The sequence below is a fragment of the Xiphophorus couchianus genome, chromosome 15 (genome assembly GCF_001444195.1).
Source record: "Xiphophorus couchianus chromosome 15, X_couchianus-1.0, whole genome shotgun sequence".
Lineage (NCBI taxonomy): Eukaryota > Metazoa > Chordata > Actinopteri > Cyprinodontiformes > Poeciliidae > Xiphophorus > Xiphophorus couchianus.
Window position 1 is genome coordinate 20,196,098 of NC_040242.1, and position 72,089 is coordinate 20,268,186.

At 41.0% G+C, this 72,089-nt stretch overlaps 2 protein-coding genes and 1 long non-coding RNA gene across 6 annotated transcripts in view; 1 reads left to right on the forward strand and 2 right to left on the reverse strand.

The window, feature by feature from the left end:
- Positions 1-408: 408 nt before the first annotated feature.
- snap25a (synaptosome associated protein 25a) lies at positions 409-38,766 on the reverse strand. 2 transcript variants are annotated; one of them, XM_028039879.1, is made up of 8 exons: positions 38,578-38,766; positions 20,340-20,483; positions 19,217-19,258; positions 16,653-16,701; positions 12,024-12,141; positions 4,073-4,192; positions 3,033-3,177; positions 409-2,201 (listed from the first exon to the last, which is right to left on the reverse strand). In XM_028039879.1, exons 2-8 carry the CDS (start codon positions 20,409-20,411, stop codon positions 2,133-2,135), a joined length of 615 nt encoding a protein of 204 aa, XP_027895680.1. In that variant the 5' UTR covers positions 20,412-20,483; positions 38,578-38,766; the 3' UTR covers positions 409-2,132. The 2 variants fall into 2 exon arrangements, with proteins under 2 accessions (XP_027895680.1, XP_027895679.1); XM_028039878.1 differs by lacking the exon at positions 12,024-12,141 and adding an exon at positions 11,678-11,795 and having other exon boundaries at positions 38,578-38,765.
- A 14,535-nt stretch (positions 38,767-53,301) lies between these two features.
- On the forward strand, positions 53,302-55,885 carry LOC114158557 (uncharacterized). The gene is made up of 2 exons (XR_003598428.1): positions 53,302-53,645; positions 55,681-55,885. It is a non-coding gene; the product is annotated as an uncharacterized LOC114158557 (long non-coding RNA).
- The window catches only part of ankef1a (ankyrin repeat and EF-hand domain containing 1a), a 17,364-nt gene continuing 711 nt past the window's right edge, over positions 55,437-72,089 (reverse strand). The window contains exons 1-11 of one of the 3 annotated variants that reach the window (XM_028040168.1): positions 70,975-72,089; positions 67,703-67,910; positions 67,096-67,257; positions 64,775-64,974; positions 64,518-64,667; positions 64,026-64,149; positions 62,914-63,739; positions 61,555-61,781; positions 61,179-61,300; positions 55,963-56,118; positions 55,437-55,836 (exon numbers count right to left, since the gene is read on the reverse strand). The exon at positions 70,975-72,089 is cut by the window's right edge and continues 711 nt beyond it. In XM_028040168.1, coding sequence (XP_027895969.1) covers positions 55,645-55,836; positions 55,963-56,118; positions 61,179-61,300; positions 61,555-61,781; positions 62,914-63,739; positions 64,026-64,149; positions 64,518-64,667; positions 64,775-64,974; positions 67,096-67,257; positions 67,703-67,892 — 2,349 coding nt within the window. In that variant the 5' untranslated portion in view covers positions 67,893-67,910; positions 70,975-72,089 and the 3' untranslated portion in view covers positions 55,437-55,644. Of the gene's footprint in view, positions 55,837-55,962; positions 56,119-61,178; positions 61,301-61,554; positions 61,782-62,913; positions 63,740-64,025; positions 64,150-64,517; positions 64,668-64,774; positions 64,975-67,095; positions 67,258-67,702; positions 67,911-69,143; positions 70,459-70,974 lie in introns of those variants that run through there. The other 2 variants (XM_028040169.1, XM_028040170.1) reach the window with 2 other exon arrangements.

Below are 72,089 nucleotides of genomic sequence, written 5' to 3' on the forward strand. Positions count from 1 at the left end.
GTCACCGAAATAAACGCCGGAATTTTTGGTGTTCAGACGATAGTCTTGCAACATCGTAAAAAAGTAACATTTTGGCCATATTTTACAGCGTTCTAAGCTATAATCTGGCTTTTTTTTTTACGTGACTGTTTAGCCCGACACGTGGTAAAATTGACGATATGTCGCCATAAACTTGAGGTGCTGGACGCGCGAAATGTGTTCCGTCTTAACGCAGGATCAATGAAATTACTTGATGCTTTTTTTTTTTTACAGGAAATTGTGGACATTTGGTGGACTGTCTGCCGAATCAGTGACAGCCCTTATGTATCAAAAGGCCAAAAAGACGGTTTGCTCTCTGAAGCCGACCCTGCTGACTCTACCATAAGAACCCGAGACCCTGTGAGCAATGAAGACAGACACCGGTGCGGCTGGGGTTTATTACTTTTAATCAATTCAGCTAGCTACAAAATGTCCACCACTGCACACACTGACAGGATACAGAGAGGGGGGTCGTTACTATTACATGCATTGAGGACATCGATCTCACAGTTGAACCTATTGTGTCATTCAGGTTTAGGGTTTTTATTCACCTTGCTGTAACTACTGAACATTTTGGCGATTTGGTGTGCATAGCTCTAAAGTACAGAAGCAAAGAACAAAAAGAAAAAAAAAAAGAAAGGAAAGAAAAACTTGGTATATATATTTTTTTGTTTCGTTTTAGAGTGTAGTTATTGTCATTTCATAATACCAGTATATATTATTTACCAATAACAAACCACACGGGGGAGAATAAACTTACAGATACAGTCTTCTTATAAAAGTAAGGTCTCTCAGAAATATGTGTCTTTGCTTTACATTGCAAACTTTTATTTATTCGTTTATTTTTCAGAGCATCCAAAACCTATGATACAGTACACAGCCAGTCCTCCTCTTTCAACACATAATCAACATCTTCATCATCAATGAACTGCATAATAGTTTAGAAAACAGGTCTTTTTTTTGTTTTTGTTTTTTGCAACACAACCCCCCACAGAGTCCTCACGGTTTGTTTTTTTTGTTGTTGTTTCCCCCCCCCCCACCTTTATCTCGCCTCTTTTGATCCCCTTTGCATTTATTGTACAACGAGATGGTCACAGTCGGTAAATATATCGAGACAGAAAGAGTGGCACTATTGCAAAACTTGCAGGGGCATGGAACGAACAACTGTGTCCTAATACCGAGCATGCGTTTTTCGTCAATTTGCTACTGCCATGTTGTCGTTTGGTTTTTTTTTTCCATTTTGCATTTTTATATATATTTTTCAGACAGGTTTTTATTTATGAGACTAAAATCTACCATTTGTCATGCAGAGGAACGCACAATTCACGTCACTTGGAATGCAATGTCTAATACAGCTACAGAGAGTCTAGTTGCACATTGTCTAAACAGTAACTCAGTGTGATTGCAATTCAGGGAAAACGCATCGACAACCGCCGCTTTTTTTCTGATTGTAAGCGCTCTTTTGCAATCTCGTTCAGCTGTACCGCTGCGCGGTTGCCGTGGTTACCATCGTCACCACCACCATCATCATCCGCATTACTGGTGTCTTTTTAATCGCGCTGCTCCCTCTGTTGTCGTGACAACACCAAATAAGGAGCATGACAGTAGCCTGAATGGAATGACACAGCTTTACAAAGACAATACTGAGATACTGAAAAGGAAAAGAAGAAAACAAAGAGCTTGTTTCGCATTCCTATTATATACTTGTCATCCAGAGCAGTGTAGTTTATTTCAGATATATATAGATATATATATCTATAAACACAGATATGTGTATAGGTATATATATGTATATTTTATGTATGTATGTAGCGAGATAGAGAGAGATAAAGAGAATAAAAACTTCACAAGTGAGCTAGAGAGCCATCAAGTCAGCACTATATACAACCTTTGGAAAGAATGATATACGGAGTATAAGAAATCATCTTTGTACGAGGACAATCATCTTGAAAAAGCTCGACAGACGACACAGAACGACATTTAAATGGAGGAAGGGGAGGTGATATGTGCATGTGTGCAAACCTAGAAGGTCAATACCATGATGAAAGCATGTCAGCGCCGGTTGACGTGTGGCGCGGGGCGCCGAGGAAGACAGCGCTCCTGCCTCGGGCCGCCTAGCCACTGCCCAGCATCTTTGTGGCGCGCTGGTTGGCCTCGTCGATTCTAGTCTTGTTGGAGTCGGCCTGCGAGACAGGAGGAGACGGGTCACGAAGAAAAGTACAAAAAAAAAGGTTTTCTGTTGAAGTTTTGTCGAAACGCACCACCACCTCATCCTGCAGCGCCGAAACATTTTGACAGAAAAACAGGAGGGTTTTTTTCTCCCCCTGAAATTGCCGTGTTTCCGTTAAGTTGATTTACTTTTGGCAGCGGTCGGGACACCTGAAGCCAACAATTTGTAGGGATTCATGTTTTTAAACGTTCATTACACAGGATGTACATTTTTGAAAAAGTGATCCGACTCTGTTGGCTGGTGAGTCCAACACGCCTGTTGTTTGTAACACGTGAACGTTTGGGGCGAACCTTTATATCTACTGCTGCTGCACCTTCATTTTCCCTTTGTGAGACGATAAAGGCCGTTTTTATTTCTGTCTCTGCTGAATACAGTGCTCTAAGATCACAGCGCTCTTTTCCGCATTAATGCAGAACAGGAAATGAGCTCTGATAGGACCAAATAAGCGACACTATACCATCTTGAGGCCTGAATAGCAGACTGAAGCGTCATTTCTGTCTTCATTTATTCGTTCTGAGACACAGTCCAAGTTTCTGATGTCAGTTCATCCTGGATGCCTCTGAGCTGAAAGGCTCGTGCCTGTTCAGCCTAGTAGAGTTATAGGTTAGACGTGGGTGATAAGGACTTTGAATTTTATCACAGTATTTTACGTTACTATTGTGATAACGACCAAAATTTATAAAAATGCTTAAAAAAAAACGTTTTATTTCTTCTCTTTTAGGTAACCGTTTGGTTGTGAATGCATCGCTCAGCATTGAAAACACCACAAGCACAAATGCTGTACCTTCTCCATGATCCTGTCGATCTGGCGGTTCTGCGTGTCGATCTCGTTGCCCATGTCCAGGGCCATGTGCCGCAGGTTGCCGATGATGCCGCCCACCTGCTCCAGGTTCTCGTCCATCTCATTTTCCCGGGCATCGTCTGTTACCCTGAGCACAGGAAGGGCGGAGACGTGAACACAGGGCCGAACGGGTGAAGAGCGCCATCTGGAACAACCTCGGCCATCTTTTACCTCGGATGTTAGGAGGATCTGACCTCTGACCTGAGATCTGAGCAGGTCAGCTTTGTGTTGGCTTTACTGTAAAAGCTGCAGAATAATGGAGGGGCCCTAAACAGCTGCAGCACACTTGTTGTTTGGAGAACTTTATCCAATATTATAAACTTGAATAAACTTTAATCCTATGTGTTTCTGAATAGAAGCTAACTGCTAAATCAGATCTTAAGCAGCTAACAGTCCAAATTTAAATTGAGGTTTTTCCTTGAAGACAAACTGGAAACAAAAATCCTTCCAGATCTAGTTTTAGATGACACATTTGGGTTTGTTTGTTCAGTTTTTTAAGCCACCTTCTCTATTGCTGTTGAGTTAACATACACAACAGTCTGCATCCCCAGAACCAGAACCAAACATGGAGAAGCAGCATTCAGCTCCTATGAACCGCTAATCTGGAACAAACTACCAGAAAACTACAAAACAGGTTAGAGCTGCTTTGGACCCATGACAGGTGGAACACTGACAAAGAAAAACATTAAACATTTACTAAAAGAGGGATATTAACGTTTGTCAAAAACAATTTACACAAAAGCTTTCATAGTCTTCAACGTATTGATGAGACCTGCTGTGACATTTCACTAATTTGGTAACTACTGAAGATCGGCACTGGATTTCATTGAGTGGCATCAGAATAAAAGCCACTGGAGTCGCTATAATTTCATTTGTGGAGACATTATATTCCAATAATATAATGCCATTTATTTCAGCTGACCTCTGTGACCTCCCGGCCTTTCTCTGCTGCAGGTGATTTGAAAGGTGAAGCTGAAGGCTACCTGCGGATGAAGCCTCCGCTGATGGCCATCTGTTCGCGCTCGTCCACCACGCGGGCGGGCTGGCTGGCCACAACCCCGTCCTGGTTGTTCCCCCAGGCCTTGCTGGCTCCACTCTTCATTCTGATCGCCGGCGGCGACGGTGGGGGCGGCGGGGGGGGGAGGGAGGAGAGACAATGACTCAGCATTTTGACAGAAACTGTCACAGGCCTCAACCAGGCCGACTTCTCATTACTGATAATCTACAGAAGAAAACGACAACAACAAAAGACAAAACGAAAACACAAGCCTGGGGTCTGAGGCGCTCGCAGTCACATTGATATTTATCTGATCAGCTGGGACAAAACGTGTTAATTGGTTTCATGCATCCAGCACAGAAATAAATGGAGGGGGGGGGGACTAGACTAAGTCAAGCAAAGCGTAGCAGGCATGGACTGGGTTTTAGTGCAGCTCATTCTGCTGCTGTTAAATAACATACGATACACACTAAAAATATCACTTTACGCTAAAATTGTATCAGATCCCACATTTTGTTCTGTCAGCAATCCCATCCCTCTCCCAAACAGAGAAGACACACGGCGACTGCAGACACACAACACAGAGGAACAGGACTGTGACGCTCCTAGGAGGGACGACTGGGGACAGACCGTTCGAAGCCACAAGAGGATACAGAGCAATACAAACCAACAGATAATAAAATAAAAGCTGGCAGAAGGTCGACAGAGAATAACAGTGTTCCTGCCAGACCCCTCTCTGCTCCCCCACCCCCCTGACCTGGGCTGAAATATCTCATGCGGCATCACTCTGGTTTCCGTTACTCAGAGTTGTGTGGTAATCTGCAGCGGCCAGTCAGCAGAGTGAAAGGATAAGGAGTTTGGACAGAAAGAGGTTTAAACGGGAAATAAACCAACAAACGCAGCTGCGCTAACAACCTGCGCTAACAACCTGCGCTATCGGACGGCTCAGCCTCACTGAGCATGCTCAGATAGGGCTGAAAGATCAACCATTACAAATTAAAACAAGCTCACTAATTTTTATCTGCATAATCTATTGTTTTGTTTTCTTTCTTTTCTCTCTTTATACAGAAATTGGATGATAAAAGTCTTCAGTCTGGTGCTTTGGTCTCAACTGGACCTTTTTTTTGAAGGACAATTTTGTTTACAGAGACGTCATCATGTATTTTATGTGTTGTTTCTGTTGTTTTGTTTGTTTAAAATTCTTCCAGCTCAAGTGTTAAATGTTTATTAAAATGTCATGTTTATTCATCTTTTAGAATGTATTCTTGCGTTATTACGCCATTATTACTCCATTACTTGAAAATGGCCTCAAAACAACAATATTATCGTTTATCGCGATATCGTCTACGACAATTTATCATCCCATAAATACTCAGATCGTAAGATTCGTCAGAATCAAGTCTGACCAGGAAGGCATAGAGGCTGGAGTGATAAATTATTATGATGTATTTTTAAGGTGAGAGCCTATTGATATAATCTTGGACAAATAGTCACATATCTTGTCACTTTTTTGGTAATCCATTCTGCAGTAATGTGTCCCTTGATTTTCTGTTTTGCAGCTCTAGTTGGTCAGTTCTGTGTGGATGTGCTGCTGATGGCTCAGCCTCCCACACGCTTATTATTAATAGAAATGGACTGAGGCTCGGCTGCCTGTCCCTGCTCACACACAACAACATGCTCAGCACATCAGACACCTCCAAGTCCTTTATGTTTGGTTTTTTATTTCCACCTTTTTTCTCTCCATTTGGTTTCCTTAGTTCTTTTTGTCATGAGCCGTCTATTTTCTTATCATTTTTCTTCCCTGTTGTTGGATGTGATGCACTTTAGGGATGTAACTCGACTCCACTCCGCTAGATTTCTCACAAATCCATCAATTTAAGATATCTCTATGTTTAAGACTTTTATTTTGAAGAGAGGAAGGAAACAGTTGCTCTGTTTTTTAGCAGATGCGAATTAGCCTATAATGCTATAATCTGGTACAGTGCGTCACAAATGGTGACGTTTCTGTTTGAGCTGCACATTGTCCTTTTCCAAAGAGTTTATTACTCTAAGTTCTGACATAAATGACTATTGAATCGTTTGCTAACATGCCCACTGTGAGTATACTGGCTAACTGCTAGCCATGCTAACATAGCATTAGCTTCAAATCTGCACTACATTAAAGCTCACTTTTTTAAAGGAACCAGGACTGCATTTGATCATCTCTGGTTCAAAGTCTAAAACGTTTAGGCTGGATAACTTAATACTAAAGAGTTTCTTTAAAACTAATCAAATTTAGTATATTCTAGGGTGACCATATTTTCATTTGAGAAAACCAGGACATCTTGGGGGGGGGGGCTTTGTGCACACTTTGCACAAGGCCTCCCATTTCTCTCGACCGGTTCTGAAAGCAGGGAAACTCTTTTGTAAATCGTCGGTAAACATACATTTGCGCTTTGGCATGTTGTTGGCGTACTGACAGCCACGCTATCTATCTTCTGATTAAGAACAGGGCTGCCCGCACTGACGCTGCTCAGGGATTACGTGACACGCAGCGCAGTGCGCAGTGCCCTAGTGCCTGTAAATTTAATGGTCCAATGAAGGTAATTTAAAAAACAGGACATTTCCTCACTTTCTAAAAAAAACCCGGGACGCCCGGGACAGGACGTGAAATACGGACATGTCCCAGGAAATACGGACGTTTGGTCACCCTAGTATATTCATAGTATTGTATTTGAGGCTAACATGACAAGAATGAAAAATCATAATATTTGTAAAAAAACTGAACTTGACTGTTTTATACTATCTGTGAAATCCAGAAAAGGGACTTTTGTCGTCTACTCTTGTTGTGTGAATCCAACATCGTGTTTCACCTTGTTAGCTGAAAGCTGAACGCATCGTTACACCCCTCCTGCTGACCGTTAATTAGGTTTGCTGTTGTTGAAGTAAAATAATCTCATTAGGCGATTTGAGTCCTCATAAAACTAAACTTGCTCCTTCTTATTCACTCTTTGATCACTAAGCCATCCACAAGGTACGAGTACAGACACGCTGACGATGCTGGTTTTAGCTGTCAAGTTGTCAACATAACGTGCCAAATCTTAAATGTACGTGTGTTATAGAAAAAAGAAAAATGTTCGTGCTGCTAATTGTCAATATTATGGCTAGATAAGAAAATCAAGAAAGAGTTTTAATTTTAAAATATAGCAAGGCAGAGTCCGTTATGCTAGCTTGACTTTGACAACCTTAACATGTAGATGTGCTGCAGACCTTTGTCTGTTTTTGGCTCCGTTAAAAAGTAGGCGGCCCACACACCAACCCTCTGACAGATCAATCAGCAGAGCAGGTGTTTAAATTAGCTTAGCTTAGCTTGCTTTTTAATAATCGTAAAATAAAAAAATCAAGCCTGAAAGCATAAAACTGTAACATACCGAATGTTTCGTTCTTTCTGTAGGAAATATTTGTGTATTATTTGGTGTTAGAACCTGATAACTGAGAGCATTTCGTCAGTTATCAGGTCTGTGTATAGCGTATCTGGTTTGGAGTTGTTCTTCAAGGGTTTTTCTGCATTATTTTCCCTTTGCTGAGGCGCACTGCACTGAATTAAAAACACCTCCATCTCTAGGTTTTATTTTGTTAAAGGAATAGTTCAGGTGAGGCTATAGATGGCATGTAAAGGAATCATCTTTCTGCCCTCCAGCTCTCTACACACAAGCAAATTTTGCGGCTGTAAACAATAACATTCAAGGGGTCTGTACAGAGACCGGAATCCGAAATAAAAATCGAGCAGCCTGAGGCGGCAGGTGGAACGGATTCAGAATATACAGTCTGAGTGTCTGAACCGCAGAAATCCAACAAAATGTGTTGTTTCTCTTCGTTCTAACAAACATCTATTTGCACAGTCAGTTTGAGTCAACGTCCCAGCAGGCCGCCATGCCACTATCTGATATGGCTGACCTACATGTGAGCCAGCCCCCTGAGGGGGGAAGGGGCTTTGCAAACAGTGATGTTTTGAAGCAGCCAGTGTGGGACAGTGAGGCTAATTTAGCACAGAGCTCTGCAGGAGAGGAGGACTCAGTCACTACAGGAGCCATGTAGAGACAAGGGAACTGGAGGCATGATGGAGATATTTACGCGTCAAACCCGACTCCGCTGCGCCACACTCCCGCTCGCAACCCCCCCCCCCCCCCTTTTTTTTCCAAATTTTTTTTTTGGTTTTGAATGCGTCATGCCGTTTGTCACTGCGCTGCTTCGAGCTTCTGACAGCTCCTAATGCGGCTCAGAAATGTTATTTTCTCACTACTCCCACAAAGAAAAGCCCTAAAATATGGAAGATTTTTCTTTCATATGGTTTAGATCAGAAGTGTCCAAACGTCTGTCCACAACTGTCAAGTTTAAAGTTCTGGAGAACCACTAAATTTGTTTTCCAATTTATTTTAAATTGTGTTATCTTGAATAAACTAAACATGCAATATTTAAATGAAGTAAACATTTCTGTCATCTTTATGCTGATCTAAAAATACACACACATGAAAACAATTAACTAAATTTGTGGATTATTCTTGTTGTATATATATATTGTATATATAAACATATATATTTTGTGTTTGAACTATATATGGGTCACTCTTTCTTTAAAAACACTTGCTGCGTTTATCCCAGTTTAATAAATTAGTCTGCTGAATGTTTGGTTCTATCGCAATTTAATTTAAAGTAAAAACAACAACAACAGTGTGGTTAATTAAAAAATAAATTCTCTACTTTGTGCCTAAATTTTTGCCTTTTATAAAAAATGTTATTTTATGTATCATTTTAATCACTCTTGAGCTGCTGACAGGGGCCACGCAGGATCATTTCAAGGGCCACAAATGGACATCCCTTTGTTTAGAAATGATAAAAAAAACTCCATTATCTCAAAATACAACACAGACGTCATTACTATTTATCTAATTATTTTTTAAATAAAGCACTTTATGACTGCCGTTTTGTCCCGATTCACCTGAACGTCTTACTGTCAAGCTGCTACAACTAAAACAACAAAAACAAGAAAAAAATTAAAAAGATTTATTCATTTTTTAAAAATTTAAAATCAACCATCATCATCATCATCATCATCATCATCAGAACCTTCAGGCTCATCCTGAATAAAATCACTGTTATGAGTTGCATTATCAAGCATGCATGAGCATTCAGAGGGTCATGCTCTCCAGTCATTCCATGTTATCTGCACTCAGTGGGGGTGGGTGGGGGTTAAGGTGTGGTGGGAGGTTGTGGGGGTCTCGTCCCCTGCACAAAAGTGAGGATCTACTAGATGTTAGAGCTGTGTGGTGGAAGACATCATGCAAATGAGGAGAAGTGTCAAACAGTCCTGGACCAGGCTGCCCAAATGCATTTTGGGACCAAGATCAGAAAAAAAAAGTAACTAAATTGTTCCAGAATGAAGATCTGAGTGCCAAGATGCTTTGGGGCCCTCAGCCCTGCTCTTTGTTTGTCCTAGAAGGAATCCTATTTTGTTTTTAAGAGTCGGCAAAGTGGCCTCTTCCCACCGCGCTTGGAGAAACACAATCCAGCTCAGGAGGAATTAGAACAAATGGCTCCACAACAGGAACACCTGGATTTAAAAAGTCACCCAGGCAGTTTAAGGAAGTGTGTGTTCAGAGAATGGGGCTCTGAGAAGGAGGGTGTTAACGGAGGCACTTACTGGCGAGTGGAGGAAAACTTAAAAAACAAGATTTAGCTTGGATTTAAAGGTTTCTAACCAGATTTGATGAATGTTATATGCTGTATAATGGTAAATAATTACAGTGGTCATGCATGGGATCATTTGGACAAACTTGTATGAATGCCTTACACTGACATAAATATGAATATCTGCAGGTTTATCTGGTGAGAAGCCAAGCTGCTTCATTTGCCCGCAGTCGTTTTCCCTGCATGAAGGTCCTACACAAATCTGCACTAAAGTCGAACTGAAAGGCCATATTTTTCATTCAGTCTTATACATATTACGTCTATTAAACTATAGCGAATCTGTGTATGCCTTTATTATTGTAGAAAAATATGATTCCAAGGAACGGGCTATAAAAACTTGACATTTTCTTTTGTGATCTTTATTGAAATTTCAATAAAACCGACAATAAAAAGAATCCATCACAAACTTTTTGGCCATAATTGTGTCACTATTTACCCCCAGAGAATCACAAACATAAAAAAAATATATCTAAAAATCAAACGACTTAAATGTGCCGCTCAGCACCACACAATAAGAGCGCTCAACCACATTTTGAAATATTACTGAAGCGTTTCTTGATGCATTTATTGTGGTGGTGTAAACCCCTTCTGCAATGAAAACCGAACTGCACAAGACGTAAATAACCTACAAATATCCACTCACTGCAACCCAGATGCAATTCTGTTAAAAAAGTCACTTGAGAAAAGAGTTTAATATTCTGCACAATAAGCACATTTAAAAAAAAAATACTATTAAATTTGGTTTTTGTTTCTTCAAGATTTCGGCTTAAGTCTGCGTCCCAGCAATAATAGTAAATAAATCTGACAGGTGATATAACTGGAACTGTATCATGTACGTACTATTCTACTTGTTGCATTTTTTAAATTATTGCTCTGTTGCAGATCCTGCATTTAAAGTTCACATTTCATAATTTTTAATTTGAATATTTCTTATATTGCAGAAGGCTAACTCTCAGGCTGGGCTTTTAGAAATTAAACTTTAAATCTAATAATAAAATAAAACCGATTTAAAACCAACAGTGAAAGAAGACTTCAAAACGATCTTCTGATCTAATCTGGTGCAACCTAACTTGATTAGAAACTCCTACTGAAATCCAACTGCTGCATGCTATCGATTGGATCACCCCGTCTATGCTTCTGCTATCGAGGGACGTTTGCAAATGAGCAACCAACAAAGACCCCAGTGGATGCTGCATATCAAGAGAAGATTTTTGATTATTAAAATAACTAATTAGACAACTGCATCACCTGTTATTTCCCACATGTTCTCTGAAAAGGACAGAAATCTTTATATGGAACAATGGACTAAGAAACTTCACTAATCCAATCATGAATAATGAGCGAAAAATGAGTTGAGTTTAACTGACGCGGGAAGTGCTGTCACACTGAAAAATATCCGTCTTCAGTTCGACTTTAGGGACAAAGTGCCTCTACGTGAGGGTGAGATTAGATCTTTTTTACCCCTCCAGGGGGTCTTTTGTCCCTTATATGACAGTAGGCTGACAGGAAACGGGGAAGGAGAGGGGGGAAGACATGCGGCAAATGTCGTCGGGTCCAGGAGTCGAACCCGCAACGGCCGCGTCGAGGACTCAAGGCCTCCAAATACGGGTCACGCTAACCGCTACGCCACCACGGCACGCCCGATTAGAACTATTTTAAAGAATATCCAGCCGTGTCCCCACTGTATGGCTAAGATAGTTTTTTAAAAATTATTATTTCTGAACAGGAGCAGAGCAGACTATTGGCTAATGGCCATTGTGATGTCACTTCTTCCTCTGTTGTTTTTTTTTTTTTTGTGGTATTTTATTTGGTATTTAGTCGCATATTTAAATGGCAAGCAGGCAGGCAGGCAAGCAGCACCTACTTGTTACATGGACAGGAGCAAAGACCACAGAATTTCCCTAGATCGTTCAAATTCTTTTCTGCATCCTTCATGTCCTTATTGATTTGGTCCATTCCCTCCTCGATGCGCTCCAGTTGCTCTGATTAAACACAAGTCATTTATCCCCCACAGAACGAAGCACGAGGAGAGAGAGGAAGAAGATGAGAGAGAAAGAGAGAGAGAAGACAAAGGAGAGAAGACAACAACTTCAGACACTCACTATGACAAAAGAAAGTAAAACAAAACGAGAGAAAGAAAAAAAAAAAGAGGAAAAACTGGACGCCACCACATATGCAAAGAACCTTTGGGGCACATTGTCAGTACCTACTTGTTACATGGACATATGAAAAGCCCACAGCATTTCCCTAAATCTTTTAAATTTTTCTCGGCTTCCTTCATGTCTTGGTTGATATGGTTCATGCCCTCTTCAACACGATCGAGTTGCTCTGGTCAGGACAAAGGGATGACAGTAGTGGAATGAATTTCATTGACTGATTGACAGAAATATGATATATGATGAACAGCAACTGTGTCGATGTGAGCGTGTGTGACCTCATGTGCAAACTGCAATGGCTATTTGTGAGTTTACAGGAGAAATTAAGACTTTAACCATGTTAAGTAGAGCACGATTATAGACAACTCGCCTGCAATATGGTTAGAAGTCACCAAAAAAAACCCAATGAATACAACACTACTCACAACAGGCCACTATGCTAACGTAGCATAAGAGCCGACAGGAGAACAACACTCAGCCAACCAACAATTGGCTAAAACTTAAGACTGGGAATGAAACTGGTAGGTTGAGATTCCTATTATGGCGTAAAATATAGTCAGAACTCATCAACTAGCCTACTAGCAACAGCTAATAGGTTTTAGCTAACTACAGTAAAGTGGACCGTGACAGTATTGGAATAAATTTCATTGAATGATTGATTCACGAAAACTAGTGAGCATTAGTCACTAGCTAAATTAGCTACACTAAAGCTAGTGAGAATTAGTCACTAGCTACATTAAAGCTAGTGAACATTAGTCACTAGCTAAACTACCTACACTAACGCTAGTGAGAATTAGTCACTAGCTAAATTAGCTACACTAAAGCTAGTGAGAATTAGTCACTAGCTACATTAAAACTAGTGAACATTAGTCACTAGCTAAATTAGCTACACTAAAGCTAGTGAGAATTAGTCACTAGCTACATTAAAGCTAGTGAACATTAGTCACTAGCTAAACTACCTACACTAACGCTAGTGAGAATTAGTCACTAGCTACATTAAAGCTAGTGAACATTAGTCACTAGCTAAACTACCTACACTAACGCTAGTGAGAATTAGTCACTAGCTACATTAAAGCTAGTGAACATTAGTCACTAGCTAAACTACCTACACTAACGCTAGTGAGAATTAGTCACTAGCTACATTAAAGCTAGTGAACATTAGTCACTAGCTAAATTAGCTACACTAAAGCTAGTGAGAATTAGTCACTAGCTACATTAAAGCTAGTGAACATTAGTCACTAGCTAAACTACCTACACTAACGCTAGTGAGAATTAGTCACTAGCTACATTAAAGCTAGTGAACATTAGTCACTAGCTAAATTAGCTACACTAAAGCTAGTGAGAATTAGTCACTAGCTACATTAAAGCTAGAGAACATTAGTCACTAGCTAAAGTACCTACACTAAAGCTAGCGAGAATTAGTCACTAGCTACATTAAAGCTAGTGAACATTAGTCACTAGCTAAACTACCTACACTAACGCTAGTGAGAATTAGTCACTAGCTACATTAAAGCTAGTGAACATTAGTCACTAGCTAAACTACCTACACTAACGCTAGCGAGAATTAGTCACTAGCTACATTAAAGCTAGTGAACATTAGTCACTAGCTAAATTAGCTACACTAAAGCTAGTGAGAATTAGTCACTAGCTACATTAAAGCTAGTGAACATTAGTCACTAGCTAAACTACCTACACTAAAGCTAGCGAGAATTAGTCACTAGCTACATTAAAGCTAGTGAACATTAGTCACTAGCTAAACTACCTACACTAAAGCTAGTGAGAATTAGTCACTAGCTACATTAAAGCTAGCCTGACTAAGCTAAGCCTGTAGATAAGCATACAGTTTAGTTTTGTAGCTAAACAAAAAACTAAGCTTATCGGCCATTTGAGTATTAGCAAGAGGGAGTTTTGTTTTGTAGTTTATATCCAAACAAAACTTTCTTCAGTCATGCTCATTATTTTCCAATTCGTCTGTAAAGAGCCAATTGAACCATAACTAAGTCTTTAAAATTGCACAGGATTTCCTTTTCTACATGTGAAAGCCTCAGGACAGTAAAACTGCAATGAAGCAATTTATTCCTGATAAGAATATTTTTCTTCCTTTGCAAAATGAGTAGTTGTCACTCTCATGCTGCATTTCTTTTTGCACTCAAACGTCTGAATTTCTCAGTGCCATGGAGTAAAACGTCAACATGAAAGTCTGAGATTTCATCCTTTAATATCTAAAAGGAAAAGAAATACTGTTTTGCCCTTCGGGTTTCATTACTAGTGACAGTTGTCATGGTTGCTAAGCAAATGAATTAGCAATCCTACAAGTTTTCTGTTCAGTTAGATAAGTTGAATGTACAATCTGATCTGGTATTTTCCTGACTTTGACTGGACCACGACTGCGACTAGACTCTGGTTCGTAGGTGTTAGAGGCTTTAGCATGCTGATGTGGTGGATGGTGAGTTGCCAACTATTTCTCAAAGCAAATTTGTATTGGGACAGAGAAATAAGTAGAGTGTGAAAGCATGTGGCACAGTTAAATATGGAGTGGATTCAGGAACTCGTTCACCGACTGTTAGGGTTCGTTCAATCCCTGGTTGGCATGCACTTCTGAAAGTGTTAAAGTTAGGTTAGTACTATAGACATATTCATGATTAGTTTGATTTCAGTGGACGAATGCTCCTACTGCCAGGATTTTCTCCTTTACGACTATAAAGGTTTTCAGTCCGATGAGAGGACATCCGTGTGGATTTTGAGTTCAGCTCCCAGACTGCAGGTAGTCGATCATCACAGAACGTTTAGTTATAATCTGCAGGTGCAGAAATGCTCTGGGGGTTCGATGCATTAGAGTCCACGCATGACTGTTCACAGACAGACTACAGCTTACATTCCCTGTTGACAGAATTAATGCCCTCTTGCAAACTTTATGAATTGATGAAACTTGACTTCTAGTCAATGGGAGAGCTGAGATCCCTCATTCCAGAAGTTGAACCTTAGATTTTTTTTCTCCTGCCATATCAAACATTTTATTAAGTGCACTCTCTGTATAGTTTTTACACTTTCAAGGTGCAGTCAGGGATTGTACGAATCACTAAGCGGGCTGAAGTGATAGAACATTTTGTCATTACCAGCTAAATCGATCGTTTCATTTTTCTCCACTTCTTTTCTTTGTACACCTGGCAAAACTGTTCCCAGACCAGTTTAACCATGAGCCATTTCTAGAAGGCGAACAGCCAGAGACAGCTTCAGCTCCTTATTCATTGTAAATAATAATAAATATGTGATTTTGAACTGGGAGTTTTACCCCAGTAAGTTCTTAATTTACATAAAAGGATTCAACGTAAACAGATCTGAGAACAGCGCGAGAGTTACTCAACCACCAGCTATCAAAAGGACCATTTATAATTGCTGGTTATTTCGCTCCTCCGCCATTTTGTACCTTTGTAGGTTTCTTGGTTTCCTAGTCGCGTACCGCAGGATGTTTCATAATGACGCATCAATAATGAATTAATTTGTGAAATTTCATAATGGCCTTCAAGAAATGGTCTGATTTCCAGCAGAAAATGGAGACCACTTTTTTTTTTTTTCACCGTCTGAGTTTTTCGATCAGTTCAGCAGAAGCACTACTACATGTTTGACGCACATAACTTTTTGCCATAAACACACATAGGACAGGTTGTAGATTGATTTCTTTCTAAAATAACATGTCTAGGATCTGCTTTAGAGTTTTTTGACTAATCTATTTTATTAAAGATGCCAATATTTATCAGCAGGACGTTACCGAGAGTTATTTACAAAGATGTTAAATTCATCTTTGCTAACTGGTGAGATACAAGGTCATCAGGATACACAATAAAGTTCAGTTTTGTGAGATTTCAGTATTTGTCCTCATAATTCATGAAGATGCTGAGCTACCAGAAAAGCCCATTATGCTTTGAGCAGATGGGCACCAAACGGTTTGTTTACACCTTCAAACAGGAAGTAGAAAAGGACAAAACGGAAATACGTTGATAGAAAATTGGGGTACAACGTGGCGAAGGGGCAAATTGACCCAGAGACACAATTTAGTCTGAAAACAACGCTGAGCTGTGGGGGGGTGAGGTACTGCAGTGGAAAACTGGAAATATTCTCCAAGAGATCTGTCAGAGTTTTTGGCACTTTTGAGGTTTCTCTTGTCTTTCTTAGCTGAAATAAAAAAGAACGATGAGGAAGTAAGGACAAAATAAAGAAGAAAGAAATAAACAGCTGGTGGCAAATTAATTAGAAGCGGTCAGGCAAACCGAGAAGAAGAAGAAGAAGAAGAATGTGAGCCAAACGTAAAGAGAAGTTAAAAGAAGCTGAAAGGAAGAAATAAAAAAATCCCCAACCTTCAACGATCAACTCAGCATGCAGTAAAAAGAAATAAATAAAAGAAATCTCAACGCATAAGTTGAAATAAAATAAAATGATAAACAAAAAGGAGGGAAAAATGAATTAGTTTTAAATTAAATTTCAAGCAGTTGAAAATGGAACATTTCATTCGTTCACAAAATGTTTGGTTATCATATGGAAAACATCAAAAGTACAGAGTTAAAATGTGATCATTAATATATTTTTACAATTATTGTAAAAACAAAAAAACAGAACACATAGCAGCTGTGTATAATTTAAATACACAGCAAAACATGTTGACCACCTCTCCTCTTGTTGACTCACCTCCCTGCTCGTCCAGCATGACCAAAGTCCTGATTCCAGCATCTTTGCTCTGTGGAAGGCCAGGGCCGGATCACAGGGGTGTGGGGGTGGAGGGTGGAGGGGTGAGGGGGGCAAGACAGAACAGAAGTCAACAGAATGGTCAACAATGATGTCCTGGAAATGAAAAACCCCATAACAGGGTGATAAGATGTCGTTAACATTTTGGTCTTTCTCCGGTCCAAACAGATTCTGTATGAACCTGATAATCTGTAAGTCATAGTTTATCAGGATGACGACAGAAATGGTTACATTTTAATCTGCTGCTCTGCAAAGAAAAAATCTTCTTCTTTTCAGTAACCTTATTTTAGAAATGCACTATGAAACCTTTCATTTAGAGCTTCCCTTAGCAGAAGACACTGTTCAGGCATTCTAATGTAAAATATAAACATTTTTATTTACGGGCTTCAAAGGCGTAAAAAAAATCCACTACATTAAGGTAATGAAGCTAAATTTTAAAGGCTAAATCTATCTTTTGATACCAATAAAAACTGAACTCACCTCTGCATGCTGAATGCTTGAATGGTATCTACTTTCTATGTGATTCAGCTAATAATAATTTGACTCCTCTGGTCGTTCATTGGCTCCGTTCAGAGAATTGACATTTCAGCCCAAAGTGGCCAGGCGATCGTTAAATCAGTGGAAAATAAATACACACAGCCAGTAAAGTCAGGGCAATAAGAACTTTGTCCGTTTTACAGCCTTCGTTCCAACATACATGCACTATCAAAAGATTTAGGTGACTGATAAAGAAAACAAAAACTTTATGGGACATGAAGATTCACCAAAGGTTCAATTGTTCAGGAGTTGATAACACACAACTTAGATCCCGGCTGATTTAGATTAAACTACTAAGTAATTTTACCTCAAAGTTTTTATCTGACGCCTCTCAATAGGGAATGAAACAATGTGCAAAGTTTCAATTTTGAAAACTAAATAAACAAAACAAAACAAACAAAAAATTGCAGTTTTATTTCATATTTTATAAAAACATTTGCATGAAAATTTTTACAACCAGTTTTTTAGTCAGTTTTTGGACGTTTCCACTGGTTTCTTTCCAGATCTTTCAACGTTAAAGATTTCTTCTTTTAATTTTGAGCAGAGATCACTAATCTACAAAATGAAGCATTTTATCTCAGGGAGGAAATTTAAAAGTCATACATACTATTTTAGTAATCCAAATAGCGATTAGCTATAATAACAAAACAGATCTACATGTTGATGGATTCCTGTGTTTTTACATTTTTCTTATTTCGCCACAGTCTGCCTCCACTTCCCTCCTGCTCTCCGCCCCGTTTCATCGGCCCGGTGGGATTTGAACCTCTCTCTCCTGTTCCTCCTCGGTTTGACAGAACCGACGATGATCAATCTGACCTTGAGAGTCTCCGTCTTCCCTCCCTCCTGCTCTCTGTGTTTGCTTGTTAATGTATTCCCTTTCTGTGCATTATGCTATCATCTTCTAGCCATTAGCATTGCTCACTTTAATGTACTTTCTGTGTTTTGCGTGTGCATGCGTGTGTGTGTATGTGTGTGCGCGCGCCTCATCTCGTGCTGACGCCTGCTCATTTCCTGTGAAGTGTTGCCATCATTCAGTTGACTCATGGTTGACTCGGTGATGGCATTGAAGACGCAAACACCCCGACATCGAGGGAGCAACGCACAAATTAAAGGTGAACTTTGAATTTGAACTTTATTTTATTTTTTACTTTGCATTTAAAAACGTATCGCCTTTTTTCTCCTTTCACTCTGAGTTGATAAGAGTACAAACTTGAGTCATTCCCAGATGTGTTGTGATCCTCTATGTCTTTAGGAATTACAACCCTGGAGGTGTGTTTGTTTCTTAGATTCTCTGACAAAATACGTTTTTCTGCATTTTGTCGCATCAGAACCACAAGCGTTAGCCTGATGTGATGTGCAGCGTTAGCATCTTCTTCTACAAAGCTTGTAGCTTCTAACAGGATGGTTTTCTTTAGGTCATTCTTTTATATAAAGAAAATCAGATTTATGGATTGCATGATGAATAGTTGTGGTATGGTATTGTTTTATAACATAAAGCTGCTCTAATCTAGATTTTACTGTGTTTCTTGTGTTGGTTTTCTATTGTACAGCACTTTGTGATTGTACGTCTGTGGCAAGCGCTTTATAAATAAACTTTACTTACTAAATTTTACTAATCGCCTCCATTTTGTCCCTCGGTTGCCATGACAACGTTTGTTCTCTAATGTTCTAACAAACCTTTGAGGCCTGCATAGAAAAGCTACACAGATGAATTGGACACAACTGATTTAGGAACTTTTGAGTAAACTGGGCTTGATATAAATTCATGCCACACTTTTCAGATTTGTTTGAAGGCTGCAGAATCACAAAAGGTTCTGTGCTTTCTGTGAGGTTCTGCGTCTACACGCACCTGCACTATGAATTAAAGTCGATCAAAACTTCATTTTTGACTTCTTTCTATATTTTTTTTTTTTTTACAAACTGCTGTAGTTTCCCACGGATGACTGATCAGTGCTGCGGGTTTTTCTTACCTCTTCCACCAGCTGCAGCATACGGCGAGTACTCTCCAGTGACTGCGAAGAGATTAAAGATGGAATTATTATTCTCCATCTGAAATTACGAACACAGCAGCTTGAAAACGACAGTCGGCTCTAAATGTACTGTTTTTTTTTTTGTTAGTTTTTTTTAAAGCAGCAGCTCTGTGATTTTTCTCAACGTCCGGACCTAAAAGCTTCTTTAAAGTCAGAAGCAAAAAAAAAAAAGAAAAGGAAAAAGAAGCTATAATAGTGGTGCCGCCATTTTGTGCATGCTCTGCGCCGACGCGTGTGCGTGTGTGTGTGTGTGTGTGTTTAATATTCTGCTCAGCTGTGCCACAGTGAGTCATATGTGGAGCTGCAGGGTTCTGGGCCAGTCTGCTCCGGGCCATCACAACGACGTTGTTTCTCCGTCTGACACGCTCTCACAAAGAACAGAGAGGAGCTCCGGATTTGGCCCCCGGGGGCCTTGAGTTTGACACAACTGATCTTATGTAATATTCCAAATTCTGAATCAGAGAATTTTTGTTCTGGTTTGTAGGCCACAGGTTTTTGTTCTCTGTAAGCCATAATCATCAACATTAAAAGAAATAACGCTTGAATTATTTCACTCTGTAATGAATCTTTATAACATATGTCAAACTCGAGGCCCGTGGGCCAAATCTGGTCTGCTGTAAATATTTATGTGGCCCTCTAGAGTCTAAAGAGCCACATAAATAGAACTATAATAAGAACTTTTTTAGCTTTTATTTGTATAGTGCCAAATTACATCAAAGTGAAAAGATGTTCAATATTATTACATGTTTTCTAAGTTTTCATTGAATGAGGAGAAAGTTCTAATATTTTAACAGTTTGTTAGTAGGAAGCTTTATAAATACATTCTGCGTGCATCTTGGTGTGGCCTGACATGAAAATGAGTCAAACACTTGTTTAAAAATATATGAGCTTCTTTTTCTAAAATGATTTACAAAAAATCCTGAACTCTTTCACTATATTCTCATTTTTTAGCTGTAACATTGTGTGCTGTTACATCTCTGCTGGTTACAAGGCGGATGTTTGCGTGTTTTCACTCCACCGTACGCCGAACAGCTGCGTCCGGGCAGAAGTGTGTTCTTCTCACCTCGTCGGCCAGCTGGTCGGCGCGCTGCTGCATGTCTGACAGCTCATTGCGCATGTCGCTGTCATCGGCCATGGCTGCTGGATGTGGGGGGTGGAGAGGGTCTCCAAGAGGGAAGAGAAGATCCTAATGGGAATCAGGGGTGGGCTGCGAGAGACAGAGAGAGAAAATGAAGGTTTTAGCCGAGTTTAGCACTGGTGTAATCTAGTGAGGACTTAATTGTTGAAGAAAATGACTATGATGGTTAAAAACCGGAATACAGGAGGAAAATCAACTGGAATATCCCCAACTTCCTGTGTAAAATTCCTGAATAAAATGAAGATTAGCCAAAAAGAGTCAGCAGAGTTCACAAGTAAAGTTCCATTCATATTGACATTAAGAGCATTTTACACCAGAGCCATATTCACCCGGTCACCAATGCATTCGTAACATCTCAACTTTCCAACTGCAAGATGGCTGCCCTCTCTGTTAAGTCGGGTTTGTTTCCTTTCTCTGATTCAGAAAAAATGCGAAGTCAGAACACCATGCAACATGTATGTTTTTATTGCTATGAAGTTACGAATGAAGCCCGGACTTTAATTTTGCTTAACATACTACAAAGATTTTAACATATTACAAGCTTAATGGAATTAGTCACATTTTTTGTTTTTTTACAAACAAAATACAGAGTCAGAACCTTGGTATTCACGTTTTCTGGTACGCCTGTAAATCTGAGCATTCGCAAACAACAGGGATGGATGGAAAAAGGTAATTCTCTTGGCCCATAAATAAAATATTTTTCTATAAATATCAGTAAAAACCATGTATAGCTCAAGGACATCCATAAATGCACCTTTTCCAGTCTGAGGCACATGTGAGACTACAAGTATCTTTGGCACCAGACCTGATTTACAGAGTTTGTAACTATAATTTCTGTTCAGTCCTCTTTAATCCAGCTCTAGTTCATTTGCATAGAAAGTCCGGTTCGTTTGAGGAGGTGTCAATGTGCAATCAAACTCTGATGTGGACCAAAAAGTGAACTCTGGTGCGGTTTGAATGCATATGCAAATGCTCCAAAGGCAAGAAGCGGACTACAGCGCAGGGCATTCTGGGTAAATACAACCAAAACAAGCAAGCGAGTCTAGTGAGAGAAATAGCTTATGGTCTTTCCCTGACAACCACTAAAATCTGACCCCACTCCATGTTTGTTTACATTTGGCGCAGTAGGAAGTTGTGCTCAGTGTCTTCTTCAGAGGGTTGTCTGTGGTTTGTGTCCATCTCACCCGGTACCTGACTATGTGTTTTCCACTTTCAAGGACAAGAAAGGTAATCATCACAGGGTAAAGATATATAAAAAAGTACAAGTTGTTAGCACCGCAGACATAAAACAACTTAGCAAACACACGCTAGTGGCTAGCTAGCTTGATTGATAATTCTGGATCCTTACGAGCCAAGTTAACGTTAGCACTAGTACCAGATGCTTTTAAGAATTAAATAAACTTCCTTCTCTTACATTTTCCCCTTCTGCATCATGGGTACTCGATCAAGTAATAGCAGAGCTGACCTGCTGAGTATCAACAGCTCACAGAGGCTTCATATCGCCAGATTCCTCACCACTCTGGGCTCCCATGAATATACACTTAAACCTAATTAGGCAAATTTCAGTTGGATGTTTCTTTTTAATTTCATGACTCTGTCTGGAGACGTTTTTAACACCGGGAACCTTCTTTTGTTCACAAACTGTTCATCCCTTGACTTAACCTTATACTGTAGGAATCAGCAAATAAACCAACCAATACAGTTAATCAGATTGATTTGTAAAAATATTTTGCCATCCCTGCTATGTGCTAAGCATATTACTAAGTACAATAATCTTCCTGGGTGTCAATGCCTTTCAGAACGGAGTCTGTATAATTTGGAACAGAAGGTTTGGGCCTATTGGACACGTCTCATTGTTGTGACGCAGCGAGCGGTTGCTTGATATATTGCACCAGAGCTCCAGGTGCGCTCTGTCGCATCACAACAAGCATCTGCTGGTTCTATTCATCGCATCACGAAGCCTGGCCGTGGTGCGATCACACCGCCTTCCTCTGCACACACCCACATCAGAAGGTTTCTGAGAAGGAGACAAGGAATCGCTTCCACCTTCAGTGTCACATTTATCCTTCACAAGTCAGCCGAAAAAAACAAACAAATCGGTTTGAGGGAATAAAAAAACACACAAAGCTGGACATAGAAGTGTGTACGCTCTTAAATTAATACTTTGTTGAAGTTTTTGGTTACATCTTGTGACATTTCTTGTCCACATCGTTAGACGATGATGGTCAAGCCATTCTCGTCTAGGCTCCCATGAAGGTTGATTGGCGGAACTGAATTGAAAGCTGCTTCAACAAGGTATTAGTTTAACTATGTGAGTTTATCCAACTTTGTTATTGCAGCTTCTTAAAATCTTTTCTTTTAAAGGGGCAGTATTATGTGTTTTCCAGGCACATGGTACCATTTTACAAAACAATCAAGTAATTATTCTACTAGTTTAGTTGTTGCAAAAATCCTATATATTAAATATAACTTAAACAAAATTTGACTTCATAATTTAATGCCTTAAAATTGGGCCTCTGTCTCCTCTTTTAACCCTTCAGCAACATTTTCACCAGGTTTCACTGAGAAGTAGCTCGTATGATGAGCTCAGCAGAGGTGCAGTTCCAACAGGTGTTTGCTAATTGCTGCTGGCTAGTCTGAAGGATCTGAGTGGGGAAATTGCAGGGAGGGGGAGCTCGGAAACTGCAGCTCAGAGGAGGAGCTTCGTCCTCGAAGGCGAAGCTAGGTCCACCCAGACGTTTTGCACAGCTGAATGGTTGCCATGGATTAATGATACAGAATATTTCTGTCCACTAAAATCTGGCATTTTAATAGGTATGTGTAGAATTCAATGTGACTCTAGCTCGTGTAGTGAAAGGAGCCCATCTGCCTCCATGCATGTGGACAGACGCTACGCTGAATCCACAGCTGCATCATAATGATTGGGCCTCTGCATTCATTCAGGAGATGGTTTATTTAAATGAAGCTTTTGCACGTTGAGCCGGAAACCATTGTATTTACGCAACATGCCTGTTCCAGTTCTCCCCGCTCCACTTCTTCCCATGTTTCACCCCTCCCAACACACACACACACACACACACACACACCCTCTCTCTCTCTCGGCTCCTCGACTTGTTTCGGCGTTTGGCCGCGCTGGTTACGTAAACCCCAAAGTGGTCAGCGCAGTGCAGAGCTTCATGCCTGGATCAAAAACACTGAAGGAAGACGGAGCGTCATCGCCTACCCGTGTCGTTGCATAACTCAAGTAGAGGCAATTAAATTTTCACAGGCTGCAGCGACCTTTTACTTTACATCCCCAATCAAAAGCTGAGCGCTTTGCATCTTGGCTGCCCTCCACATGCCAGCGTCAGGCTTTCTCATGAAACACAGAGAGAACGGTGAACAAAAGCAGCACGTTCTCGCCTGGTAAATCACTGGCTGTCGCAATACCTTCTAAATCAGAACCACCGTGAAGCGAACACTGAAACCAGTAAGAGATGTCTCTCACTGGTTTCAGAGAGACATCGCTCTCCAGATCAAACTGGTGACCTGTGAGTCGTTAGGAAAGCTGCGCTATCATCCAGGAAATACCTCCACTACAGAGGACAGACATTTGTCCTGAGTCCGCCATCTGATTTAGATTCTGGTGAGGCTGTCTGAGTTACATTTCATTTTTAAATCCAGCTACCGGAAGTAGAAAATTAGCATAATGGATTGGTTTCACTGGAACTATGGGGCAGGTCGAAACGCCTGAAAACAAGCTGCAACCAACCAACCAGCCAACCAATCAACCAATCAACCAGCCAGCCAGCCAATCAACCATGTCCTACCATCACATCCACTTTGCAGTGGCACTACCAACAATTCACTGTGGAATTTTTAGTAAGAAAATTATTGATTTGATTTATTGCTCAAGTTCATTCTATCCCTGTTATGAAACCACACTGGAGTTCTACTACGTTCATGAGGAAAACCAATTACTTCACATTTTTGTCAGAACAGGCTTCTTGCCAAGCTGCTTGCTTTTATATACTTGTGGGAAAGGAGATGATTGGAGCACCTGAATATAATGCTAATCATGAATGTTTTTCTTTAAATCCAGTTCTGCCATCTTCTCAATCTACAGAGAGAATACTGCAGCATCCGTCTTCACAGACATGCACATACAGATACGTAGAGAGACACGTTGGGACAATGTTTCCATGAGACTGTTTTTTTCTTTCCAGCAATAATCTGAAGTATTTGTGGCCCAACCTCCATTTGTTCCATTCACAAACCCACATTTTTTTTAGATCTACAACCCAGCCAATGCACCGTGTCTGCCGGCTCTGAGTCGCCACAGACCCGTGTGTCCTTTGCTCCTGACTTTTTATAACCCTGTCATCGGCTGTTACACTCCCGCTGACGTTTATGGCGGCTAACGGTAAGCAGTGTGACCTCTTCACCTGACGCAAACAGGATGACAGCGAAGCAACAGGGAATGGAAAAAAGAAGGACTCACACTGCTGGTTATTAAAATCATAAATACAGGCTATTGATTGGTGCTTTGAATACACAAACCCAACCGTGTGCCGCTGCTGTTGTGTGTGCGTGCAAACAGGCGTGTACTCTCTCGCTTTAGTGCCTCCATTTTGTTCCGAGGTCGGGGGCAGAGTGAGGTTTGCTGATTTCATTTATGGCTTCAAAAAGGTGCCATAGCTACAGGTTGCTACACGTCACTCAACTTTTATTACTGCTGACTAGAAGACAGAGTCCATCTCATTACATTGGAATACATCTGACAACATCATTTATTTCAGCTATTCAATTCAAAAAATGTAACTATACTATAGATTCTTTATGAAGTCTGTGACATTTTTGAAGCATTTTGCCATAGCAAGTTTGATAATTCAGTTTTGGTTTCTTAGAAAATTTTTCATTACAGCCGACTGTTAAAAGGGCGATATTATGAACTTTCCAGAAATATAGTTCCATTTTTTTATCACTATAATCTGACACCTTAAAATCAGGCCTCTGTCTCTTTAAGAAGCTCCTACTCTATCCGACAGTCCACCTTCAGCACGTTTTCACAACATTACTTCTCCATGATGCTGTTTACAACTGTTGGACTGAAAAGTAGTTGGTAGGATGAGCTCAGCAGATTTTTAATTCCACCAGGTGTTTGTGAATTGCTGCTGCTGCTAGTCTGAAGGGGCCCAATGGAGAAGGCGTGGGGACTGCAGCTCTAAGGCGGAGCTTTGGATAAGTAGGCGGAGCTTTGTAAGGGCAACCATTTAGGCACCCTGAATGGTTGCCATGGAGATTCAGGGATTCTTCAAATACGCATAAAAGAATCAAAGCAACATTTCAGGTATGTTTCTGATGAGGGAATAACATTATAACCTGATGTAAAGCTAAAAAAAATTACATTTACAAAATTCAGCCCCTTTAAGAATAAAACAAGTGACCCTACTGAAAGTACAATATGTTGACGTACCATAAAGAACATGTAGTCAGTGGAGACTCCTGCTGAAAGTTACAAACGTGAGGTTTAGCTCACGTTTGTGAGTCCTGCCGGAAAATGAAACCAGAATCACCATAAAGCTTGTGAGCAGCAGGAAAAATAAAACTTGATAAACCACAGCGGACCAACACAAATGCATGACATGGCATCCTAAATCATTACTCATGTGGAAACTTCACACCGGACTTCAAACAACATGGATTCTGTCCTAAAATAAAATAAAATTATCTTTGATCTGAACTGGTGTCGCCTCTGGTTCAGAAGTGACTAAATATGAGCGATAATTCATCAATCTCAACTAAACACTTGAATGGATGATGCTCTGTAGACCTCCACGTTCCTGTTACTGCTAATGCTTGTGAGACTTTCTCCTTCCACTCAACTTCCCAAATAATATCACTGGATACAGCGCTCTGTGAACAGACAGCTTCTTAGATAATGTCAAGTCAGCCGTCTTCTCCATGACTGTGTGGGTCACCTGTGTCAAACCCGAGACCCGGGGGCCAAATCTGGTCCACCGCAGCTTCTTATGCGGCCCTCTAGGCTCCATGAATAAAAACTTCAAGATAACAGCTGTGTGCTTAAATATTATTTTTTTGTCAGTCAAATCAAAGCAGTTTTTTTCTGTATGTATGTATGATACAAATTACATCAGTCAGTCCCTCCAGTATTTCACGCAAAATCAACAGATCTCTGCACGTTTTAACGCTAATCCGTTCTACAAGTTTATTGTGACTTTTCCACAAAAATGGTCAAAAACATTAGGTGGCAGTATTTCCTACTTCTGCTACACATAAGTGCAAATTTCATTCATTTTGCTTAATGAAATCCTAGATGACAAAATGACAACAGCTCTACCTCATCTCTGCAGTCTTCACCATGTTTACTCTCCTCTTAAATCTCTGACTGTTTCTTTCAGCATTTAATTGGACAGAATTAAAGCGTGGAGCGTTTAATCTCACGCTGTATCACCGGGCATTTCCCAGATTCTCCATCTCAACAACCAAAACAATTCACGATGTATTACATGATGCATTTAATTGCAGAAAGCTTCAGGTTTTGCTTCGTAAGATAATTCATTCTGTTTGCCTTGGTTTTACTGCAGAGCCTTGTTGTCACTTGGCAAAGACACACAATGGTTCTCTGTCCGGTGAGCCAGTTGGTCCATGTTGTTTGACATCCAGTATTGGTTTCACATGTTAATGTTTCATTTAGCTCTACATGTTTGTCTGTTACCTCTTGAACAACTCATGTAATTATGAAAGTGAAATACAGAAAATTTCCTACAAATAGTGAGAACCATAACTCCTTCATAGACTCCTGGTGAAATTGCCACTGCATCACCAGATGTTTGTTGGAGTTACCACGGTAACCCGTTACTCGGTACGACTCGTGACACCAATTCGATAAGGTCAGTGCGACAAAAACATTCTAGTGAAGTATATCAAGTGAAGATTTAAAAAAAATATATATATAAAGTGCCAGATGTTTCTATCTGGTTAAAGGAGCGAAAGACTGAAGAAATGTCTTTAGAGGTCAGAGTGAAACTTTTAGGGGAAATTGCACCTCTAAATCTAAATTCATCAACTTCACATTAAATCAACAACTGGATGATTGAACAAGGTATTCCAAAAGCACAATGTACCCCAAACACGCAGTAATTAGTGTTAGATTGGATATTAAAGGTTAGCACTTGGCTCCTAGTGTGGCTCTGATCTTAACCACCATACACATTTTTGGATTCTACCTACAAAGCTGGGTCTGTTTCAGGAAACCAGACAAGTTAAATGAGTTGTACCGTGACATGAAGGGTGGCTTCTCTGCTAAACAAATCTTTGATAGTAACACTTTAAGACACACTCTAGTTTGTGGTGGCGAAGAACGAGCCGAGTCAAAAATGCACAAGTGTGCAATCCCACCAGAAGCGTTTAGTTTGCTCCAATCTAACTCTGGTTCATTTGCCTAGAAAGCCCGGCTCGTTTTGGGAGGTGTGAATGCATAATCGAACTCTGGGCCGCCTAAAAACCTCAGTCTCGATTCGGTTGAAGTGAACCGGTGCGTTTCGAATGCGTATGTCAATGCGGACCACTCCAAAAGCAGGAAGAGAACAATAGCAAAGGGCATTGTGGGTAAATACAACCCAAAACAAACCAAAACTACCACTAGCGGGAGAAATGGCTTTTACCAACAACAAAAAAAAAATCCTACAACCACTAAACTCTGACGCCACTCCATTTGTGTTTACATTTCATGAAGAAGAAAGTTGCATTCAGTGTCTTCTTCAGAGGTTTTTATGTTATTTCCTTCAGCGGTTCTTGGTGCAGCGCCACCACAGGTGTGGAGGTGAACAGGGCTTTCAAGCAGTTTGGTTAGTTTGAGACACTGCAGTGTGAAAACAAACCACACCAGCTGAAAATGGACCAAATATTGCAATGTGGTTCCCAATCAAAGTGAGTCTACCGGACGATCAGGTGAGAAAACACCCCAACTCCTTATTTATGATTTACATCACCTCAGGGTACAAAATCCTGTATACAGACACCTGAAATTAACCTCTCCATTTGGATGGCTTTCTTCTCCTTTGAATGGAAAGCAGTCAGTTGCGGCAGTCTGAACGCCTCGTCTACTGGAAGGAGAATCAGAACTCACTGGTCGGACAGTACAACTATTCTGGCCAGAAAATGTCTTGGCAGAATGAACTAGAGGGCTTCTGAACTTGTCACCTCTAACATCTATGTAGAGGTTGCCAACAGATGAAAGGACATTAAAGTGTCCCAGTGAGGTGGCACTTCTATTCCAGAAAGCAAAGCAAAGCAACGCAACCTCAGTCTGAGAAACCAAGTGTCTGAAGCTGAAGGCCCTTGCAGTGACATCCCAGTGCCCTGCTCTAAAAATGTTGTGTATTATTGACCAAGAGAAGTCAAGAAGCCATCATTTATTCATCTGTTCCCACCATTAGTGCCTACATGGCACAGACACATGGGTAAGTGGAGAAAAACTGGAGGTATATAGCTGGATTGGTTGTCAGCTTTGGTTGGTAACAGTTTCTACCAGTTTAGTTTTGTACTCAGTGACTTGCATCAATTCCACTTTGTTGTTCTTCATAATGTTTGAGAAGTCGGTCACTAGTAATCAGAAACAGGTCATGATCTCATACCTAGCGTAACTCTGCTGCAGTCACAGATACAAAAACAAGTTTGCCTTTTGCTCACTGAGGGAGCTAACTGTTAGCAACGCAAAACGATTACAATGCATTCATCTGCATATTATTCATTCAACCGCTGCAGCAACCTGTTTACAGACAAGGTTACCAACTACTGAATCTTTAGGTCATTTAATGAAGAGTTTATCACTGCGGCTGTTACTACTGTTGCTATGTGATGCAGCCATGTTGGATTTCAGGATTGCAGAAACCTCTGGCATCAACTTTAAATGTTTTTAAAGTCACTAACTTTATCTGTAATGTTTTAATAAAGAACTCAAACAAAAGCCAAACAAAAATGTCAAATGTTAGCATGCTAGCAGCACCTAAGGCTACTACAGACTGAGTCTGTGCTAGTTACAAAGTCTCAGACTGCAGTGACGCTGTGGCTGTAGTGCCACAGGGATGTGTGGGTTTGGTTCTTTGACGGCTGTGAAAGAGCAGTGAAAACGTTTCTGCCCTCTTCCATTTGTTTAATGTTTCAGATCGGCAAACAATTAAAAATTATCTGAGCAAATAGAGACAGATTTGAAATCATGACTCGGTCAAATTTCCCCAATTACCACCAGGACTGATTGTCAAACCTGTAGAATGAAAAAAATCACTAAAGTAGATCCTATCTGACAACAAGAAGAAGGCAAGATAAAATAATCCACAATATGCACCAATCTAAAGGAACTGAAGAACAGATAGGAAATCAAGTATTTGATGTCAAGCAACTTGGAAAGATTTACAAAGTCATTTGTAAGGCTTTACGATTCTAGAGACCCACATTACCCACAAATGGAGAACACGGAACAATGGTGAACCTTTTCTGGAGTTGCCAGTCTACCAACTTCAAGAGCGACTTGACAACGAATGACGTGAAGGATGTGATTCTTTTGACCGGCTCTTTACTCTGAACGATAGGACTCGAGTCTCAGTGAGAGCCATTCTCTGTTTTTCACGACTTTTCTTGCTCGTAATGCTCTGCACACACAGTCATAGCTACTTATTTCATTTAAAATTATATTTAATACATAGGAGAAGCACTGTATTCAAGAAGGAAAAAACTGAAAGTCTATAGGAGAGTACCATGCCGAAACTCGAGCACAAAAAAATGTCTACTTGGAATTGGATGTGAGGTATCACACACCTGTAGTAGAGTGGCCTAGTCAAATTCTAGACTGAATCTAGGGAGATGCTTGTGGATGACATTAAACAGGTCATTCATAATAAAAAAACTTCTTAATATGTTTGAATTAATACAATTCTGTAAGGGAAAGTGGCTCAAAAGACTCTCTACCAGTCGTTAAATGTTTTGTTTGTTGTAGAGTAAATAAGCAAGTAAAGGCAAGTTAAGATTTTATCTTTCGGTAAAACAGAATGTTCTGAGTTTATCCACCACACCTGTTTGGTTCTCCAACACCAGCTTTATCAATCACATTACAAAACCGTCACTCTGAGGATGATTTATAACATCTGTAATATCTGTTATTATGGGTTTCTCAGATCATTCAGAAAACTAGAACCACTGGGTAGATGAAGATGTCTGTGTGGAGAAACAGGGGCCTTCAGAAGGAATCTGCGTCACAACGCGCTACCAGGCATGTTATACAACACCAATGCAAATTCTACAGGGCATGTTGTATCCTTGCCAACAGCGGTTTATGATGGAGAGTTGGAATACAGCAGACATTATAGGATACTCTGAGCTATCAACGATCTACTGAAGCTAAAGGTTCAACCACCAACGACTGATATTTGGGTGGTACGTAAAATCCCCAAAATGTCGTCGGAGTCTGCAGTCATCGAGCAATAACAGAAAACAGAATTGTTTTTAGTGCCTGTAATGTTTCAGCTTCGTTTTGTTTCAGATCAGACAGCCTGAGGGCGTGGACGAGGCTTTTGATTCAGAACTAACCGGCGTCTATTCCTGTCCGTATGCGCAGAGGAAACAAGGCGGTAAAAGAAGAAAAGCAGTGGCGCAGATTGAGGGTCTTTATTTTTAGACTCAAAGGCAAATAAAAAGATGACAAAAAGTACAAAGGAATATGCTGTGATTAAAAAAAAGGACTAAAATAAGAACAAAGCTTTGTGAGCACACCCTGCCAAAGACATTTGTTTGTATTCGGTTCCCTCTTCGGTCTGGAGCCCGCACAGTCACATTCATAACCATGTGGCCGCTGCCGATGACACTTCAGCGGATAGCGGGTTCTGGAAGAGAGACGGTTGACGAGCCGGATATGACAGGGAGGGGGCGCTCACGGCTGTATGCTGTACGGCTAAAAGGAAAAATAAAACGGAGAGGAGGTGGTTCCATGCTGCAGGTTACTGCAGATAAACATATAACCGGTAATCACCCAAGGATCTTCTGCACAAACCCACCGCAGCCTGAATGGAGAGCCACTTCTACTTTATGAGCGTATAAACACAGCAGTTGTGGGATTTATATTCTGCGGAGCTGATGGAATCCCAGGGCAGCAAGCGATCGGAGCGACAGTGGCGCACAACGTTCCTCGTGTTTTTCTGAGATGCTGCAGCGTTCCGTCAAGATGTTATCCTCTAATCCAGCTGAACACATTTAGCTGCTCTGCTAGTCAGAGCCTTGTATGGCCTTGGGATCTATGACGCAGGATATAATGCTGCAGTCCCATTCTGGTTTTTACCGAAAGAATTCCCAGGTTTCTATCTATCAAATTGGCAAACAGGACAGATCTGATGGCCTAAAAACCCTGAAAGGGGCAGGATGTGTTTTCCAGGCACATAGTGTCTTTTGTTACCTTCAGTTATTCTAAAAATGCTAATATATATCTTAAATATGACTTAAAATAAATTCGACTCTGAAACTGGGCCTCATGTCTGTTTAAGAAACTCCTGCTCTTTCTGAAACTCAGAAAGAGCAGGAAGTCATCACAACATGGCTCCTTTATTAACCCTTTAACAATGTTTTTAGCACTGAGAAGTAGTTTACATAATGAGCTTCCACCAGGTCTTTGCTAATCGCTGCTGGCTAGTCTGAAGGAGCTGAGTGGGGAGAGTCAGGCTTGGAAACTGCAGCTCTGAGGAGGAGCTTCGTCCTCCAAGGGGGAGCTAGGTTCATCCAGGCGTTTTGCACAGCTGAATGGTTGCCATGGAGATTAAAGGATTTCTCAAACATGAATGAAAGAATCAGGGATACACTCCAGGTATGTTTTTGTTGAGGGAATAACAATATAACATGATATAAAGCTAAAAAAAAATCGATTTCATATGATTCTACTTGATGGACATTGTTGAGTCATTCAGGACTTGCACAAAAAACAGCTTAAGTATGTTAAGATATCTTACAATGTTATTGTAGGGGGCAGCACTCCCACAAAATTGTCTGTCTGTGCACCCAAAACAAATTTCCTGTTGTAACATCGTATTGAGAATGTCCAGTTAACAACATGATAAGGTGCCTCTGTGTTGTAGACAATTTAAGCACCTTAGAACGCTAGTGATGCTAATGGCGAAATTTTATATTACATATATTACATTTATATTTTATATTACTTTTAACAACTTTTTAAATAATCCAGAGTGCACTGGATCGTCCATAACTCAAAACTCAAAACACATAAAGTGCTCAAATCTGAATTGGATTATGTCTCGTCTCATAAATACAAATGACATGGTGGAATTCGTCATGGAAACGCCACTGCTTGGCCACATCACGCCATCGTCCTTTAGCAGTGAACAGACCGCGTGCGCTTGCGGGGAAAGGTACAACAAACAGGAAATGTGCTGACTGTTCTCGCTTCACCGACCCAAACATACAACGCCTGGATATGATTTCAGAGTGAAAGCGGAAGGCGTGGACGCGGACGCTGGTTTCAACTTACAACAACAAGGCCCGAGGCGTGGCCGACCCTGGGGTGAAAACGATACGTGTGGAGCCACAGATCCATGAGCAGCTCGAGCTGTTTACGCCGCTTCCTGCGTACGCACGCAGAAATGAGTAACGGCTGCCTGTTTACGGGATGTTTATGCCGTTTTCTCTCCTCAAATCACTAACGTTTGTTAACTTTAGCTTTTTATTCTTTTGCTTTCCTTTTAATTTCTTTTTAGAGTATTTTCAGCACTCAAAAGTATGATATTATATGAGCAGAAGCAGGGACAGATGGCAGTAGGATGGCAGCACCGGACCATCAAAATAGATCTGCGTCACAGACACCAAAGTGGATTTCAGAGACAACAAATGGGAACTTTAAGGCAACATTAACTTCCTGCAGCTGCTATATTTCTTCATTGAGAAGGTAACAATGATTAGGGCTGAGGGCTGAGCTTAGACCATTTCCACTGTGGATATTGGACAATCAGTATTAAATTACTTATTTCCAGACTGGAACGGCTTTGCTATGGTGGAGGTGTCGAATATTAAGCTAAAATTAATAATGTTCTTCATGGATACGTATGAGAGGAGCTCCACTGCGCCGCCGCGGCTCGAAGGCCTGCGTCTAGGCAGGGGCCATTTTGTTTCTGTGTTTTTGTTTATTGAACACGCAGAGCGTTTCCCGGAACATGCAGGACAGTCCCGCAGGAGCTGACTGGACAGGAAAAAAGCTCAACTTTGGCAGCTTCCACCTGCAGAAAAACCCACCGCTCTTCTTCCAGTTCCCCCAAAACAACCTCAGAATGCAAAACTGGAGCTCTGCTTTTCTCTTTTGTCTTAAGAACTCAATATTTTTCAGAAAAATGTGCTTTTTTAAAGTCAAACTTGAAGAATGTGAAGCACAAAGCTAGTAATGCTAGCATTTTTAGCTTTGCTGAAATGGCTGGTAACTGTTGTCCTCAGGCTATTTGATCATATTGCAATTAGTCAAAAATGATTTTTTTTGTTGTTGTTGTAGATTTCAGAAAAAATGTGGAGACAATTGCAACAAACTATCCAGACCAACAAAAACACACAAACATCAGCCGTGTCTCATTTGTCATATGAGAATGTTTGCCTGGTGTCAGAAAAGCAAACAAAGGGAAGTTGTTGAGTAAAGGCTGAAAAACAAATCATTTTGTGATTTGTGTAGCATTAAACTTTACTGTGATCCAAATTCAAGTCAGAAAACCAGCAAGATCGTAAGCTAGCCTGAGACTTAGCTCCAACGTATTAACAACCCATTGAAAACCACTGCATTCAATGTGGTTAGACAACGCTGAAACAATTGTACAATTAGTAGCATTCAGGTATAAAACACAGCTTATTACTACATCTCTCTATGCTTTCATAAGCTGAGAAGCCATATTGGATTTTCAGGTCAGAGACTTTATCAGAACTCTATAATTATGGAACTTTTCCAGTTTGGTTTCTGAAACATCTCCCTGTTGGTAGTTTCTCACTTATGTCCAAAATTAGAGATAGGCATCACTCTATTGCCCATCTCTTCCATCCATCCACCCATTTTCTAACACTTTTGTCCCTAGTGGGGTCGGGAGGGCTGCTGGTGCCGATCTCCAGCTATAGTTAAGGGCAAGAGGCGGGGTACACCCTGGACAGGTCGTAGGGCATTACCCATGTCTTATAAAATCCAATTAAGATAACAATGAGTCATTCTGGAATATTAATAAAACCTAAGTGGGAAAACTTGGAAGCCCAAAAACCTGATAGGAAATTTGGACTGTTACTTCTGATGTTCAAAGTATTTTTCCGCTGCTTTCTTCAAACGATGCCTATTGACTAGTACATTTTGGTTTTCACCAAACATTTGTGGAAAACTGTTATCACATTTATTATCACCGGATAAAATACCATAAAATTTCAAGCCTTAGCATAGACTATGTACATCCTACTCAATAAATACACTTACACCACTTTAAAATTTAGCAAGTGTTCCTGAAATGAAACCTGTTTACATTTTTAATCTTGTAAGTGTACTGATCAATCTGCTGTATTTTTCAGCGACATTATGTATAATTGTGGCTCTTCTGTTTTGAATAAAAGCCATTTATGTTTAAATCAAACTGTCGATACCTTAAAATCACAAAATGTGCTATTTTTACTCAATGTTATCAATTTATCTAAAGGTTAGGTCCATATTGCCCATCACCACTCACACTCAACACTCAATGCTATCTGAATCTCATCCACCTTTACTCAAAATCCACGTTTAATGGACTTTGAGTGAAAGAGAAGACGATAAAGTTAAAACATCCAATTCCTGCACATGGTTGTCATGGCTCCACTGGCTGCATTCAAAGAACGGGAAGGTAAACAGTACGACCAGCAGTTAAACTGAGGCCTGAGGTGGCTGGAACCAGCTGACGAAAGCCGGTGGTCCACGTCTTTTGCCTGAGTGGACCTAAAAAAGGCGCTTTAGCAGAAAATAGCAGTCGCTTACTGTTGGGAGCGCAGACAGGTACGCTCATCTATCATCTCCTGCAGGAGCCTGAACGCAGAAGCTGAACCCATTCTGAGAGGACGGACCTGAGTTGGAGTTATTTTTTTTTATGTGGATCAAAATATGATCAAGTATCCTGAAAGCATGGTATTTTATTCACGGTTCTAAAACATGAATAAACTATGATCAAATCACCTTATATGTTACCTTTTTTACGCATTTTCTTATGTTACAAACACAAATCTAAAGGTATTGTATTTGGATTTTCTATGACAGGTCAACACAAAGTGGAAGGAAAAATATACATAGAGTTCAAACGTTTTTACAAGTAACAATCTGAAATGTGTGGCTTGTTTTTGCATCCAGTCTCCCTAATTTAGTCCAAAGTCAGTCCATGGCCGGTACCCTGCATGTTTTAGCTCTTTCTCTGGTTCAGCACACCTGGATCAAATGATGGGCCTCTGCAGAACATTATGACCAGCTCAGCAGGTAATTGGGCCATTTTAATCAAACACTCTGAAGAATCGACATAAAACCTATATAAAATCACAACAGAACAAAATACTGTAAAGTGGAAAACATAAGTGCTTTGCTCAATTCACAGAAACCTTTGTAATGTTTATGTTGTTTATATAAAAACAATAAGCAAGTATAATCGCATTTATTTGTTAAAACTACAAATGTTAGTAAAAAACTTCTAATAGTCATAACCAAACAGTTCTATTAACAATAGGAATTGAGTAATGGTAGAAGACTATCATAACATCACCTTCCTAAAATGATATTTGCATATTGTTTCTCCGAAAAACAATAAAAACTCAGACATTATCATTTCTCAACTAAATACCCCGGACCGAACTTGAAAAATGCTGCTAGCTTATAGCACTTAGCATTTGTCAACAACTCGTAGGCGTTGACATGCTGCCAGAATTACGGTGCAATAAATAATAAAACATAATTTAACGAAGCTTCTTGGCAGATAATTTGCCTCTATGAAGTGCACTCGAATCATTAGAATAATAATTACACCCATAACTAACACCGTATTTGTCCAAAAACGTCCTCCCTGACTTGTCTGCTGCCATGTTTGTTCTCGAATCTTCTGAGATCTACAGCCGGACGTCATTTTTATTAATTACCTCTGAAGGCAGCTGGAAAGCAGGTAGGGGCATCGAGGAGAGGTTCATATTACAACACAAGCCATAATTTTCTCTTTTGTTTTATTTTTGTACACGAAACGTTGAAAACCCGTTTCTCGTTTTGCCTTCCACTTCGAACAATCAGCCGCCATGTTTGGTGGCGTCATTATTCACCGGGCTCGTTTTAACCCAGACTTAGGAGAGCTGCTGGACGAAAACAGATGAAGGCCTGCTCCCCATCAGGCTCCCCAATAATAATAATTTTTTTAAAAATAACGCAAAACACGCAATGCTCCGCATCAGTCCCAGACGCGGGAAGTGAACGAAGTCACCACCGTTCCCCACGCAGAGAGCAGGATCTGCCTCTCCAGCTCACACGCCCCTCACTGTTAGCGTGACTCCCCTGCTCTGCAGTCCAACACGGCGGGGGGAGGGAGGGGGGAGACTGCAGAATGTGATCCTGATCATGGTCATGTTTGGCTTTTTAATTTTTCTTTCACATGATTCAGACCAATCCACGTCGTTCCCCAGGAAGACCCCAAGATGTCAGACTTTGAAGCGGCGTCCATCGGAGAGCACGCGGCCGGTGTGCGCCATGCGGTTTCGTGTGAAGCAATTCCAGCTGCGCCAGAGATGCAATCTGCTGCATCATCGCATTTAAGGACAGCCGAGCCTGAACGTCTCGCGGCAGCAGTCATGGCAACGCGGAGAAACGGCCGTCTAAACACGCGGCTGTCACACGAGTTTAGGAGATGATCTTGATTTGATTTTAGATTCCAGAATTTGTGAGATTGGGGGCGGTTTTTTTTTGTTTTTTTTTTTTCTTCGTCTTGCCGCAACAACAACAACAACAACAAAGCCGCCCTGGATGTTCCTCCTGGTGCCTGGAGGAACAGGCTGAGCGCTGGATGCGGGAATCGGCGCTCGATTTGCGCCACTTGAGTCCACAGATGGACCCTGAAGGTGGAGAGTATAGAGGAGGAATCACGCGGGTGGGTGGGTGGGTGTCATAGTGCGGGTTTCACCACGGCTCTCCCTGGAGGGAACCCCCCAACCCCACCCCCCATCACCTTAACACCCACCACCAAGATCTATTTTGGCGCTCTTTTCGCGCCACAGCCACGTAAAAAGGTGCCACGCAGTTGGCCTGAAGGCAATAACAAAAGGGAGCGACGCATTTTTATAGCACGATCGTGCCCTCCCCCCTCCCCCCTGACTGGCTCCACCGCAGTGTTACCCCCCCCCCGCCCCCCCCAACCCACACACACACCTCGCCTCCTGTTTGCCTCAGGACGCTCGGTGTGTGTGTGTGTGTGTGTGTGTGTGTGTGTCTTTGGAGGCTGTCAGACTGATTCATGCTTCATCATCTTGCTGCGACATCAGCGAGCTTCAACAAAACATCTAAAGAAATAATATTTTAAAAAAGGTGGTGGTGGGGGGGGCTTTTTCGGACACACAAATCCCTTCACCCCCCCCCCCCCCTTCAAAACTCTCGCGCACCTGCAGGAAATCTACGGCGCTGTCCGCGGTGCTGAAAAGAAGAAGACGAAAGAAAAACCGCCCACATCCACAACATGCGCATTATTGGCGCAGCGGCGCGGCGGCGCGTCCCTGCCCAGCCAACACGCTGCGTGTTTCGGATCCGTCACCCATTGGGGGTGTGGGGGTGCGTGTGTGCGTGTGTGTGTGCGTGTGTGTAGGGGGAGGTGGGGAGCGGAGGTCACGCATCGCCTCCCCACTGTTCCTGTTCTTGTTCCTCCCCGCGTCAATAAGCGCATAAATCAACTAATCCGTTTTTGAACCAACAAATAACGCCACTATTTCCTCCTGATTAGCTTCATTTATAACACAGAGAAGTTGAAGAGGGAAAACAAACAAACAAACAAACAAACCAACCAACAAGCAAAAATATGACGTCAGCCGCGTGGATCCGGTCAAAGCCTCTCGTGTTAAAGAAAGACGGAAAGAAAGAAAGTGCATCGTTTAGTTTGAGGTGAGCTCTTACCTGCGCCTGCTGTCAGTGGCCCGCAGTCAGTATGGGACGGAGCGGAGCGTCTGTGTCGACCAGCAGCTGTGCAGAAACACACACACTCTCTCTCTCTCTCTCTGTGTGTGTGTATGTGTGCGTGTGTGACTGGGATGCTGCAAAGGCACTGCGCGTCCTTCTGCTTCCTCCTCGCTTCTTCTTCAATGTGGAGGGGGTGGGGGCGGGGGGAGCAGCGCAACTCTTGTCAAAGATGGCGGACACTTTTGACGTCAGCAGCAGCTTTTAATAGATATCTGTCAGAGAAAGACACACACACACACACACACAGAGAGAGAGAGAGAGAGAGAGAGAGAGACTGAAAAAGACAATATTTACATGTTAAAAGTCCTGACACAAGCTTTTCATTTCACCTCAGATGCACCGATGATTTTTGTTTTTGTTTTTTGTTTTTAGTGTCGCTTCTTTTTCTTTAGTGATTCGATGAATAAATGTTTTCATATATTCATCGATTACAAGACTTTAAAATAAGTCGTTTGGTTTGTTTGGCAGAAAAGTGCGGTATGCTCCTTTAAATAAACCTGTTTCGTAAGATGACGTATTAGGGCCATTGTAGATGGAAAATAATAATAGTACAAATAGAAGGAGTACAGTACATTTCTTCCAAATTTTTTTAAAAAAATAATACATTTTGGGATTAATCTAAAAAAAAAAAAAAAACGTGGAAATTTCAGAGGTTCTTTTGGGGGGGGGGGAGAAAATTAATCTCAAAATTGCAGGTTTTTTTTCTCACCACTTTTCAATTTCTGAAATTTGGAAATGTCCAAGAGTGTTCTAGAAAATTTATGAGATTCAACTAAAACTAAGTTTTTTGGTGGAAATTCGATCCCTTTTTTTCTACCTACAATTGCCCCAATATGTAACTTTATTATAACATTACATCATGTCATAATGTTATGCCCTCATCAATAACTCACCTGTAGTGTTGTTTTGATTCTTTCATGCATGTTTGAGAAATATTTTAAATCTCCATGGCAACCTGTGCAAAACACCTGGGTGGACCTAGCCCCGCCTTCGAGACGCAGCTCCTCCTCTGTGCTGCAGTTTCCGTGCTTCAGAGTTTCGGCCTCACAGAGCCCCTCCCCCGACCCTCCACTCGGCTCCTTCAGACTAGCCAGCAGCGATTAGCAAACACCTGCTGGAACTGCAAAAGCTCGTTATAGGAGTCACTTCTCCGTGAAACCCTGGTAAAAACGTTGATAAAGAGTTTATAGGGCTTAGTTTTCTATGATCTTTTATGGATGTATTACGTTTTGTTTTCTTTTATTTTCGGGACAGATTATGTTTTGACTCCTTCCTGTGAAACAAACAGAACCGGAGCAGAACGGTGTTTTCTGCGCACGTCGACCCGGCAGCGTGGGAATGTTCCCCCGACCCGGCTCCTCCAGCCGCTGCCCGCCGCCGGAGCAAATGAGTCTTCAGTTGCTCTGAAGCGAACCTGTCTCCTAAATTGATGACGATGATAACTCTGCATGAAAAATCCATTCAGAGAGGAGAGCCAGAGGAGAGGAAAATGAGCGGAGAGGGAGAGAGCCGTCGCTGCGCGCAGGGGGCTGCGTTATCTGGTGCAAAACGTAGGTGTGTGTTCTGCGGACAGGAGTGTGCGAGCAGAACAAACCTGGTGAGGGTGTGTGTGTGTGGAGTTTATGTTTGGAGAGAGGAAACAAAACCTCTGCTAAATCAGCTCAGAGAAGGATTTTTTTCAAAGCGTAATAAAAGAAACAATGTGGAGGAAAAAAAGTCTAGAAGTCTATTTATCTTGTTCATAATTGATATATTTATGGAGGATGGATTCTGACAGAATTGGCAAAAAACATAAAAACAAATAACATACCAAATATTGCATCCAAAAAATAAAATAAGTTCCAAGCTTATTTGATTATACAGTGTAAAATAAATAATTTATCAGTATTAATTTGACCTCATCTCTATTATTTGATTTTCCAATTTATTCGTATTGGGTTTTTTTTTTTTCAGTTCCCAGATAAAAAAACAAACAAACATTACATGTCGTTATATATTCATCACATATTGTTTTCTGTTCTTTTTCACATTATGAACATTTTTTTAAATGTGGTATTTCACTTATTTTCTGTCACATTTTGACTTTTTAAAAAAAAATATTGTAAATTAATTAAAATTCTTTTAAGTTTACTGTGGACGTTCTTTTTTTTAACAGACATTGTGAAACACAGTGTTGGCCCCATCATGCTGCGGAGAAGCTTTTCTTAAGCTGATGGGTTGATGGTTGGAGGTTTTTACTGGCCTGATTAGATTCTCCAAAATACTGGAGTATTTGTCGGCTCCTGTTTGTGTTTCAGCAGCACGACGACATGAAACACACAGCAGGAGACTGATTTAGATTCCACTTGCCATCAGACTGCTGAACTCTTAACTGGACTGCACTCAAAAACTGGTCTCCACTTCATACCTTGCACATATACATAGCTAAATAACTTCCATTTTACTGTCAGTCCTGCACTTTATATTTTATATTCATATTTATATTCATATTTTATACTATATTTTATTTTATTCTGGAGTAACCTCATAACATTGGAACCTCAAAACAATGTCCTGAGCCGTATGCAACGAAATTTCATTCTGTATGCACCCTGTGCATGCAAAATGACAATAAAGTCAGTCTAAGTCTGAGTCTAAGTCTAAGATCACCACATGTCTATGTGCTGGAATGGCCTATTCAAAGTCCAGAGGATTTGAACATCGATGTTCACATTGTGATCACATTAGCTGCGTTTCCATGCTAAATGAGCCCAAAACTTTGTTGATATTCCACTAGAATAAAAAAAAACAACAACATAATTTCACAGTGGCGGAGTTTCCGGTAAATAAGAGACACAATTGAAATCACTCATGAATAAGTTTGTGAAGTCATTGAAAAACACGTCGCGTCATAATCCTACACCTACTTCCTGTTTTCTTCTTCTTCCCAGCGGCATCATCCGGTTGACACTGATGCAACAACCGAAAGATGTGAGAAAAAAAAAAGTTTCCATTGTAGTTTTAGGGTCAGGGTTACCCTATTTTGATACGACCAACAAAAGAAGAAAAAAAAAAAAACCACACCTCATCTCAGTAGCAAAACATTTCAAAATACAAGTTTTTTTTGTTTAAATTGACGTGTTTCCATTAAACAAATGTATTTTCTAAATGTCAACTTAGGCAGTTGCATGGTCAGTGGAAGCGCAGCTGTTGAAGACACTGCAACCTTCTCTAACTCGGACATTTAGAGACAACAAAACGGCAGCTGAGGTAGGTCTAATTTGGTTTTACGTGCTATCCTATCAAAAGCAGATTTCCAAACATCATCAACTTTCTCTGAAGCAGAATAATGAGCCGTTTGAATCGGCTGCAATGTGTTTATTTCTGGAAACATTCCTCTGGCGCCTACACCAGAGGCAGAGTTACTTAACGAAGGGGAAACTCTGCAGGGTTCTGCTTCACTCACCGGTCAGTCTCTAAGTGAGCTGCCGACTGAAAACAGTGAAATGCAAAATCACAGAACGGTGGGATGAAGGAGGTCAGAGCAGAACTGCGTCATCAATAAAACAAAGTCTTCAACAACTCTTCCTCGTCCCTCTGCCCACAACGCCGTGATTTATTCTCGTTGTTTTGCGGCGATTAAGCAGAACGTCCAACGTTTGACGAGAGGTCTATGAAGTCACTGTGCTACTTTAGAGAGGGGTGTGTGTGTGTGTGTGTGTGTGTGTGTGTGTGTGTGTGTGTGTGTGTCTGAAGAGCAGCACATGTACAACGTGGAGGGGAAGATTACAGTTGAGGCAGACAAGCTCACGCACTCTGATCTCTCTCCATCCTGTGATTGACTTCCTTCTTAATTAGACTGCTAGATGAGAGAGTGATGAAGCAAAAAAAAGAAAGAAAAAAAAAAAGAAGGGTAAAAGCAACCTGGGCTGGGCTGGAAGCATTGAGAAGAGTGTGTGCGTGTGTGTGTGTGTTTGTGGGGTAAAGGAGAGCAGGATGAGAGATGGAGCCAGTCAGCCAGGCTGTGGGGGGAGGGCCGTGCTGCAGCAGCAGCCTCGCTGTGACTCAGCACCAAATTCTGCCTTTGTCTCTCCTCTCCCTTAAATATCATATTAGTCACTGTACCAAACACATTAACAGAGCTCTTCACCGTCGCCTCGTCACGACTGCACGCTTCATGTCAGACTCCTCCATCTGATCTGTTTCTCAGAGGAGGTAAAGCTGTTTTCACATGCAGTTGCTCTTGCTGTTGGATTTGCTGTTGGGATCCGCTAACTGATTAGCTTTTATATTTTAACATTTCATGTTAAAGGTTTGCAAACTTCCCTTGCTGTCTGACAGCTTGGACCGCAGCACAATAAATGCTGCTCGCTGAATAATGACAGAGCAGCTCGTTTACAGTTGTTGACAATCGGCAGTGTCACGCAGTTCTTCGGTTGACAACTAGTCTTGTACACTCTTAGGTGGTAAATTCAAGCCTTTTCCCAATGATTTCGAAATAAAACTTTTTTTTCCCCCCCGACATGTTTGTTTTTGCACTAAAGCAAAACATTCCATAACAGCCTTCATCAAAACTAAATGCATCGTTACTGCTTCCACTGGACTTTATGAAATGACATGAGTGTGACGGAAGCTGCCATGCGTCAGCGCCACCGGGTCGTCTGACCACCACCAGCAGGCAAGGCGGGACACAACGCCAGAGGCGGACGAAGTGAGAATCAATCCCAGGGTTTACCCCCGGAGTATTATAAGTCTGGTGGGCCACCAGGCTTTACTTGTGCCCCCACCAGGCTAATCATAGCTTATTTCCTCAAGTCTTTTTTAAATGTTTGCATTTTTTTAAGACTTTCTCGTTGGTGTTCATGTGTTAATCTTCCAATCTTTCAATAACACATAATTATCAAAAGATATTTTCAAATTTCCTGTCAACTTTAAATATTTTTCAACTCAAAAACACGACGGGCCGCTGGATGAACGACTGCCCTATCGCCCAACCACCGGGCTCTGGGGAAAACCTTGAATCCGGCAACCCACCGACAGCAGGACAAACTCCTACCACTGACGCCACAATCGTCCCAAATTACAATTATTGGGCCAGAGACGAGTTAGACCCTGGGTAGGTCATCAGTACACCACAGGGTAAGCAGGGAGTACCCAGAGAGAACCCCAGCATGCACAGAGAGAACATGAAATCTCCTTGCAGAAAGAACCCGGACTACGATTCGAAACCTAAACCTTCTTCCTGCAAGGCAACAGTCCCAATAACTGTGTCCTCATGCGGCCTCATGCGTGGAATACATAAAACAAATGATCCGTCATCTCAGCTGAAGTTCACAACCCCCTGCCCCCCGTCTGAAGTGGCGTGTTGGAATGGAGACATGTAGCATGGACATCACTCTGCTGCCTCGCCTCCTCAGAAGTCTTGTTTAAATTCTCAGAGCATCTCCTTGCAGGCCCGTTGTGTTGTTTTTATCTCTTCACAGGAGCACCGAACCGCGAGTAAATGGACATCGGCAAAGGCCTGCATAAGGAATAGCTCTCCGTCTCATCTGGCCCACTGGGGGAGACGGATATTTAATCTGATAATTGAGGCACTGATAGATTGGGCATGGGTGGCGACATTGACGAGTGTGGGACTGAAGGTCTTGTATCCGATGGTGAGGATAGCTGTCAGAGGAGGAATCAATCTGCATCGACCCACAGCTCTGCACCTCACCAGCCTCTGTTTTCCATCTTGCTTCTCTCCGTGCCTCTTCTATCGTCTCACTTCTGTCTTCTACTGCGACTCCTTCCTTCCCCTTAAATGTTTTCCTCCTTTCCAATCAATCTGCTACCGCTCCTCGCTTATTTTTTTGACGCTGGCGCAGTGGGAAGCATGCAGAACGTATTTCTATAGGGAGGGGAAGGGGGAAGTATGTTTAGTACCTCAAAGTCAGAAGTAGCTGAGCGTGACGCAGCAGAGCAGCTAGAGAGAGCAGGGAAACAGTACGACGTGATGCTGCATACGGTTATGTAAGCCACCAAGCGTATTATTAAGGCACAAAAAAGCAAACCAAAAAAAAAAAAAAAAAAATTCTGTGGTTAGCGTAACATAAAGTAACACTAAGTAAGGGATCTGATGCAACAAAGCGTAAGTTGAGGGAATGTTAGAACAGAGCAGAAGTGATACCGAAGAAGAGGAGAGAAATAAAAACAGGACAGACGCAGGGAGGGCCCAGTGGAGCACACGCTAACATCCCTCCTGGCCAGATCACAGGAAGTGGCACGTCAAAGCCAACTGCACTCACAATGTGCACAGTCCTAATTTCCCATATGTGCATGTAGGTGATGGATGGAAGGGCATGTAAGTTTCTGACTGAATGTTGGAGCTGCTGACATTTCTCTGCAGAGGAACTCTAGTGAGAAATCCTAAGAGCTTTGTGTTAGCATGGGTGGATCATGGGAGTCTCTGTGGTGCTTTTTGTCCTATGAAGCTAGCAAGCTAACATAGAACTACACCAACTAGCATGGTGGCATTGATCCTATGTTAGCATAGTGAGCAAAAAATGAACAATGTGTTTGAGCTTCATCTCAAATGCTCCACAAGATTCACTCCTTCATTTTAGGAAAAGTTGCACCAGTTTCAACCAATCCAGTTTCAACAGTTTTACATATTCAAATCGTTTTGCAAAAGTATTCACACCTCTTAAAGGGGCAGTAGTATGTAAAATCCACTTTTCTGAGCTTTGCATCTTTTTATAATCGTATTCCTTCATCAAAAACATTTGTGGAGTGTTGCTTTGATTCTTTCATGCATGTTTGAGAAATCCTTTAGTCTCCATGACAACCATTCAGCTGTGCAAAACAACTGGGTAGACCTAGCCCCGCCTTCGAGGTGTAGCTACGATATCCCTGCAATAGCTAATACCCCATTTTAAGGGATGAAATTACAAAGTCCTATTTGATATATACAGCATTTTTATAACAACTGAAGGTAACATAGATACTTGATTATTTGACTCTACTTGCCTAGAAAACACACACTGACCCTTTAAGGGTTTTGGAAACAGGATTCTATTATTTTAGGCTTATTTTAAGCTCTTTTATCTTCCCTGATACCAGTTTCATCTCTCTGAAGGGATTTGAAGTGGTGATGAATAATATCAAATCTTACGTTTGACCCCTCCAAACATTTTTCTCGTCATTGACACCAAACAGGTCAATCTCTCATAATCTTGGCGTCTTCAATCCTGAAGCCTTTTCCACCACGACTAAATACACACTTGTGTTTCATTGATTTTAACTGAGTTCCTCTGACTTTCCCTCCGTTTTGATAATCAGGAACACTTTTTAGCCAGTTTCAGTCTGGTGTTTGGTGAAACAAACACCAGACTGAAACTGGCTGCTGGAATGAGTCATTATTACTAACAGGAAATTAACAGGCCATGGCCCTGCCAAAGTAAAACCTCTTTTTTCTGTTTTTTATTGAAAACACACCAAACCTTGGATTAATCTTGGTGTAGCACTGCCAGAACTTTTCCTCTTCCCACCTTAACCATCCCTGGGTCTTCTTCCCCGGTCTCACCACTAGGATTTTATTGGCTCTCCTCACCATGCCAAACACACTCCCCTCCTGAACGCTCCTCCTCGGTGTGTCTTTCTCCTCTTCATCGTCTGCTGCACTCACAGGGTGTGGAGCAGCACTCTGCGCCCCCAGGTCCCCTTCCACTTTAATCTCTACCTCGGCCCACTCCCTCCACGCCCTTTCATCCTCCTCTGTATCATCAATGTGTCACGCCACTCCTAAAATGTAGGTGCATGTGTGTTTTAGCATTTCACACCTTATAAGACCACGTATCTCTATCTTAACATGGTCTTTGAATCGATTTCCATTAATTTTTCATTCATTTCTATACCCTTACCATAACAGTTACCCTAATCCTAACCGTTGCCAGTACATGCCTCCCCCTAACCTTAATCAATCAATTGGTCAATCAAGTTTATTTGTATAGCACATGTGAGCAACAAGAAAGTTCAAAGTGCTTTACGTCATAAAAACACAACAATAAGAAGTCACAAAAACAACATACAGTCAACAATTGAGAAACCAGAGACAAACATTACATTTGGAAGGTCATCAAGATCATCAATACAAATTGCATACATTGATCAATGATCCATTTATTAAGCAGCCCTAACCAGGTGGGCTTTTAGACCAGATTTAAAGGAAGTCAGGATTCTAACCGTCACCCTAAGTAATATTCACACCTTAGTCCTAAACCTAAAACCTAACCCAAAAACAACACTTCCTTTTATGGGATCGAAGCTTTGGGCCCCATAAGGACCGGTGGGTCCTCACAAAGTAGTATTTGTTGGAAAATATCGTGTGAGTGTGTGTGTTTGTACATAGGGCTAGTCAAAGTGTGATGCAAATGTTTCACCTCAGCAGAGCAAAGACCAGCTCCCAGTGTATTCCACCTGCATGTTGCTATGGAAACTGGGTATCCTCTGTACGTCACGCGTGCCCATGTTTGGTCTGGTTTCCTGCTCCTCTCTGTCAGTCACCCCCTCTTCTCTGTTTCCCTCGTCATGATTTATGGCGCACGTCTCCCCTCCACTGTCTGTGGTCTGAGGCACAAACCACCACAAACATCTGGAGAGCTCCAGTCAAACTGCCCATCGTCTCTTCTGGGTCACACTGATAAAGAGTGTTTGCTATGTTCAAGTGTAAAGTCCACCATATGAGCAGCATCAACACAGATCAAATCAATCGGGTAGCAAAAACTTCCCATCAGTGTTAGTATATAGTTCAAACAGATGTGCTAATAAGAACTAGCATAAGTAGCTCAAGTTCAGTCAGATTGGATGGAGAGTGTCTGCGAACCAAGTTTTAAGTCGTGCCATAGAGACCAGGGTGGACAAAGATCTGGACTTTGACTGGGCCATTTCAACACATCAATATCAGTGGTGGGACTCGATTGAAAATTTCAATTCAATGTCAATTGCAGGGTCTGTAATTAATTAATGCATTTCAATCAAAAACTAAATGTTGACAAAATAATATTTTCAATTCAGAAATTATTACTGTTGCTAAATTACTGAATAAATCCGATTGGTGCAAAGTGCTGTTCTAGCCAATCAGGAACCTGATCATTCATGAGTCTTCTGTAGAAATAGACTGTGGATGCTGACGTTAGCGTTGGGGACGTCTGTGCTGCTGCTACATGTTTAGCATTGAGATGCTACTTTAGGCTTGATGGCACTGTGGGTCTGAATAGCTTAACTGATAGGCTGACTCAGATCAGTGGTCTACGTCATGAATTGGCAATGCTCAGAGTTCTATCCAATGACTTGTCACTGGTTGCCGATGACATCTTGGAGCAAAGGAGAGGAGTTAGAATGAATAAGTAGGAAGAAGGAGCGGACAATCTCAGCTTTCTCATGAGTGGAGGATGGCACTGTGGGTCTAGAGATGAGCAGCTAGGTGTGGGTCTGGAGAATTACCTGGTAGTCTATTGCACTAGAGAAGGAAGTGGTGGTTCCCTGGGGGTTTACACAGGCTTGGATGTATGACAGTGCAGTGATTCAGTGTCACAAGAGACACCCAAGAAGGTATGAATTCACACCAGCACTGTTTAGTCCGCTTCAGTCAAACTCTAGTTTGTTTGTAAGAAAATCGGATTCATTTGGTGTGAATGAACAATCAAACTCCGATGCAGAGCAAAAAGCAAACTCTGGTCTGCCTACAAACCTCGGTCTGGGTTCGAATGCATATGTGAACGCCAAACGATACAGAGCAAAAGCAGGAAGTGGACTATCGTGCAGGGAATTCTGGGTAATATCAACACACACTCTCTATATGTGTCTATCACAGCTAGGAGAGATGGCTTGTTGGTTTTTGCCAAAGACAAAAGATAAATCCTACAACCGCTAAAATCTGACACTACTCCATTTTTGTTTACATTTCACGAAGAAGGAAATTGCACTCAGTGTCTTCTTAAGACGTTTTCACGTTAGTTCCTTCAGTAGTTGTTGGTAAAGCACCACCACAGGTGAGAGTATTAATAGATCTTTCAAAGGGTTTCGTTGGTTTGACACAACTCAATGTGAAAGAAAACAACAGCAGCTGAAAATGTGTCAAATGTTGTAATTTTGGTCCCCAGTCAATCTGAGTCTACCGGACTGTCTGGTGTGAAAACCTCCTAAAAGAACAACAGGCTTTCGTGAAAAGAAACCTGACTGCGCCATTATGGATAATAATCAGCAGAGGAATGGTCATTCAGCAGCTCCTTAAACTCACAGCAGGCTAAAGTTCTGCAACCTAAATTTAGGGTTTCACTGGTGGAAACCTGTGGCTCAGAGAAAAGGTCGCACCCACACACACTCTAGAACCATGGCAACGGCTCAGGGTTCTCCCCTGCGATCCTGACCTGTCTGCTGTGTTCCTCTGTTTGTTCACGAAAACAAACGTCTGTAGACTGTAAAACCATCCAGCCACTTAACTGCACTGGAAACAATTACTGCGGAAAGACTTTAGTGCCATAAACAGAGCTGTGTTCACCGTGAAACCCCTGGACAACTTGTGCCCAATGTTGCCAGATTGGTTTTGGACAGCGGGGCGCCAGGTGTCAGGATGCACGGGTCCAACCTGGAGGTCACATTAGAATGATGGCCAACAGAGACGTAATCAGGCAGAGACAGACGGCTGACTCTCTATTTAGAATACAATTAAGAGGGAGGGAGATGAGATCTATTGGGGGACTGCAGAGAGACGGCCGTGGACCAGACGGACCCTCCTCCCGTTTCCCACCTTCTCCCTTTCGATCGATTCTGTGGCGCAGCAGCAATAGCAGCAGCATTACAAAACTCTCGCAATAAAAATCCCCTCCGCTTTGGCCTCTGCAGAGGGAATTACACCCATCCTTCATCTATCTTCATCTATCCATCTCCCCAACATGATCGGCTCTGCTTTTCACCCTTTCGTCAGACAAAATGAGTTGAGTGTGTGCGGACTCTCCTTCCATGTTTATCATCCACAAGCTGTCAGAGAACAGAACCGTCGCCTACGTTTGTTGGCCCATCTTAACCCTGCAGCCTCTCTTTCCTGCACATGATAGCATCAGGAGTTCATGAATATTCAGCGACGCTTCAGTCTGGCTGTTTGTTTTCTCCCGTAGCATCTTGTGTCCCCCCCGGCCACAGAACGCTGCGGCCCTGGATGATGCATCCTCACCATGAAGCGGGACAAATCCGTCACAATAAGAAAGAAACGCAGAGCTGTGAGGGAAATGATAGTTTAGGAAGCAACGAATAGCTACGAACCCTCAGTCTGTGTCAAAGCAGCATCTTTTCCCAGATAATGTCATTTTTTGCTTCCTTAATAGGGAAAGCATATCTTAAAAAATTCTTTTGATGTCCCCCCACTTCATGATGTTGCTGACTAAGCATTTTATAGTTGAATAAATCCCCCAAAATAAGCAGAGGGAAAGAAAAGAGTGACGTGTTCATCATTTAGCCACTAGGGGTGCAGTAATACATTTACCTCAAGAGACAAGATGAATGACTGTCTTTGGTTCATAGGACAGAGATTACATGTTAGCTCCACTTTCTGGAAAAATTATAAATCCCACTTTTTTTTTTTTTTTTTTTTTTTTTTAACTTAAGAAGTCGAGTAAAGTTTCATAAATCACTAAATTAGTTTTAAAGAAGCTGGAATCAGCGTAAAACGGCGCTATCTGCATTTCTCTATGGAGCTAAATTGGGGCCATAAAGTTTGTTTTAAAACCAAAAAAGAATAAAAAAAGAAAGTAAAGAAACTAAAAAAGAAGTTTTGAAACTAAAGAAAATATTTAGAAACTGGAAAAAAGTTTGAAACTGAAAAGTAGTTTCAGATATACATATACATTTTCAGATTCAAATCTATATTTTCAGTTTAAATGTTTTTCTTCAGTTTCAAAACTTTTTTTCAGTTTAATTTTTATTTTATTTTCGACAAACTCTATGGCACCAATGTTGCCCCATACGTCTTACCAACACTAAAAATGTGAAAAGGACTTGATTTTTGAGGCAGGCTAGTCAAAGTCTGGGCTTTAATCTCATTGAGTTGCTGTAGTATGACTTGAAACAGATTATTCCTGCTTGAAATTTCTCCAATGTTGCTGAGTTAAAACAACTGTAGAGAAGAGTGGGGACAAAGAATGGTGCCAAAATTCCTCTACAGGGACGCAGAAAAACATTCCCAGCTACTGCAGACAGTTTGCAGGTAATTGCTGTCGTTACTCTGGTTCGATTTGGATTACGCTTTCCCTTTACTGAAGCAATCCTTAATATTAAATTAGTTTGACGATCTCAAACGTGTGAGGGTAACAAAAAAAGCAACGGTACCTGAACCTTCAAATCAAAACAGTGGCAATTTCCTTTAACTGCATTCTAAAAAATAAACAATATGAACTTTCCACAGTGCAAAAAAAGAAAACAAAAAAAAACACATTAAGCTCATCAACAGTTTTACAGTTAGCAACCTGCTAAGCAGAGAAAACCAGGAGAAACCTGCAGCTGTAATCCATCCTGTGAGATAATAATCCTGTCGGCTTTTGGTTTCTTTCCCAGGCTGCTCTGTTTGCTGCCCGGCGTTATCGGCCTCAGCATGAAATTCTAATCAATATCTTTATATTAAACATTCCAGGCCTGCGACAAATTAGAACCAGCAGCTCAGAAAGATAAAAGGAAACTGCTCTTCACTCCGACACACACACACACACACATGTATCCTCCTGCAGTCGCATGCATCATTGGGAGCAGAGTTAAAGCAGCCGACTTCATCAATAATGCATGGCACAGCAGCATCAGGACAGTGCCACCATTGTTTAGCTCCGCACAGCTTTAGCACACAGTGCCACTGTGTTTACAGTCATCAGCTCCGTCTCTGCAAGGCGTTTCATTCTAAGGAACATAGTTTCTGTAGAGCAACTCAGAGTTAAGAAGTTACATTAATCCTGTGATTTAAAACAAATATGCTTCAGAAAGTCAGGATGAACTATGTGGCCATTGTAGAGTAACTTCCCACTGAACACGCAGAAATTTTAAGAATAATCTCGGACAAAACAAGGATATTTCTGAACTCCAAAAAGTTGAAAGAATTCCAGAGAAAAATTAAAAATTTTGAGATTCATCTAAAGAATTTTGTAGAAACCCCCCCCCCAAAAAACATGGACATTTCTGGCAAGCCCCGCCCACCAGGTCATGTCTGCACATGTGCGGTTTAACGATAGACACCAGCGATTTTGGTTACCTTTCAGACAAACAAAAAAATAAATAAAACAAACAAAAAAACAACAACAACAACAATTGGCCAAAATCTGAATCTGTGTGTCCAAGGTTTTTAAACATCAGTGATCGGCTGGAAAATTAAATTGGTGCAATAATAATAATGTTTTATAATGGCTCAGTCAAAGCCCATACCTAAATCTAGTTATGGATTATGACAAGACTTTAAAAAAAAACCATCACCAGACATCCTATTTTGCAAAACAAAATAAATAAATAAATAAAGAAAGACCAAAATAGTCGCTCTCTACAGAGTAGAAACATCCTCTGGTATAATCCAGTTTGGTCTGACAACTACATTTTTCTACAGAACATGACCAAGCAGGCCTGAATACATATTTAGCTGCATATTTAGCAAAAAATTGAAAAGCATCTTGTCCCTTTCACTTCACAATTATTCACTGCTCCGTATTGATCTCTCAGATAGCTCAGTCCCAATAAAACCCATATAAATTTCTGGTTGTATTGTGAAAAAAAAAAAGAAAAATCCAATAAAGCTCTGGAGGTGTAAATTTATTTCCCGGCTTGTTTATTATTGTGGATTTTTATGTCTATCTACGGTTTGACGCGTGTGACATGCAGAATTTGTGTGTGAACGCTTTATGGCTTAAGGATGTTTTTTTATTATTATTATTATTATTTATTTTATTAGATTACATGCATGTGTGAGCACATCCGTGTCTGGGTTGGAGCGAGCTTCACGTAAGCGGCAGTAAACGGGGAATATTACCGAGGAGGTTCGGGGATGCGGTGCGCCTGTCTGGGGGGATATTTTCTGGTTTTGGGAGGCTGAGGGTGAGAAGTGCTGAGTAAGCGGTGCGGGGCCACAGCGGAGACCGCAGTGCTGCTGGCTGCAGCACACGTCGATAGGAGCTCAGACTGACAGGGGGAGGGGGGGGGGAGACAACAAAAAACAAACTCTAAAACAGTAATAAAAATAAAAATATATGTCCTCAATAAGTCGATACATATTCCACTTCATTCACAGATTCGGTCCCACGAGCCTCTACAATCACACTAAAAACACAAACGTTTAAAAATGTCACTCGGGATTTACTATTTGAGGGCGTTTTTGTTGACAATGATCCATATTTGTTCTTTATTTTGTGAACTGACCCACATCTCTTTGCGGCGTGAGCCCCAAACAGCAACACACCCAGCAGACCGCCGTGCCCAGATACTGCATGACCATATAAGCCTGAGCCCACGCCCTGACGGACTCACTGCGTCACAGCCGGCAGCCGGAGCCGGAGCCGGCAGCCAGCCTTGTTTACTCCCTCTAACCCGTGTGGCCACTGATCGCACCAGAAAAGCCCCCATCTTCTCACTCCCCGCCTCTCATTCCTCCGTCCTGCTCCCTCGCCATCCCTCCCCTGCTGGGCTTCCAGGTTTCTCTGTTACATGTGTTTTTGTCTTCTTCGTGTCATCCCTCTCCCTCTCCTCACATCCTCTTTATGTATATTTGAACAATTCACAGCATACATTTCAGACCTCAGAGCTGCCTCCCTCCACCTCCTCTGCCAGTGTTTATTTTTTATTATTATATAACCGTGTCCCTGTGGACCTTGAAGACACTGCTAACTAATTTTATTTGACGCCGCTGCTGCTGCTGTTTATAACAGGAAACTGCAATGTTTTCTGAGCTTATTCATTTAACAAAATGTAACCTGAGGCAAACATGACGCAAAAAGAGTGGAGCTGCATTCTTTCACATCTTCCAGGTAAATCTCATGGTTACGCTGTAGATTTCTATTTATTTATATCTTACAGCCATCAGAGTGTTGCATGTGAGAGCAGCTAAAACTCGTGGCTGCCATTTTGATCTCTTTCTGTGCTAAGAGAGAGAGCTCCCTTCAAGTTCTTTCCTCTTTTCCTTCTTTTTTTTTTAATTACCAGCCTTAATAAACAACCAAAACCTTATGTGGCTAGATTTGACAAACAGCACCACCTACTGGTTACCATATGAAACTTCAGGAAGAAAAGCATCACAAGCTGCGGCGACTTACGTATGAGACGAATCTGTATCTCTGGAAAAAAAAATAGTAGTAATAATAAAGATTTAAACTCCAGCAGGAATTAATTTTACGACAGGGTCTGCAGGCCATACATATAGATAATAGATAGAGTTTATTTCCGGCAAAAAAAAAAAAAAAGTTTTGAGAATAATCTCTGAATTTTATTTTATTTTTTTAAAAACTGGACATTTTTTAGCATCAAGGGTAGAATATATTTGACTTTTAAAACGCTTAAATGTTCGTGTTTTTGAAGAAACTTTGTGATGAGTTTTCTAGGTCATTTTCAACTTTTAGACCTCAAAAATATCCTTTGTTTTTTTTCTATAAAATATGAACCATTTGGTGGAAGATTACCCATTTTTTTTCTATTTACAAGACCCCTAGTACGTCATCATACCACTTTAATTAAGTCCACCACTATACATAGTGAAGACAGGTGCTCGGAGGTGTGGACATTTACCAAGCAAAATTAATTAGCGAAGAGAGCACAGCTGTGTGTGATGTCACCTCAGTGTACTTGGGATGTTGGAACTCAGAGCTGAATTGACGTCAGACACGAGGTAACTTGACGAAATCGGAATTCAAAATGGCGCCGCCCGTAAACGTTGTTTTGAAGTACCTATGACAAACATCATTTTAATTCATTTCCTATGGGTCACTTTTAATGAGCTCAGTTTAGAAATGCAGGCATTTAGAAGTAACGCTGTTGTGAAACGCACTCTTACATTTGTATCTTGTCAAATAAACAGTTCCTACATCTCTTTAGACGAAAGAAGGTGTAGCTCCTGGTCCTACGCTTTACTTCGTATTGAAGGTCTGGACCCTCTGCTACTCAGAAACTATTGCTTCTTAGAAACATGGACCCCTTTGAAGTTTCAAATTTGACCCAACCCGCTAACGTTTGTTCATGACATAATGCGTCAGTCCGACGTAGACGAAGCCTACCGGAAATTGCGTGCACTGTAGAGCTGAACGAGCCGACAGCTTTGTGTTAATTCAGTATTTGGAGGCTTGGCGAACTCGGACTGAACAACTTCTATCACTTCCTGCGCTGCCACTGATGAAACTACAAGCAGACTTGTAGTTTTATCAAGTCTGCAGAAAATCGACGTCATACTTCTCCTTCTGTTCGCTGATTGGCCCGGTAGGAAATCTACCGGAAGAATCTCAGTCAATGGGAGAGTAACGGGTGCCGTTAATTTACAAAACTACAGAAAAACTGTTTAATATGGCAGATATTAAGCTGTTTTAGAAAGAACATTGAGAAAAAAAAAACTGCAAAGCTAGGAGCGACATACTCCAATATACTTAGCAAGACTTTTTACTCACCTTTTGTTTTTTTGTAAAACTACATAACAATTTTGTATTCTTTACAGTTAAAGGCTAGGCATCGTTTAGACAGTTTGTAGCCAAACTGGAAACTGTTTCCAGAAGAGAAAATCCTAAAACCTAAACGACAAAGACAAAAACAGTCCCTTCATTTTAGACACAGAACCATAAGAGGAAAGAACTTTTTATTTTCACTTGATTACTCACATTCTCATTATCTGCATGGCTCTATATTTAATTCAGTTGTTGGTAAAAATCCCACTGCCCCAGGGATGGACATATGCTGAATGTCGTTTTTCATATGAGCTGTCAAAAATAATAATAATAATAATAATAAAAAGGCAACGATGATGACAACATAAGCAGAGTAACATAATTAGGACACTTGTCTCTGTCTCTGGCTTTCCTCCAGTTTGGTCTTTGGCTTGGTTAGCTCCAGGATCCGTCTCTGGAAGCGCTGGCTGAAAGGGATCAACAAGTCGTCCAAGTCCACCTCCAAGGTGATGCGACCCTTTTGTCTCGCTATGTTTGACATCAGCTGGCTGGTGGTGGGCGGTTCACCCCAAATCTGAAACAAACAAACAAAAAAAAAAACAACCAGAGTTGGAGTTTTCAAGGAATAATAGAAGTCAAATGTAGTCAATATTTAGCTTTTATATACAAGGTTGTTAGGCGTCGGTGTAACCAAACGTACGGTTTTTGGCACAAAGCTAATATCCACTGTGTTAGTTTTTCCTGCGGTGATCCTGCTGTTATGGAGGATGATGCTTTTGGAGTCCATCTGCGTGGGCGTCCTCGCTGATGTCCCAGTCATCGTCTTGCTCTGCACAGCGCCCCCTGCAGCAGCCACCTAAAGGCAATCACCAAGAACTGACGCAAAGAGCAGCAAGAGGAATGAGTTCAATGGAGCAGAAATATCAAAAACAAAACAGATATTCATAGTACCTATAAAAAACTCCCTTCGATGTTTTGCCCCCTTTTTTAAAATTATTTTTACAAATCAATATTCACCAACAAAATTTTGCTTTTTGACAAAAGACTATTGTGCGACTACTGGGACCAATTGGAGGGACCTTTGTTGAATTAGGTCAGTGACTTCAAATGGGGTGAATATTTATGGAATCAATTATATTTTGTTACATCTTCTTATTTAGGTGTCATCTTTTGTACAAAAGTTTTCACTTTGACATTAGAAATATTTTTGTAAAAAAATATATATATATATCATAATTAGAAAAGCCAAATGTTGTTGACCAGGATTAATTTGTAAAAGCAATCCAAGGGTAAAACATCCAAAGTGAATACTTTTCATAGGCACTGAAGATCAGACACACAAGATGTTTGCATTTTGCAGAACAAAATGTGATTTAAGAAAGTTAACCAGGTAAAGTAGAAAGGGAAAAAAAAATAAATAAAAAATCGTTGGTAATATTTAAAGGTGGGCATTTATTGTATCACTTACGGTTTATTGAGATAAATTACTTATAAGATTTTGGGTCATTATTGTAACAATAAATTCCAATTATTGTTTAAAACCCCCTAAAGCTGTCTGTAGTGTCTGTCTGGAGTTAAAATACAGTCCAGACAGACCTGGAGTTAACAATCCAGGATTGTTAACTTAACAATTTTTCTAAATGGTTTGTGCAATAATTGTGTATCAATAAATTGGAAAATATGATTAAATTCAGTTACTGTCAGTTTTAGAGCTATAAATCACATTTCTTTATGTCTCATTTCCTAGAAAATCAAGAGCAGCATTTGTGTTTGTGGGGCCATAATTCCTGTGACACACAGTCACAACCATGCAATTACCTAAAAAATGCTTCTTATTGTCACTTTTTTTAGTTATCACAATATTATCACAAAACATTCTGATAAAAATAAGTCCATATTGCCCACCCCTAGCAATATTTACACGACACAGAGGTGCTGATGAATGTCTGAGAAAATGTATAGAGTGATAAAAATCTTTGAAAAGTTTTGAAGAAAAAAAATCAAAAGTCAAAGACGAAAATGAAAATGAAAAAAAAAAAAAAACACACATCAGTGAGTAAAATCTGACACAAAAATGATACCATAATAATATAAACCAAAAACTTCCCCTGCTGCTGTAACGTTAGCGTTCAGACCAAAGATCCTGAACAGAGAAAGTGCCGAGTCAGCACTTTTTAGCCTGCTAAAATCATAACAAGGCTTTGTGCTTCAGTCTGACTCACCTGCTTCAAGTTTAAACTCGGCTCAGTTCGAGTTACAGAAACACGACTGCAGGATGCAGGTTTGGAGTAGCTACCGCGCCCTGTAGACGGTGCACTTCATTCAATTAAGAGTATTTTCCAAATAAATACTTATTTCAAAAGGAGAAACTTTTAATAGGTTCCGTAACCAAAAAAGTGAAATTATTTATGTGTAACCATACTGATGCAGACCAAAGGAGCGAACTCTGATCCGCCTAAAAACCCTGGTCTCCGCACGAGTGCATATAGGAAGGCCAAGTGGACCGGAGATCTCTCCACAAGCAGGAAGTGGACAATAGCGCAGGGCATTCTGGGTAAATACATCCAAAACAAACGTGTGTTCAGCGCTAGCAAGAAGAAATGTATCATGCTCTTTCGCCAAAGACAAAAGAGAAATCCTACGGCCGCTAAAATCTGTCTTGGTTCACATCTTGTGAAGAAGGAAGTTGCGCTCAGTGTCTTCTTTAGAGGTTTTCACGTTGCTTTCCTCCAGTGGATCTTGGTGCAGCGCCCCCCACAGGCAAGAAGGTGGACAGGCTTTTCAAAGGTTTTGGTCCACTTGACACAGTGTGAAAGTGAAGCGCACCAAGCTGAAAATGTAACAAATGTTGCAACTTTGGTCCCCAATCGAAATGACTCTACCAAACGATCAGGTGTGAAAACACCATAAGTATGGTGATGGACGGACGAGTCGGAGTAAAATGTGTCACAGCAAAAGTTGCACAAGCAACAGAGGCAACCGCAGCGTTCTGGGGGTTATAATACAAAGACAATTCAAGAGTTTGGAGGAGATTCCCAAAGTGGACTGAGGCTGGAGTCCAGAAGCATCAGACAAAAACACCAGATATAAACTCTGTGTGAAATGACTCTACGAGTTTCTCATTTACGCTGAATTACTGCATAATTTACTATATATGTCTTTTTTTCTCCTTAGCCACAGTTTAAATCTAATCCTTCATGAATAAATCAGTTTGTCTTGAATTTTTTTAAAAAAATCTCAAAATGGTGTCAGTATCAGTAACAACCATGAAGGAGTAACCTTAGAAACTTAACGGTGTGGAACATTTACTGAACATGCGAGTCCACTTAGCAGAAACGACTCTAAAAACATAACATGAAATCCCTTCTGGAAGAAATGCATGCCGGTGTATATTTTGAAAGATCTAGTTCTACATGATTGTGCATGCGCATGATTGAAGTGTTGATAAGCAGACCGCAGATCGTGCTAACTGGCGGAGAGCTACAGTTACACCGTGATGAGAAACAGACGACGGACATTCCTGTCTGTCCAATATTTTTGCTACATTTCCAAGGTTTCTTCTGGATTTTTAAAACTTTTGACGCTTCACAGAAGAGTTTTCCTCCTTTATTGCACCAACTGCTACCAGTGCTGGCCACGTAAATTAAAAAAAAAAAAAAAGCTAATGTATTAAAAATCCCCTTTCCATAATCTATAAGTTTTTGGGTTTTTTTACAACAAAGTAATTTAAAACAAAATAAACAAACAAAAATGCAACAAAGTGAAAAAAAAGGAAAGAAGAGGTCTCAGACGTTGACCTTAATAAGAGAAAGGTGTACAGTTTCTATACTTTTTTGGAGAATTTTCTTCTGTTCTTAGTAAACAGTTTTAGTCTATTCTCAGCAATGACAAGAACCTTCTTCAAAGACCTTTGCTAAACAACAAATGTAGTGAGATGAAAGACTTGACCAATTTTGGGATTGTTGTACCTGTAGCTGTGTTTCCATTAACAAATGTGAGCACATTTTGGTCGAAATTATAGTAATGTCGAAAGAACACTTGCTGTGTTTCCATTAAATAAGAAATTAAATTAAAGTCACACGTGAACAAGCGTGTTCACGCGATAAGTCAATAAGAATCATGATAGACATGGATGTAAACATCAGCTATCAACCAATCAGAGAAGACTTTGGCGTCTTATTCCGGCATTGGGGCGACAAGCCCCATATCCTTTGGAGCGGCTCCCTATGCTGCGTTTCGTGGAAATTGTAGTTGACCATTTTACAGAACAGCTGCAGATTCAACATGTTGGAATGACACACAACTTTTCATGAACGGTGCGACGCGGCGAGCGCTCTGGTGGAGCCGGCTGCACCACAACAAAACAAACCGCCATCCTCCTACCACTTCCTGTCGTCTACTTTGACATTTCCGCCAGTGGTTAACGTCCAGTTGTCGATCACGAGACTCGTGTGATCCGAAAAAGTGTTTCCACCGCAGTCTTCAAAACACAAACCACCTCATCCTAACGCAAAAACCTTTTATTGAAAAAGCTGTTTGGTTTATTTTCGAAAATGGTGTGTCCCCATTCAGCAAATTTATTTTCGTGATTTCAATTTGGTCAGTGTTATGGTTATGTGGTGTGTGTTTTCCTCTGACAGAGGATCAGGATGTTCTCACACACCTACAAATCATCATTAGCATCAGCTGGTTATTCACCGGTTCAGTGTTAACCTCTCACTACCTTTAGCTCTGTAGATTTCCTTGCTGTTCCTCATGTTTCCCACTTCCTTTGCTCACACCTTCCTTGTGCTCCCTTTTGACACTGGAGTCCTTCCTCTCTACCACCGGCTCAATAAGAGACTGGACTGATCCATGACCGGCAACCTAAAGACTCCTCTTCTTCCTCAACCTTCTTCATCGCCAGCAACTTCCAAAGCTGATCAGTCCACCCTCCGGAACTCTCCACGCTTCCTTCCCTTTTAATTACACATTTTGCAAATATTCTGATGTAACAATCATTTTTAGAAACTACTTTCAGAGAATTGAATAAATGCATTACTGACAGCAGCAAATGAAAGGTGAAACACTACGCGTTGTACTGAGGCGGACTTGGTGCAGTTTGCTTCTAAATTCCTGCCTAACGTCATCAGATACAGGTTTGGGATGTCCTTACTTAAAAAGAAATTATATAAATAGAGATGTACCAATCTGATATTAATATATGTACAACATAAAAAATATAAAAAATCTAGATCAAGTATCAGTGACAAAGTCCCTGGTTCATAAGGCCAGATAGATCTATTCAGTCTAATTCTATGCTTTGTCTTCTGAGTGATGTCAAGCGTTCTTATTTATTTCTACTTTATATTTTGAATTCCTAATTGAACTTTCTGATCCATTTGAAAAAAAAATGTTTGTTGCAGGTTATTTTTACGTATTTGACCATCACAGTCAGCCTGTTGTTTAGGTCAGATTCAGTTTCTTTGTTGTTGTTCTCTTAACTGCACTGACTGAACTAATTCAAGTCGTGCTGTTTTTACATGTTTGACCAAGGTGGTGAAGCTGTTGTTGTATTTGAATTTGTACTGGTGCAGAGTTATCACATAAATGTTTAATTCATGTGTTTCATAAAAAATGGAATGTTTTAAATTCAGCTGTGTTTTTTTTGTCCACCGATACTGAACCTCGCTTTCGGTATTGGAAGTGAAAAACAAAAAGCCCCAAAATGCATCGCTGCGTCCCTAAACGTACACAGTGTGACATTTGACGTGACTGAATGTTCTGCATCGTTCCAGCCGTTGTAAGGAAATTGCTTTCCGTTAGGAAACCTGTCACGAACGAACACACACAAAACGCCAGCGTGACACATCAAACGTTGCATGCAGAAAGTTTTTAATGTACGCCGCGGTCATAACGGCAGGGCTATGTGGGTACCTTCTTTTTAGTAGGTTTAGGTTTTGATTTCTTGGGGTCTGGCAGAGCGTTCACCTTTTCCTGAACCAGGCTCTCTATACCGGTTTCTCCAAAGTGTCTGGCCACATCAAGGCAGGTTACTCCTGGGAGAGAAAAAACGAGGCCGAGACGAATGAATGCAGTTATCGTTGTTTTCATTTTTCTTTTGTGCCTCTGAACAGTAGGGACGCTCTTAATGACGAGCAGATTTCTTTCGTATTTCTACTGCTGTTTTTACTCGCGTGTTAAAAGGATGATGCACAGTGATAAGATCTGTATCAATGTACAACAGCGTCAATTCAAACCTATGTTTAAAATGGAAAAACAAAACCTTTTCAATGTTCAGACTGCGTCGTACCTTTCTTGGTCTCTGAATTGACTTTGGCCCCGGCATTGATGAGGAATTCCACACAGGAGAAGCTGGAGCTCTCGATGGCTCTCATGAGCGGCGTGCCGTCGTTGAGGGCCTTTGCGTTGACGTCGGCCCCGGCATTCACCAAAAGCTCCACAATTTCCAAATATCCCCTGTTGGCCGCGTGGTGGAGGGCCGTCCAGAAGAACTGGTCACAGATGCTCACGTCAGCCCTGTCGGACGCAAGGTGGGAGTTCGTGTTCAGTGAGACCTCATTACTTATTGAAAAGACGCTGCATGTCAGATAGAACGTTGCTTTCTGATAGTTGTTAAATCGCTGAATGGATTCACTTCAAAAATGCACTAAAGACCTGCTGTTGTCGTATCAAACCTTCCAGACCTCCCAGGGCTTCTGGTTCTGGGGATGCAGAGCAGAACCAGGACCAGAACCAAACATTCAGCTTCTATGCAGCACTAATCTGGAATAATCTTCCAGAAATCTGCAAAGATGCCGAAACACCGAGTTCCTTTACAGCTGCAATATGTAACTTTTATTTAAAAAAAAAAAAAAGTTTTTCATATATTTACTAAAATTATCATTTTGTTGTCACAGTATAACAAAAGACAGATGTGAAAAAAAATCAAGATACTCTGCCTTCCCCCACTAGTAACTGCAGAAATACACCGCCCAGTCAGAAACAGCCAATCAGAGGCAGCGGTAGGGCCTTAGCACTATCAATCACTCTTGTGTACGTGCCGCTAACACCCTTCCCCTTGCTCTCTGCTACACAATAGCTGGTTCATCTTAACATAGGCTGGCGTGAATGCTAAGTCTAGTTACCATGGCCACCAATGACAGGCATAAACAGTTTTATTGAAATGGTAAGATGTTTTGTCCACCGTAGTGACAGTTTTAACAAATATGAAAAAAACAACAAATTTTTGTCAAAGTCACATACTGCAGCTTTACGTCAAGACTTAAGACCCACCTGTTTAGAGTTTCCTTTGATTAGTAGTAACTGGAACATTGATCAACATATTTGACGTGTATTTGCTTGACGATTTTGTTGATGGCATTTGACAAAATGTAATGTATAATGCATTTTGTATGATGCCTTTATGACTTAAAGCACTTTGAACTACCTGGTTGCTGGAATGTGACACGCAAATAAACTTGACTTTGACTCTTGTAACTATTAATAGGAATTACCAGTGAAAAACAAATACAGAGCTTTTTAACAGTATTTGTACATACAACAGATTGTCTTGGGGTTTTGTGCGACAGGCCAAGTGTTTCTGGGTGTGTCTCAACACTGACAAGCCTGGACCGGAAACATCTGGATGCTTGTAGGTGTGGCTACTCACCCCTTTTCTAAAAGGTACTGGACCAACTCGTAGTTGCCGCTGATGCATGCCTCCATCAGCGGGGTCTTGTAAAATTCATCCTGAGTGTCCACAGGTACTCCGTCGTCGAAGGCGAGGTTCAGAGACTCCAAATCTCCGTTCCTCACACAGTAGTTCATGTTGATGTAAACTTTGTTTGGCTTCTCTATGTACCACCACGAGTCGTTGACTATGGGATGAAGCGGCGGGTGCTCACTGTCAAAGCGGCGAACGTCTGTCAAGTTGTGGTACTTCTCAATCATGAAGTGAGGCGGGCCGCCGTCGGGCCGTCGGGGCTTGAGCTCCGGCACGAGGGTGCAAATGGGTATGGGGAGGACAAACGGGCCTTTCTTCTTCTTCTTCATCTTAGGCCCCTTTTCTTTCTTTTTCTTCTGAGTCGTGTACACAGAGAGACGGAAGACTTTCTTGATGTACTTGGTGCCTTTGATGAAGTCATTCACGTTGATCAGGCCCTCTCCCTTCTTGTTGTGTGCTGAGAAGACTAGGTTGAGGTTGTCTGGTTCAACCGGAGCGCGCAGGTTCTCTAACACAGACTTGAAGGTGTCTAAGTCAGCAAAGCCAAATTGGTCCCTAAAGGCTTCCACTAATTCAGCCTGGTACTCGTTTGACCAATCGTGAAGGGTCAGGGCCCAGAGATCTGACATGTAGCTGCCACCGGTGGATTTTTTGCTTTTCCCAAATGCCCGCTCTGCTTTCTTCAGCTCCTTGACCGCTGCCTTGAGTCCGGATTCTTTGGCAATCTGACGTGCCAGCAAACCTTCCTTGTTCTTTACTTTGGGGTTACAACCTGAACACAGAGCACAATTCCATGAAAAAAACCCCAACAAAAAAACACTTGATCGCATTACCTAATTTACTTCAGGACTGCATATTGCTCTGTTTGATTTAATTTCCTGCCTCCACATGCGTCAAAGCAGAGATATAGCCTTGCAATGCTAACACACAAAAGAGCTATTCTTCATTCTAACCGAAATCCTTAAAGCTCCGGAGACCAAACGTCTCTTCCAGAGATTAACAAATACTTTGGGTGATTGAAATTGGAACAGAAGACGCTTTGCAATGTCGTGGCGTACCTCTCTGAGCAAGGAACTTGCAGGACGGGGCAGTGCCTGCGGCGGCGGCGTAGTGTAAGGGCGTACAGCTTTCTGTGTTAACCACACTCATATCTGCTGCAAATCCTGACAGCACCATGATTACCTGAAGGATGGGAAACATTGCAGTTACGTGTTACGGATTGCCCAGACCTAAATGACCTAAAATGAGATTCTGCCTCTGGTGTTTATTAGGACTGAAGTGCCAGGAAAATGATCAAATATAAATACAATTTATCCTTCTCATTATTAATTTAAAAAAAAAAAGTCATTCTGCAGGACGGTTTCCACTAACCTGGAAAAACAGTGATTTCATTGATAATCAAAAGCAATAGCGAGTGAGAGTCTACACTGTCTTTTCAATATCGGGACCAGTGCAGATATTAACATCGGATCGGTGCGTCTCGGGTTGCAACCCAACAAAATGTGAAAACGTTTAAAGGCATATGACAGAAAACGTTCTGGTTACCACACCTCAAAACAGCCGCTCAGGGCGGCGTAGTGTACTGCGTTGAAACCGTTTTTGTCCAGGGTGTTCGGGTTTCCACGGTTCCTGAGGATGTGCCGAACAACCGGCAGGGAGCCCGTCCTGGCAGCCTCCATCAGCGCCGTCACGCCCGTTGTCTGGGCAGGAGAAATCACACTTTCAATGGCTTTTTCTCCATCTTTTTCTCTGTCATTTCAATTGTTTCTGTCATGTTTTCTTCTTTGTTTTTTAATTTATTTTTTACCTCATTTGCCCCATTGGGGTCTGCACCAGCATCCAGCAGGGTGAGACACAAGGGGGTGCACTCGTTAGCTTTCTCACACATCATGCTAAGAACGTGAACCCCGCTGCGGGAGATGTTGTTGGGATCGGCCCCGTTCTGCAGCGCCAGTTCTAGGCAGTGGGCGTGGCGCTTGGTGGGGTAGCTGCAGTAGAATAGCACGCCTGAATCACAAATGAGATTAAAAAAAAAATAATAATGAAAAACAAGGTTAAAAATGACAGAAGTGTCATTTACATTTGGACTTTGACAAAAAATAAATACATAGGAGGTGATCAGACAGGCTGGGCGGTTCTTAATTGCTGACTCTTTGTGTAGTTCATGTGTTGCCAGGGCTAAATATCTACCTTCACTTTTACATTCAGATCCAATTGAGAAAAAGAACCAGCTGCTAATTAAAAATAATTTAGATTTTTTTTTTTTTTTTGTTCAAACTTGTACGCGATAATCGAAAACGTGTGAGGAATGAAACGCGTGAAGAGAAGCCTGGGGTGTGAGCGGAGCGTTTCGGCTGAACGCGCCTCTGGGGAGCGAGCGGCATTATCGGGTTACAGAGCAGGCTCCTCATCAGAGCGTCACCGTGAGGGCTTGATCTGTAATTAGACTCACACACACACACACAGGGGCTTGACTCACACACACACACACACACAGCCACACACGGACAAACACGCTGCATGACACAGCGGAACATTTCACAACCGCGAATTCAATGTTTGGACACAAGAGTCCAAACCTTGACGCCAACTCTCGGTCCCTCCGTGTTTCACTGCGTTTTCTGATCTGGATGCATTAAAGCAAGAACAGAATTAGGTTTTCTGAAGGGATTCTCTGGGATTGTGTCTTTCTCATCGATATCTACACGCGTGTTGTTGAGATGTAATGCAACGTTTACCTGACAAAACCTAATAAGAGAAAAAAAAAAAAACATCCTCATTGGCTACAAAATTTCAAAAATGATTATGGATTCTCTATGAGCCATGCAGGGTCAAATTACCTGCATGATTCTGAAATCACATATATAAGTACCGTGTTCTTCAGTATATTAGAATAGCATTGAAACGTCATTTATTTCAGTAATTCAACTCATTAAGTGAAACATATGACGTAGATTAATTCCACACAGTGATGTTTTTATGCCTTTCTTCCTGTTAATTAGGATGATTTTCAGTTCACAGGTTATAAAAATGCAACGTTGAAGGTCAGGATTCTACATCTGACCAACAACAAACACAGACATGTTGGCTTAATGGAAATTCTGTTTAGTACCTGCTTTAAAGGTCATTTTAATCTGATAAACGAGCCCAAGTTATTTCAATTTCCTAAATCATAATATTGATAAAAGAGATATTTTTTTCTTTCCATCTTACGTCAGTTTCAGACGTTTACACATGGAAAACTGGTTTTTGGAAAAGATAAAACACAGAACTGTCTGCAGCTACCATGAGCTGATCAAAAACCTCTCCACCATATTTAAAAGCAGCTCTGTCCCTCAAAAGCAAACTAATTGAAATGAATTATACTTTTTTTTTTTTTTACATTCAGCCTTAATTTAGTTATGAAAAAAATTATTTCAACATATGTTATGGAAGAATGGTCAATTTTCCAACTATAATTAATCCTGGAGTTTGTTGACGGGCTCCTACAGGAGCGTCTGGGTTCTGTGTGAAATGCTAATTGACAAAGGCTACAATAAATGTAAACTTCTGCATTCAGCAGTTTAATAGAAAAGAAATATTGAAATAGCCTGGGGAAAAAAGCTAAAGCTAGCTTTCAGTGTATTAACACTATATACCCTCTGTAACGACCATAAAAGTTAACGCTAAGCAATTAATCACATAATAAACTGAAATGATACTTTCCATTGTGATGATTCATATTTTATTGATGACACATCATAATCCATTTCATTTCTGAGTTTTGGTTGCATGTGGTTTTTATTTCTATTTTTATTTATTGTATTTGGCCGTCGTGTTTTACTTTGGTTATTCCAGTTCCAGTGTTAAATGTTCTTCACAAAATTAAAGTTTTTTTAGTCTTTGAGAGGGCGGACTTGGATTATTTCCCCATTATCAATATATTCCTTGAAAACGGTCTCAAAATAACAATATCATCGTCTATCGCAGTAATTAACGGGGCACAGCAGAATTTGTCATTGTGAAACTTTGTGTGTGTGTGTGTGTGTGTGTGCTTTTTAAGAGCCTCCAGCTCTCTACTCGCTCTTCTGCGAGCTCTTAGCCTGAATCACGTCTGAACATTTCAGTCTGTTTTCACTCTCTGCCCACCTTTGCCCTGCATGTCCACTAGGGTCATGTCAGGCTGCTTCTGGAACAGCAGCGATAAAATCTCCTGGTTCCCCAGCTCCGCTGCGAGCATGGCGGGCGTGCGGCCCATCTTGTCTTGGACGTCGGGATGGGCGCCGAGGGAGAGGAGAAACTCAACAAGGTCTGCGAGGAGACAAGAGCAACAGAAACACTCAGCTGGACGTCGAGCCTGACACGCTGCGGCCCGCCGAGCTGTGAAACAGAAACTCGGGTTGCAAACACCAATGATTAGCATGTCAAAAAAACATAAAACTAAAATAATCCAGCGTTTTGCTAGTCTGGTGCCATTTTCTGTTTGCCTGAGAGGTAACATGCCTCACTGGCCATTCCTCCCTTCCACTAACCAAAGACGTTTCCGAGGTTTTACGCATCGACTCAAATTACCTTAATATAATAAATACAACTTTCCTGTTACATGGAAATAGAAATGGAGCAGCGCGATTGCGCTTGAATGTTTGTTGTCATAAAACGCAGCTTCAGCTGACAAATGTTAAACCGCAACCCGAGCACTTGTTTTGATCGAAGCGGCTAATTTACAATCAGACAGAGCAAGGATGAAGCACGTCACCGCTATTGTTGGCTGAAACCGCCAGGTGGAGCACTCCCAGGCCTTCCTGTGGCTCGGTGAGGTTGATGAGGTTCTTCACCCCGAGCTTCACCATCTTCTCGATCTCCTCCTTCTCTCCTTTGTGGATCCACTGCAGCAGGCGGTAGATCTGGAGGACCTGCAGACGGCCCCTTGCCACCGAGCAGCTCATCCTGGCGTCCCTGAGAGCCTGATGGAGGAAGGTTTGAAAGAAAAAGGTGGAGGTGATGAGGGGGGGAGGAGGAGATGAAAACGCTTGGAAATTCAACATAAATGAGTTGATAAAGCTTCCCACAGGAGCATTACTGTACTATGACGTTTTGGAGTTAGCGTCCTAGAATTGATTGTAAATGCAAGAGAACATACTGTACATCTGTAAGCATTTATTTAAACAGCAAGGCAGATTTTTTTATTTCTTTTTATGATATACTTAAAAAGATTCTTTTTTTCTAATAAAATTTGAAATAAAATGCAGAAATTTATGTCAACACAACGAATTTACCTCTGTTACCTGATGACTATTAAAGCTGCAGTGTGTAACTTTTAATAAAAAAAATTTTTTTTCACATATTTGTTAAAACTGTCGCCATGTCATGACATCAGTATAATGTGAGACATATAACGTGCGAAAGGATCGAGCTCCTCCACATCCTCCCAGTCTTGCTGTTGCTGTCTAAAGAAATCCACTGCTCGACCAAAAACAACCAATCAGAGCCAGGAGGAGGGGCTTAGCGCCGTCAATCATCCTTGTGAATAACGAGAAAAAACTTACAGTCACAGGAAAACCATTCAGCTATCGGTGGCCATGGTAACTAGCCTGAGAACTCACAACATAGCAGAAAGCATGGCCATTAAGTGGGCATGATTGACAGCGTTAAGACCCACCTCCTGCCTCTGATTGGTTGTTTCTGGTTAGCACTGGGAAAAGGCAGAAGAGCTTAATTTTTTCACCGAGTATTTGTCTCATAACATAGTGTCACGTACATAGTGATAGTTTGAACAAATGTGTAAAAAAAAAAAATAAACACCTTTTTTTTAAAAAATAAAAGTTACATACTACAGATTTGACAAAAATAAATGAAGTGTCTTAGAAGCTTTGGAAGATATTTTCAGATTGTAAACTTCCAGTCAGCCTCAATAAGCTGAACTGGAGAGAAGTTATTGGATATAGAGTTAGTTCCCCACAATGAATCAGTTACAATGTTTTATGAAGGGAAGAGAAATGTCAACAGATTCAGCAAGACATTCAATTTAACCCAGTTTGTTTATATCAACTCAGAACAAGTCATCTTGAGGCACTTTTCCAAAAAAAAAAAAGTAATTTCAGTCCAATAATATGTGAAGTCCAAGTGATCGTAGTTATCAAGAAAATATCAGTGAAGTTCAGTTTATTACTCAAACTGGCCAAAAAGCAGATTACGACCTGCAGCGTTCACTCCTGGGCATAGCGACAATCGCTTGCATTGTGTCGCCGACTCTGCAGCAATCCCTCATGCCGAGCACGCGTGTGGCGACGGCGGAGAGGAAAAACTCCCCTTTAACTGGAAGAAAACTCCAGCAGAACCAGAAACTGACTCTGTGTTGAATGGAGCAGACGCATAAAAAAAAAGATAAAGCATGCGGCCTATCAGGCAGTATGTGGGCTTTTCACAAGACGAAGATTGGCATTATTTCATCCTTACGCTGAAATACACTTGCACTCTTAAATAATATTGCAATGGGTTTTTGTACATCAATGCATTGCTAGTTGAAAAAGTCATTTTTCACTTGTTTACTTAGAAACTGATAATAATACAAACCAATAGAGCAGTATCTTCTTTCTCTCAGCTGTATGTGGTGCATGTTTGTTACTATGGAGGCTGTAATTCAGACCTCTAAAGTGACAGTTACATGGTATTAGCAAAACAATAACAGTATGTCTATTTGCACTTTATACACCCAAACATTACAGAATCATGCTCATTTAATTTTAAACACACCTGGGAATCACCTGAGATAAAAATCTCTATTTAAAAAAAAAAATTTTTAAGGAAAACTTGGCCAAGAAATTACATCATTGTAATGTAAAAGACACAAGCAACAACTTCCTCATTAGCATCGAAATACACAAAACTAGGCCAATAGGCAAAGACGGAAGGTCCAGCCAAAGAATAACCTTTGAACTCTTTAACTGCATAGAAATCTTTAAATCTCAGAGTCATTTTGGTCTAGCGCAAACATCTCAGAACACTGGAAATAAAACAAACTAACTTACAAGTAACTTTCCAACAAGACAGGGGCTTGTTTTTAAGTCAACACTTCCTTAATATTGATGAGAAGGTACTTGTTCCATTGGCAGATTATTTTCCTTGTAACATGATATTGTTTCCATGTTATACTTGAAATAAAACGTTGATAAAGCTCTGCCCACCCTTGTGTCAGCCCTGGGAGAAACATATTGCTTCACCACTAGCTTTTAGAAAGTGGACATGTTAAAAATATTCACGTTATTTGAAGTCATCAGTCTGATTTGGGGGAATGGCTGCGTCTCTGTGTTGCCCTGTCATGAAATCATAACATGGCCCCCCTCCCTGCCATGATAGCTGCTCCTATTGACCCCGAATAACAAGATTCAAACAGACTCCTCCAAAACTTGTTCCAACAATAAATCCATAGTATCTGTTTGTATGTTGAACTTAAACAGGCGACAGCTTTGGGCTCAACCTGTGAACGTAGCAGCTGCTGTCTGCGTACGATAAAAGAGCAGATATAGATATATATACAGTACAGACCAAAAGTTTGGACACACCTTTTAATTCAATGTGTTTCCTTTATTTTTCATGACTATTGACATTGTAGATTCACACTGAAGGCATCAAAACTATGAATAACACATGTGGAAATATGCACTAAACAAAAAAGTGTAAAACAACTGAAAATAGCCCTTATATTCTAGTTTCTTCAAAGTAGCAACCTTTTGCTGTGATTACTGCTTTGCACACACTCTGCATTTTCTTGATGAGCTTCAGGAGGTCGTCACCTGAAATGGTTTTCACTTCATAGGTTCATAGGCCCTCTCAGGTTAATAAGTGGGATTTATTGCCTTATAAATAGTCATGAAAATAAAGAAAACCCATTTTAATTAGAAGGTGTGTCCAAACTTTTGGTCTGTACTGTATATATATATATATATATATACGGTCTGCCTAATGATTTTTACGCCGCGTAACGTTACAAAAGAGTAAATAAAAGCGCAAACAGGCTCTGTGACTCACCTGTAAACAGACAGGTTAGCTGGTCTCTGCTGTTAACCCGCCTCAGAAAACCTGTCTGCTCATCGGGAAGCCACACTGGTTCCCAGTCTTCATTCATAAAACGCTTCTATACAAACTTAAAACACAACCTTTCACTTGGTGTGAGGGGGAAGGTTGTGCTTTGTGGGGGGAAGAAAACAAAAATGCTCTCCATGGCAACGTGACACCGCATAGATTCCGCGAGGGACAGACGGGGGGGAAGCTTGACGAGTCACGTGACAGTGAAGCTCTATCAAAGAGTAGCGAGCACAATTACAGACATTTAATTTGATTAAACGATTTTTCCTCCCCTTTTACTTTCACGTATAGAGGATTTACACAAATGTGTATGAAAAGTTAAACCAAAAATGTACGTTTTATCCATTTTTCTAGCTTTAATGTGACATAAGACAAGAAAGACGAGTTGAAACAAAAGAAAACGTCTGCACCCTCTTAAAGCTTTCTTGTAGCACCTGTTTATTTTATGGCAGCACTCTGTAAGTTTGGATGTGAGGAAACGAGCACGGCAAAATGAAGTTTAATTGGAAAATAATACCCGCCAAAAGTCCATTTCCTGTCAGAAACCTGAACTTCGACTGGAACCTGGTGCTGTTTGTTGGGAATAAAGCTATATTCTGGGCTATCCTCGAAGAAACGGCCTCATAACGTTGATAACCTAATTAATATTAATGTTTGTAGCTTTAACAAAATATTTTACATTTTAAGGAGTACGAGTCTGTGTATGGCACTTTATTTAAAAATGCTCATTATATCTGCCATTTCATAACGTAAGCACTGCTTGAAATCCATTCATTAGGGATCAGTATAGATTTATTTCTCTCTCTTATTCAGCAGTAGTGGTTAATGATACAATCACTGTCTATCTCTTGCCAGAGTTCACAAAATATCTTCTTGGTGGCATTTAGAGGAAATGGGCTCCAAATGACTTTGGCTCCATTTATTTTCTTTATGTAACATTCATTTAATTATCTCTGTGGTGTTTCAAAATGGCTGCTTTTCTTTTAACTCGCACGCCACAGATTGATTGCAAATCGAAATCGCCCCATATCCATTTCCCACCTTGTTATGCATTCTTA

Coding starts and splice junctions, on each gene's coding strand:
- snap25a (XM_028039879.1), bottom strand. CDS start 20,411: ATGGCCGATGACAGCGACATGCGCAATGAGCTGTCAGACATGCAGCAG. Junction 16,702..19,216: donor TGCTGCAGCTGGTGGAAGAG/GTAAGAAAAACC, acceptor GGCCTTCCACAG/AGCAAAGATGCTGGAATCAG. Junction 12,142..16,652: donor CATGCTGGACGAGCAGGGAG/GTGAGTCAACAA, acceptor TGTCCTGACCAG/AGCAACTCGATCGTGTTGAA.